This window comes from Medicago truncatula, chromosome 3 (assembly GCF_003473485.1).
Source record: "Medicago truncatula cultivar Jemalong A17 chromosome 3, MtrunA17r5.0-ANR, whole genome shotgun sequence".
NCBI classification, from domain to species: Eukaryota; Viridiplantae; Streptophyta; class Magnoliopsida; order Fabales; family Fabaceae; genus Medicago; species Medicago truncatula.
Window position 1 is genome coordinate 4,732,857 of NC_053044.1, and position 72,089 is coordinate 4,804,945.

General features: G+C 34.2%; 4 protein-coding genes, 1 non-coding gene and 1 pseudogene across 7 annotated transcripts; 1 reads left to right on the plus strand and 5 right to left on the minus strand.

The window, feature by feature from the left end:
• Window positions 1-10,683: 10,683 nt before the first annotated feature.
• On the minus strand, window positions 10,684-13,706 carry LOC11423556 (serpin-ZXA). The gene is made up of 2 exons (XM_024778626.2): window positions 13,581-13,706; window positions 10,684-11,505 (listed from the first exon to the last, which is right to left on the minus strand). The coding sequence occupies exons 1-2, from the start codon at window positions 13,704-13,706 to the stop codon at window positions 10,729-10,731; spliced, it is 903 nt and encodes a 300-aa protein (XP_024634394.1). The 3' UTR covers window positions 10,684-10,728.
• Window positions 13,707-16,416: 2,710 nt separating this feature from the next.
• Window positions 16,417-34,060, plus strand: LOC120579471 (uncharacterized; annotated as a pseudogene).
• A 1,754-nt stretch (window positions 34,061-35,814) lies between these two features.
• On the minus strand, window positions 35,815-36,075 carry LOC11421141 (early nodulin-12A). Its single transcript, XM_003598532.3, has one exon. It carries the CDS (start codon window positions 36,073-36,075, stop codon window positions 35,815-35,817), a length of 261 nt encoding a protein of 86 aa, XP_003598580.1.
• Window positions 36,076-41,978: 5,903 nt separating this feature from the next.
• Window positions 41,979-47,139, minus strand: LOC120579400 (uncharacterized). Of its 3 annotated transcripts, none has more exons than XM_039831466.1 (3): window positions 46,046-46,184; window positions 44,307-45,938; window positions 41,979-42,627 (listed from the first exon to the last, which is right to left on the minus strand). In XM_039831466.1, the coding sequence occupies exons 2-3, from the start codon at window positions 44,803-44,805 to the stop codon at window positions 42,623-42,625; spliced, it is 504 nt and encodes a 167-aa protein (XP_039687400.1). In that variant the 5' UTR covers window positions 44,806-45,938; window positions 46,046-46,184; the 3' UTR covers window positions 41,979-42,622. The 3 variants fall into 3 exon arrangements, with proteins under 3 accessions (XP_039687400.1, XP_039687399.1, XP_039687398.1); XM_039831465.1 differs by lacking the exons at window positions 41,979-42,627; window positions 46,046-46,184 and adding exons at window positions 43,839-43,986; window positions 46,716-47,139; XM_039831464.1 differs by lacking the exon at window positions 41,979-42,627 and adding an exon at window positions 43,839-43,986.
• LOC120579472 (uncharacterized) lies at window positions 44,857-45,288 on the minus strand. Its single transcript, XM_039831845.1, has one exon. It carries the CDS (start codon window positions 45,286-45,288, stop codon window positions 44,857-44,859), a length of 432 nt encoding a protein of 143 aa, XP_039687779.1.
• Window positions 47,140-61,658: 14,519 nt separating the features above from the next.
• On the minus strand, window positions 61,659-63,451 carry LOC25488623 (uncharacterized). The gene is made up of 3 exons (XR_005645428.1): window positions 63,221-63,451; window positions 63,085-63,116; window positions 61,659-62,320 (listed from the first exon to the last, which is right to left on the minus strand). It is a non-coding gene; the product is annotated as an uncharacterized protein (transcript).
• Between the last annotated feature and the right edge of the window lie 8,638 nt (window positions 63,452-72,089).

A 72,089-nucleotide genomic window follows, 5' to 3' on the forward strand; every position in this document is an offset into this window, starting at 1 on the left:
TTCCGCGATTTTGTGATTCAGTTTCTTCTTGTTCTTGCGATCGCGATTTTGTTTCCATGACATTTCATCACAATTCCTAATTTTTGCTTCGGATCGTACTTCTACTTTTGGTTTCCTATTTGTTTGTCTTTGTTTTGATTTCGATTTAATTTGGTGTCGCTTGCTTCTGTATGTTGTTTGAACGATTTCTTCGTTTCGTTCTGCTACATCGATTCTTGTTACCGTTTCATCTTGCGATTCCATTTTAACGCATATTCTTATTGGTGTCATTTTCCCCAATTCTTAGGGTTCCAGTTCTGTTTTTGATTTCTTGTTTGAGTTAGTTACTCATTCTTGGTTCTGACAATTCATTGATTTTGAATTGAATCATTATTTCTGTTTCGTTTTGCGATTCAGCTTCCTTGTTCATCTTTGGTGATAGCGTCAGATTTGAGATATGTATATGAGGTTTATCAGATTCGTTGAAGTTGTGAATGATGATTAGTATTCCGACTTGGTTTCAGTTCTGTGACTTGGTGAGTACGCGTTCTGCATCAGAGAACTCGTCTGGTTCATATTTGATTTTCTCTCTAGTCGTCATAATCTCGCAATTGTCGCTACCATTTCCGAGTTCCAACATTATTGACTGCTACATCATGTTGCCTAAGAGTTTTACTTTAAGATAGCTTTGAGATTGAAAAGTGAGGGATTGGAAACATATTCATCTCTTGTGATTCCTAACTTCATTTCTGAATTTTGAATGGACTTCTATGGTGACTAGAGTTCCTAATTCCTCTCTGTTAGTGGTGTGATTGCAACAACTATTTGTCACTTTCAGCCATGTATTGGACTCCTCTTATCTATGGAATGGAGGATCAAAATAAGTGGTTGGATTTAGTTGGATTCTTTGCTGGATGCATTTGCTATATTGCCTCATACTTTGGTCCGGGATTGTTGATAAATTTTTCTTCCATTTTGTTGGTATTGGAGGTTCTGCATCTGCTGCATGGTTTGTACTTTGGGCTGCAGAATTGTTCCAACCAATATTGACTATATGTGAGTTGTCTTGGCTTACGGTACAGATTAGTTTGGTGTTTGTTTTTGTTGTTGAGTAGCCTTCATTATCACTGTGGTGCTTTTTCTCTGCTGATGAAGATGTTTTTGGATTTTGGCTACAAAAATTTGATGATAGATGTCTTTGTTGCATCTGGTTTTGTTGTTTGTTGGTTGGAGCATCTTGGTTGCAGACATGGAGCTCATGGCGCCTTGCTGTTTGATTTTCTCGTGTTGCATTCTCCTGTTTATGAGGACTTGCTGATGTGCATATTGGCTTTTGTCAATGGTTGCTCGCATTGTGTTTGACACTAAGGCTTTGTTTGCGAGTTTTGAGGGGAAGGAAAGGAAAGGCTAAGGAGGGGAAGGGAAGGAAAGGGAGGGAAGGGAGAAAGGAGGGAAAACCTTCCCCTTGTTTGGGAGTTAAAAAGCCAATAAGGTAAGGAGATGGAGGGCTTATGTTATAATTTTACTATTTTACCCCTTTTTCTCTTAAAATCAATACATTGTTATACTTCGTAATTTAACTTCTAATTTATTCAAAACAACTTATCTCATGAAAAACAAATTATTACGATCTATTTTTAAAAAACAAGTTATTCAAAACAACTTATTTATAAAAAAAATAATAAAAAAAAGCTTATTACAATCACTTTTTAAAAACAACTTATTTATACAAAACAACTTATTACGGCCACTTTTTAAAAAACAGCTTATCTTATGAAAAACAAATTATTACGATCTTTTTTTAAAAAACAACTTATTCAAAACAGCTTATTTATACAAAACAGCATATTACGACATCATTTTCTAAAACCGCTTATTCAAAACAGCTTATTTATACAAAACAGCTTATTACGACCTCTTTTTCAAAAACCGCTTATTCAAAACAACTTATTTATGCAAAACAGCTTAATACGATCTTTTTTACAAATATAGCTTATTCAAAACAACTTATTTATATAAAACAGCTTAATACGAACTCATTTTCAAAAACCGCTTATTCAAAACAACTTATTTATACAAAACAGCTTATTACGACCTCATTTTCTAAAATCGCTTTTTCAAAACAGCTTATTTTTACAAAACAGCTTATTACGACCTCTTTTTCAAAAACAGCTTATTCAAAACAACTTATTTATACAAAACAGCTTATTACGACCTCATTTTCAAAAACAGCTTATTCAAAACAGCATATTTATACAAAACAGCTTAATACGACCTCATTTTCAAAAACCGCTTATTCAAAACAACTTATTTATACAAAACAGCTTATTACGACCTCATTTTCAAAAACAACTTATTCAAAACAGCTTATTTATACAAACAGCTTAATACGACCTCATTTTCTAAAACCGTTTATTCAAAACAGTTTATTTATACAAAACAGCCTATTACTACCTCTTTTTCAAAAACTGCTTATTAAAAACAATTTATTTATACAAAACAGCTTATTACGACCTAACTGCTTATTCAAAACAACTTATTTTTACAAAACAACTTATTACAACCTCTATTTCAAAAACAACTTATTCAAAACAGCTTATTTATGCAAAACAGCTTAATAAGATCTCTTTTTCAAAAATTGATTATTCAAAACAGCTTATTTATACGAAACAGCTTATTACGACTCATTTTCAAAAACCGCTTATTCAATAAGCTATTTTGTATAAATAAGCTGTTTTGAATAAGTTGTTTTTGAAAAAGAGATCGTATTAAGCTGTTTTGCATAAATAAGTTGTTTTGAATAAGCTGTTTTTGAAAATGAGGTCATATTAAGCTGTTTTGTATAAATAAGCTGTTTTAAATAAGCGATTTTTGAAAATGAGGTCGTAATAAGCTATTTTGTATAAATAAGTTGTTTTGAATAAGCGGTTTTTGAAAATGAGGTCGTAATAAGCTGTTTTCTATAAATAAGCTGTTTTGAATAAGCGGTTTTAGAAAATGAGGTCGTATTAAGCTGTTTTGTATAAATAAGCTGTTTTGAATAAGCTGTTTTCGAAAAAGAGATCATATTAAGTTGTTTTGCATAAATAAGCTGTTTTGAATAAGCTCTTTTTGATAAAGAGGTCGTAATATGCTGTTTTTCTTTTATAAATAAGCTGTTTTGAATAAGCGGTTTTAGAAAATGAGGTTGTATTAAGCTGTTTTGTATAAATAAGTTGTTTTAAATAAGCTGTTTTTGAAAAAGAGACCGTATTAAGTTGTTTTGCATAAATAAGTTGTTTTGAATAAGCTGTTTTTGAAAAAGAGATCGTATTAAGCTGTTTTGCATAAATAAGTTGTTTTTGAAAAAGAGAACGTATTAAGCTATTTTGTATAAATAAGCTGTTTTGAATAAGCGGTTTTAGAAAATGAGGTCGTAATAAGCTGTTTGGTATAAATAAGTTGTTTTTGAAAAAGAGATCGTATTAAGCTGTTTTGCGTAAATAAGCTGTTTTGAATAAGCTGTTTTTGAAAAAGAGGTTGTAATAAGCTGTTTTGTATAAATAAGTTGTTTTGAATAAGTGGTTTTTGAAAATGAGCTCGTAATAAGCTGATTTATATAAATAAGCAGTTTTGAATAACTGTTTTTGAAAAAGAGATCGTATTAAGATGTTTTGCATAAATAAGTTGTTTTGAATAAGCTGTTTTTGAAAATGAGGTCCTATTAAGCTGTTTTGTATAAATAAGTTGTTTTGAATAAGCAGTTTTTGAAAATGAGGTCGTAATAGGTTGTTTTGCATAAATAAGTTGTTTTGAATAAGCTGTTTTTGAAAATGAGGTCCTATTAAGCTGTTTTGTATAAATAAGTTGTTTTGAATAAGTTGTATTTAAAAAAGATTGTAATAATTTTAGTAAGGTCTAAAATTGGAATTTTGAGTTATTAAGAGGGCAAAATTGTCAATTTGTATGTTTAACCCCCCAAAAATCCCCCAATTTGGGGGAACTTTAAAATTGGACAAATTAAGCCCTTCAAAACCCCCAAAACCTTTCCCTTGTATTTTTAAAACTTGCAAACAAGGGTTACCACTCCATAAGCCTTTCCTTCCCTTCCCCTCCCCTCCAAAATTCAACTCGCAAACAAAGCCTAAGTGGTTACTGAAAGTGTTTTTCCTTGCTTGCTGTTATGTTTGGAGCCTATTCTGTTTGCAGGGATGTATTGCAAGCCAGCATCCAGTAAGTAATTTTCTTCTTTCTCTCTGTTGTTAGCCTGTGATGGCTTTGATTCTTGTTTTTAGGCTTCTGTCCATGATGGTTAAGCCTTGTTGTGCTTCTATCATGGATGGTTAAGCGTTGTTGTGCTTCTGGCCAAGGATGGTTAAGCGTTGTTGTTGTGCTTCTATCCATGATGGTTAAGCTTTGTGGTGCTTCTGTCATGGATGGTTAAGCGTCATTTTCTTCTTCTTCTTCTTGTGTTTCTGTCTTGAGTTATTGAGAACTCTTGATGGTTAAGCGTTGTGCCCTAATTGGCTTTGTCGATGTTGGCTTCTACCGGATGGTGTTTAAGCGTTGCTTTGATGCTTCATCCTGAAATTGGTTCAACCTTGAGTTGTGGTTGCTTCTTGTTGGATAAGCACTTGTTTGATGACTTTGTTTTTAGCCGATGTGTTCCCGACATCTTTCCTTGTATTTTCTCATTTCAAGTTGGAAGTGTTTTGAACACCTTCCAACTTGAGGGGGACTATTTGAGATATATGTTAGATACTAGGTAGTTAGTGAAGTAGTAGTATATATAGTTGTAACAACCCCATTAGTGGGATAACTTCCTCATTTGTAATATCACATTTTACTATCAATACAACAATTTCATAGTAATTCTCTCATTCCTTCCATGGATACCATGGTATCAGAGCGCTATGGAGATAGCGATTTTGATCCAGTTTTTGATGAAGAAGATCTTGAAGCTTCCGCATCAGAAAATTCTTGTTCTTCTGCTTCACAAGCTTCAATTGTTTTCGGCAGTTTCGGATCAGTTTATATATGCTCCTCGTCCTTCATTATGGATCGCACCAGTCCTTTATGGATTCACCATCAAGATCGGTTCAGTTCCTTGTTTTCTCGTTGATTCACGTTGCAGCAATCACAACTCTGCCATTGATGCTTCGGAAGAAAACATGAAAACACCGATTCCTGATTCGGAGTTGATCGTTTCTGTCAAATCAACGAATTCGAACAATCCCAAATCCGAGTTCATAGTTTCTGTAGCCGCGATCAAGAATTCGAAGCATCTCATCATCACTACAATTGTCTCATGCTCTGGACCTGTTTACGATGCTTCTGTCTTCGTCGGAAAACAGGAACAAGCAGCCATAACATTCAAGAATCAGTTTCAGTGTTTCGAATTACATGACGAATCAATCGTCGATTTCGATCCCGGCGGAAGATTTGGTTCAAGTTCGGTGTTCTTCGTTTTCAAAGTTCTTTGATAAATCCAATTCCGATTGTGGTGGATACCTTGGGATCGAGGGAAGAAAGGTTTGTCTTCATTCAAATCAGTACACGCCCTTACAGAAGCTCATGTTTTCATTTGTTTCTGCTTGGTTCGATTCAACACGCCATTGAAGAAGCTCTCGAGAGGAAGGATGTATTATTTCGCAATCTCAATTCAGAACTCTAACAGATCAAGAAACAGGATTACATCATTTTGTTCTTCAATTTCAACGAATCATCATACCGCAGCGCAAAACGATTTTTCTTCAAATTAATTTCAATCATTAGTCTCGAAGAATCGATGTTTACGACATGTGTGGGTGAATTGGAATTTCGTTTTTCCATTATTGTTGTTGAACGAAACTGATATGGTTTGTAGAATCACGTTTGCAGATTTGGTTCGCAAAATCACTTTTGCATAATCGATTTGCATAGGCATGTTACAGCATCGAGCTTTGCTTATGTTCTTCCTTGCATAAGCACGTTGCAGAAGCGCGTTATGGCGAAGTTCCTTTGATTCAGTTTTTGGAAAAGCTGTTTTTTGGAAAAGAGCGTTTGACATAAGCTGTTTTTCGTTCAGAAGCACGTTGGTAGATTTTGAAGAGGAGAATGGTGTTCTGTTTTCAGCATTTGCGTTTCTGCATTCTCATTATGCTTTTGGGCCTGTGCTTCATCTTCCCTTTATTGGGCTTTCTATGTTTTTCTATCTTTAAGTCATTTGCTAGTTTACCCCCAATTTTACACAGTTACTTAAGTTTGAATAATCATTGTAATTTCATAGTATCTCAAACTCAAATTAGTGAATTTTTCCATTTTGAGTTTGAGGGGGACTATTAGAGTATAGTGAGAAGGTAACTTGGAGTGCAAGCAATCTAGATAACTTGGAGAGCAAGTAACATAATAGAAAGTTAGTTACTCCAAATCACTATAAATAAGCTACACCTATGTACTATTTCATATCTTTTATTCAATTGCATCTTTGTGATGACTGCTAGAGAGAACTATACAATTTACCTTTCAATTGCATTTGATCTAGAACAATTGAATCCTTTGATTCATAACAACTGACGTTATCCGCAGCAAAATCCTCAGCTATTCCTGCGGATTAATTTTCGCATAAAAATCTGCAGGAAAATCGAGAGTTTCTAGTTGTGAAATGTTTACTGTAATAGGTCTTTTTTATTGAATCAAGAGTGAGGAAGACATCAAGGAACCGCTGGACATGCCGACTAGGTCGACTCCTCCAGGAAACTTCAATCCTCTGCCGCTTACCTATATATTATATAAATAGAAAAAAGGGAAAACTATGTACAAAAGGGGGGCTGAACCAAACCCTAGATAGAAAGTAAATATTACGAAAAACAAAAATTAGGTAACCCTGACCGGTCCCTAAAGAAATCCCCCCCGAACAAACTCGGGCATAATGTCCCACCATATTGTGTTTGTAACCATGTGACCGTGACTAGCTAGCTAAGAGATCAATGGTTCAACAATAAATATGAGAATAGGCTTATGAGTAATACGAGAATCCAAACTACCTATACCTCGTATATTCCAAAATAAAATCTTCACTGAGATGTTTACCATAATAGAGCTTTGCTTATAACAGCTATTAAACACTGGGTCTACAATAGCGTTTCTAAAAGTAAGTGCTATAAAATTCTGTCGAAAAACACTATAAGTCACGCCAAAATACAATATGTTAGCGTTTTTAAGGAAATGCTATTGCAGACCTCACATTTGATAGCGTTTTTAAAGTGCTATTAAAGATGATATACTTACAATAGCTGCGACTTTAATAGCCATAGGTTCTTAAATCTTTCTTCTTTTGGTTTATCTTATATAAGTCTGAAGAGAGATAAAAGAAAACTATCAACTGAGTTTCTTAAAAAAAAAAAAAAAATCAACATAACTTGCACAATGGATATATATATATATATGTGTGTGTGTGTGTGTGTGGGGTACAAGTACCCAAGAAAGGAATTATTTGTCGTCTGAGAAAGTCCTCGTATGGGTTGAAACAAGCTTCCAAAAATTGGTACTCAAAACTCTTTCAATCACTTATAAATTATGGCTTCCAAGAGTCTGATGTGGATCATAGTTTATTCACTTATATTAAAGAAGACCAATTCATGGCTGTTTTAGTGTATCTGGACGATCTGGTAATTGTAGGAAATAATAGCTCTACATGAAACAAATTCAAGAAATACCTAAACAGTATTTTCACATGAAGGACCTTGGAGCTCTAAAATATTTCCTAGGTCTTTACCTAGCACAAGGAGCAACTGGGTAATTCATTTGCCAACGAAAATACATTTTAGATATTTTAAGCGAGTGCAAACCATCCTCATTTCCAATGGAGCAAAATCAGAAAGTTGCTTTGGATACATGCCTAATTTTCGCAAATCTGCCTTGTTATAGAAGATTGTTTGGCCATCTAATCTATATGACCATTACACGACCCAATATCACTTAGTCAGTTCACATACTGAGTCTGTTTATACAAGCTCCTCAGCAGGCTCATTGCTTAATTTAATATATGAAATTATTAAACCAAAGTTACCATAAATTATAGATTAATATGAAGACTACACAGTACTCCCACTGTCTCAAATTATACGACGTTTTGGACATTTCATACATATTAAGAAATATAATTAATTATGTATATGAAATAGATATTATGTGTTGTTTTACCAAATTGCCCTTAATAAATGATACGAGAAATATAAATTCAAGATAAATTGCCCTTAATATAGATCAGATAGCGCTTTTAGGAAAACGCTATTACTTAGCTTCGGAAAGATAGCACTTCTTAATGAACGCTATTATTGGATGTGGGTATAGTTAGCGTTTTTATCCAAACGCTATGTTTGGGGGTTTATCAAGAATGGAAAGATAAATTCAAGAACGGAAAGTTTAGAGAGTAATAAGTAGTTAATAGTATAATAGAAAAAGTAACATTAATCCTTTATTGGAACTGTAAAGGTATTTATAATATGGACAATTTTTTTTAAAACGACATTATTTTGGAACAGAGGGAGTAGACTGTTTTTCTATTACTTAAGATAGAGAAATTTCAGTAATAAAATTAGTTTGTCATACAACACTTAAGCATCATACTCACACCATGGATCTACGGCTCATGGAACATAAGAAAATGTCAATTCAAATTCCATAAATCTCCTTAATGGTAATATAATATCCTACAAAAACTAAATCACATACTTGCCAATTTCCGAAAAGTAAAAAAAAAAAAAAACCGTAAAAAGGGACTTATTATAAGATCTTCCATAACTGAAACACCCATATGCATCTAATCTCCTGTGAGGAAATCGGAGATTGAAGTCAATAGCAGCAAAAATTTTAAATCTTTCTTCTTTGGATTTCTCTTATATAAATTTGCAGAGATGAAAAACAAAACTATCAACTGAGTTTCTTCCAAAAAAATAATTTTTCTTACAAAGTTGGAATATCTTGCAGATTTCAGTCCTTGGCAGGTTCTCGTATATATTATTAACGGGCAGTGTATGGATCATCCGTCAACACGGAACGAATCCAAGAACCAACAACTCCTTGCAACAACAACAAGCATAATGTCTCTTTCGAGTTAAACATCAAATAGGTAGACTGATGAGGATTTTGAAACCTCCCCCAAGTTACATAGTGCCAGACTCTTGAAGGTGAAAGATTCGACCGCAAACATGTATACAAAACACCACGCCTACAACCAACTGTGCTACCATCAAGCTTCACGGCCATTTCTAGCCAAATCCAATGGGTCTGAGGACCACGGGCACCGCCAACACAGTAACACCCGTACACAGAAGCAGTAAGCCTTAGAACATAGAAGTCTTAACTCTGAGCAATCCAGGTTCCAGCATCAAAGTCGAAGAGCATATACTGCAAAACTCCAGTCTGTATATGATCAGCAATCAAGGTCAAGATTTTCTAGTGGAAAACACAATGACGTGATCAATGTACGTAGTAAAATGTGAAGAAAGTTTATTACCTCTGAAAATCAAGTAATAAAAATACATATCATATATGTGAGACGATTTTGGAGAAGAGATAGAAGATGATAATTAAAATTGAGTGAGGAAATTTTTTGTTAAGACTTTGAAAAGTATCAATGATGATTGCACGTTAAATGAACTCAACAAAGACTTGTGAAATGTGAAATACTTGTTTCCTGAGGAAGACAAGTATCATGTGGCTAATAAATTATCATCCTTTGCATATTCGCAACTAATTAGCAATATATAAATTAGCTGAAATAAAAATTCATCGTTAAAATTTGGTAGCAAATCATTAAAATTCTTGTAGTGTTTACAGATCTTATAAATGGTACAATATCTCTGCCAAGCAAGTGCTCAATACTTGAGAGAGATAGAGATAAAATTGTATGATATGCTATGAAATGTTTGAATTTTGATGTTCAAACTTCAAATATCACGACTATTATTCAATTGCTCCACAGATAATTAATATATACCTTGTGTGTTGCGCGAGTCGATAACTAACTTATGAAAACAACAAGTACCTCTAACTTGAGTCACGACTATTATTCAATTGCTCCACAGATAATTATACCTTGTGTGTTGCGCAAGTCGATAACTAATTTATGAAAATAACAAGTACCTCTAACTTGAGTCGGTATGTTTTTTTAAAAAATAAATTGGGGAAAAGGGAATATTTTTTTTTATATAAATTCAAGTGGCATTAATGGCCATTACAACCGGCCCTAGAGGGATTCGAACACAGATGTTAGAAGGCTAAGCTCTTACTGTTAAGCTAACACCTCTAATGTAGGTAAATACTTGTGATCTATATACGTGTAGTAGTAGACAACGAACTTGTGAATATATGGAAAGGGAGAAATCTTTAGTGTATGAAATTTGATTGAAATGTTGAAAATTCAAATTGAGATTACTTTAACTCTTAAGAAATTTTGATTGGGTAAATTTTCTGCATAATATTGCAGAAACATCGGTTAGACAAAAGTGATAGCAGCATTGGACATATAGGATTGGTTTATTATACCAAATGAAGCATTTCTAAACTCAACTAAGGAGCATTTCTAAACTCATAAGTTTCTTACATGAAAATATAGATAAAAAAGTAAGATATTGCTTCCACCTAAAATCAAACAAAGTCTAGAGATAGTTAGAATAGGCATCCAAACAGTAAACCATCTTCATAAAATAAATTCTTAATAAAAATAAAATATTCCCCACTTTATCTATGGGTGATCCTATTGAATCCATAATGGAAAGTTTAAGATCACATGTCAAGAGGATTGAGAACTTGTCCAATGAAGAGTACAGTTCCAGACAAATCGTCTCTGATCAAAAACAAGAAAGGGTGATCAGCCACAAATTCTATCCTCGGAGTGTCGTCTAAGCATAAACCAAACCCCATACATTCGAAAGTTGCCGCAGCAGCTTCAGTACCTGCTTCATTTACTTCAATAAAAGACTTGTGAAATATCTTGGAAACAACAAGGCTTTCATTATCCACCATTTTTGCCACACCTCCAATATCGGAAAAAGGTAAAACCACTCCTAGCTCCTTCAGCATACTAGACGTTTCAAGCTCAAAAGAAATATTGAGTCTTGGAATCCGGAAGGTACCAACTTTAACTTTTCGACTAGGAAGCTTGTGTTGTAAAAACTCAAATTCGGAAGCTAGCTTCTCAATCAAATCTAACAATCCATCTTCTGCATCAGGAAGAAAAAGGTAAAAAGAGAATCGACGCTTTCCTCCACCTTGCTCAAAAGGAAGACGAAGAATCTTAAAATCATCAAAAACACCGATAAACTGCTCCTCACAACTAGTCATGAAGGGAACCTTAACAGAGTTGCAATTCTGAATATGAAAATCATTGTCCTCTGTATATGAAATATCAAACTGTTCCTCCCATGCTCCTTTAAAGTACAGTGCATTCGCACCGATGAGCACAGTTAAGTCATTAACTGAGCCGGGTGGAAGTAGATTTTTTATTAAACCGTTTGTCTCTTTTTCAGCCCATAAATTCACTTCTTTAAGCGCTTCGGCAGGCTTTTTAAACCATAGAAAAATCAGTTATCCAAATACGTTATGAAGCGAAAGTGGGGAAAAACACAATGTTCTTCTCTGATTCTTTTGAGAAAAGATGTTTGGCGATTCTGAGGGAAACTTTTGTCTGGTTACTGATTGTTTCAAGTATCATTCTTTTCTGTTTGGACTTCGATTCACGGTCAGCCATGGTTCCTTTCGTTTGATTTTACAATGCCGCAACGGAAATTGAACCGAAAGAATAAGTAAAAAAAAAGAAAGTAAGATTTCTATTTGTCATGAAACTTAAACATGATTAAACTAGCAAACAAAGAGCAACATAACAAATCAATAGAAAAAGAAAACTAGCTATTCAATAAAAATCAGTACCATAAAGGAATTGAAACCTAAACACATGGTATCTATGGTTTTTTTGTGTTATTTTACGAATCTACATCCTTCAAACAAGTTAACATCTTTAACTAGATGAAATAATAGTTGTTTTCAAAGTTGAAGATTCATTCATAGTCAGCTGTGGAAAACTACATTGTAGAAAAAGTGCATAACCAATTTTCCCATTATTCATCTTCACAAAATAGCTATTCAAGAAATATCGAAATAAAATAAATAAACTGACTTACAAAAACTGAAGCAGAGAACTGAAGAGGATGGGATGTGTGCGCCTTCTCTATCCCTTTATATAAAAAATAATCTTTACTACAACTAGGGTTAAGAATACGTACCAATACAGCAAGACGTGAGGCCCAAGATATATTTGCTACAATTAGGGTTGAGTGAATACATACCAATACTTGACACCCAAGATAGAATCTATAATTTTTCAATATATTTTTATTTTAATTTAAAAAACAATTTTCACTTTAATTTTAAAACCATAAAAATAAGTTTTATAATTCATTTTTTAACTATAATATGTCGTCACTTGTGGTCGTATTTATTTATTTTTGGTGGTAGCCGAGGTTCGAACTCTGTACCTTGCATATTTTATGCATTGTTCATACCGAATAAGTTAAGCTCACAAGGACCACCTGTGGTTGTATACCAGTACTTCGACCATCGTCGCTTAATTTTGTTTTTTACGATAATTCATTTTTTTAACATCACATAAAATTTCATTATGGTCACTCGCGAAAAGACGGCCACTCATGTGCCCGTCTTTTCACTTTTTTATTATGCTAACGTTTGAAAATTACGAACGGTGTTTTTTTTTCATGAAATTTGATTTTGATTAAAACTAAAAATATAAATGTTTGTTGTTATCAAGTTATAAAAAACCAAACTAACCATGGTTATCTATTTCAATAACATCAACAATATAACAAAAAAATATAATATACTTTTTTTTAATGACACCACCAACAATCTTTAAAAAAAAAAAAAAAATTCTTTATTATAGAAAAAGTAATTTAAAGGTACAATTGGGATAATGAAAAAATAAGCATAAATATACTCATCTAATTTGTTACAATTTTTAAATGATAAAGGAAAAGAACCAAAGATTTATATTCATATCGTGTTTGTTACATTATTTGTTTTAATATTTAGGGTGTGTTTGTTTCAAGGATTAAATTTACAATCCTGAGAGTAACATTCCTTGGAACATTATTCCTAGGAATCTTAATTCTATTAAAGTGTTTGGTAATTAATATAGTTTCCCATGAATATTTTTAAATATATTTAATTTATAATTTGAAACAAAAAATTAAAAGAGTTAAAATAGAGTGAGAGTGACAAGTTATGGGTGGTTAACTCTTATTCCCATGGGAATAAAAGATTCCCATACTTTAACATGGGAATAACAAGTGGAAAAGTAATGTGTAAATTTTATTCCTAAGTATAAAAAGTACCTAGGCGTAATTTATGAAAATTTGAAACAAACATGGGAACCAAAAATTCCCAATGTCACATTCCTGATAATAAATTTGCAATCCAAAAAATAAACAACCCCTAAGTTTTTTCTTTTCTCCCTCAAAAAAAAAAGAGAAATGATAACTAAATACACTTTTTTTACACAATATAGACACCATGGGCATTTTGGACTTTCCAACCATAAATCAGGGACATTGATGTAAATCCACCACACCTTTCTTGTTCCTCTCTTCTCTGCGTGACGTTGCAAAAGTCATCTTCCCACTATCCTCCCACCGCCCTCCTCCTCCACCATCATCCTCAACAGTGACAACCATCAACCCTCTCTTCTTCATCTCTTCGCGTACATTCTCTCTCTTTTTCTTCCATTATCCTCCTTGCTGCCACCACTGTCCTCACCGCCGTCCAACCATGACCACCATCTTTCTCGGATCCAGATCTCAGGCCGCCGTCGACATCCTCTTCTCCCTCACATCGCCGGACATCCGTTCAAACGCTGCCAGAGATCCATTCGCCGAAGATCTATCTCTCTCTTAGAGAGAGAAAATTGAAATGAAGAGAGAGAGAGAGAGAGAGAGAGAGAGAGAGAGAGAGAAGACAGAGAACAAGAGTTGCAGAGAAGGGAAAGGGGAGATGAAGAGGGAAAGAAAGAAGAAGAAAAAAAAAGAGAAATGATAACTAAACACACTTTTATTACACAATATAGACAGCATGGGCATTTTGGACTTTCCAACCATAAAACAGGGACATTGATGTAAATCCACCACACCTTTCTTGTTCCTCTCTTCTCTGCGTGACGTTGCAAAAGTCATCTTCCCACCATCCTCCCACCGCCCTCCTCCTCCACCATCATCCTCAACAGTGACAACCATCAACCCCCTCTTCTTCATCTCTTCACGTACGTTCTCTCTCTTTTTCTTCGATTATCCTCCTCGCCGCCACCGCTGTCCTCACCGCCGTCCAACCATGACCACCATCTTTCTCGGATCCAGATCTCAGGCCGCCGTCGACATCCTCTTCTCCCTCACGTCACCAGACATCCGTTCAATCGTTGCCAGGGATCCATTCGCTGAAGATCTATTTCTCTCTTAGAGAGAGAAAATTGAAATGAAGAGAGAGAGAAGACAGAGAACAAGAGTTGCAAAGAAGGGAAATGGGAGATGAAGAGGGAAAGAAAGAAAGAAAGAAAGAAAAAAAAAACGTAAAATTATACGGTGGTGTCCGTATTGTGTTTGAAAAAATGTGTTCACTTATCATTTCTAAAAAAAGAAAAAATATTCTTATCTATTGATTACATGTGTTATTTGTATTGAAAATTGAGGGTATTTTTTAGAAGGAAAAATTCAGTCCAAAAATGCTGAAAGGGGTAATTTTCTTTATATATATGTAAGTGTTTCTAGAACATTTCAGTTATACTCAAAAGCAAAAATATATGTATAATAACTAGAAACATTTATCAAGATTCATAAATGCATAATCATAAAGAGCTCAGTGTATCAACATTATAAAATACATTAGTCAAGAGGATAGACAAACTCTTTATATGTACATATTCCTTAAATGTTTTGTAATATCATTGCGTGGGCTATTCTAATAGAGGAGGAATGATATTTTGACAACCATTTTTAACATTTTGGTGACAACTCTCTCCCTCATATTTACATTGTACTTTTATTCTCTCTCTTCCTTTTTTTCTCTATTGTTATTGTCCAATAAAAATAGAGGAAAAAAACTGTCATCCAAAATTGTTTGAAATTGGATGTCAAAATATCATTCCTCATTCTAATATATATATTCCTTATGTATCATCAATCATAAGGTTTCTATTCTAATATATGATAATAATATCATTGTAATCAAAGAATATAGTATCCACAGAGAATTGTGAATATCAAGGTTGTTTTCTAATCCATAATTAAAAGCTTAGTGAAAGTGTAAATTCTATTACATTACATTATAAAAGGCACTGCACCCACGTACATACGTGGAATTTTCTCCGCCACAAATATGCCTTTGCGTAGGTATTTTCGTCTTTGCGTGGAAAATTGGCCCACGCTAATCCGAGGACATTCTTGTATTTAGTGGCGGAGCCCTTCATGAATTGGGATGGGCCCGGAAAAATTAAAAAATCAACGATTATAGATCTATTTTGCAAGATTTTATACAATTTTGTGTCGGTTTTATTTTTTGTTGATCCAAACTCTTTCAAAGTGTGTAGTGGTCCACCCGAAAATTTAAATAATTCAATTATAAGTCTATTTTGCGAGATTTTATACAATTTTTCAATAATTAATTTTAGTGGTCCATCCCGATATTTTTTTCTGGCTCTGTCAATGCTTGCATTGAATATCAGATTGCATGTGAAAGTTTTTAGATTCAAATCATGGGATCAACAACCTAATTTCTAAGCTAGAATACTAGGCTCCCTTATTTCACAAGGCCTCAAGAATTCAGGTACTCGCATCACAATCACACTCATTTTTTTTTTTTGGTTACTCAATCACACTCATTTGTGTTTAAGGAGATTTAATCCACAATAAACCTACCAAAAATCTTGACTATAAACCTATTTTCTTATTATTTCTATTGTGTAAGCAAGAATAAATCAAGAATATTTTTTTCTCAAGATTCAGATTTCAGGCCAAAGAAATTTAATTTCTTTTTTATGATATTAAAATACGAATATCTTGACAAAAAAAATATCAATATATAAGCTTAGTAACCCAATTTATTTGAGCATTTTTTGGATTTTAGAGGCATATGGGGATCAAACACCGTTAGGAAAGCATGACATACAGTCGGGTCACCAATATTAGCAGGTTAATTGTATTAGAATAATATTGGAGACTAATTTAGTTATACTCATTTACTGTCTTTAAGGTGTAATTATTTGGTTTCAATTGCTTTCAATTATATTTCCCTCTTTAGATGATATCCAGGGATTTGGTGTAATTACCCTGATGTAGGACAAGCTGTACATTGTGTATATAAATCAGCCTTTGAGCATCAATATGAATAACACATTCTGCCTCATCCTATTTCTTTATGGCATCAGAGCTAGGTCCTGAGAACCTGTCGATGACCAGTATGGGAGGGAAAAAGGATGATGACAACAAGATAAATGACAATTCCAACAAAGATGAAAGTGGGTATCAATTGAAGAAACAAATCTCTCCCTACGATCTGTATTCAAATGATAACCCAGGAAATATCATAACCCAGGTACAATTGAAGGGTAAAAATTATGATGAATGGGCTCGTGCAGTCCAAGGCTCTTTGAGGGCAAGACGAAAATTTCGATTCGTAGACGGATCGATTGAAAAACCTGATGATGTTGCTCCTGAAATTGATGATTGGTGGACGGTCAATTCCATGATTGTTTCATGGATTCTCAATACAATTGAACCGAAACTTCGATCGACAATCACATACAGGGAGAATGCGAAAGAATTGTGGGATGATATTGAATAGAGGTTTTCTATTTCAAATGGACCTCGCATCCAACAATTAAAGTCTGAATTGGCGAAATGCAAGCAGAATGGAGACTCGATTGTGACCTATTTTGGACGGCTTAAGAAGTTGTGGGATGAACTGAATGATCTCGACAAAATACCCATTTGCACATGCAATGGGTGTAAGTGCGGCATGTCTGCAGCGCTGAACAAGAAGAGAGAAGAGGAGAAGCTTCACTAGTTTTTGATGGGCCTTGATGATTCTCAGTTCAGGACTGTGCGGTCTAATGTCTTGAGTCTAGACCCGCTGCCGAATCTGAACAGGGTATACCAGATGGTGGTGCAAGAGGAGAGAGTTGGCATGATGATGCGAGGTAAGGAAGAACATGGAGATCCAATCGCCTTTGCTGTAAAGTCTGGAAGAACATCAGGATGGGAAAAGAAATCTCATACAGGGACCCAGAGACCATGCTCACATTGTAAACATCTTGGGCATGATGTCGACACATGTTTTCTAGTGGTGGGTTATCCATATTGGTGGGGAGATAGACCACGATATGAAGGTCGTGAGGTTAGACGCGGAAAGCAGATACATCAGTCATTTAGTGGTGCAGGAAAAGGAAGAGGCAATAATGCAAAGGTGAATATGGCACAAGTTGTTGATGACATTAAAGACAGTAAATGAGTATCAACTAAATTAGTCTCCAATATTATTCTAATAACTCACATAGATGTATTTTATGGGAAAAAAGGGTGGGAAGTGTATGATATTGAAACTGAAGAGTATTTTGTATCTCGGAATGTGAAGTTTATGGAAGATGTGTTCCCTATTTCTAGCAAAGAAAAGATAAGTGAAACACACATAGATGAATGGGGTTGGCCGGTTGATCAAAATGATGAATGTGAGGAAGGGAATGAGACAAGAAATTTCGTGACTACAAATGATTTGGGGGCTGCAGGTGCGAATTTGAGAAATGATGTTGAGCGCATTCAAAGTAATGAGGAAGTACATACTCTAGAGCAGCAAATTGAGACAACAGAAGACGTAGACGAAAGTGAAAGATTGGAGTGTCAGCAAAGTGTTGAAATAGAAGAACTTCTTGGTCGGGGACACAGACTCAAGAAGCGATCTACACGTCTGAACAATCATGTCACACACACTGCTACTGTAAGCCACTCAGCCGGTTCACTGCTTCATTCTAAATCCTTAGGTACATGTTATCCTATTGCACACTTTGTTAATTGTGACAAATTTTCTGTACATCATCGTGCTTTCTTGGCAGCAATTACTGCAGGGCATGAGCCAAATTCTTTTGTCGAGGCTGTTAAGGATGAGAAATGGCGAAATGCCATGAAGGAAGAAATTCAAGCTTTGGAGGAAAATGGTACATGGACAACTGAAGATTTACCACCGGGAAAGAAAGCTATAGGATGCAAATGGATCTATAAGATCAAATATAATTCAGATGGGTCCATTGAGCGGCACAAAGTAAGATTGGTGATTCAACGTGTTATACCCTGTTTTTGGACCTAAAAATATTGGGCCCAATTTCATTTCAAACTTTGTCAGTTATCAAATTTCAACTGCACAGTTCAAATTGTCTCTGCCTCGCAGTATTTTCAATCACAATTTTACCTATGTTTTTCTTGCATAAAACCTTTCGAAATGTCTTTACTTGTCTTGTAGGTCATTCAAAAGTGTCTCTGAATCATTACATTGCTTTTTTCTACAGTTTATTTCAAAATTTGCAAAAAGTCGTACAGAAGGGTATTTTGGTCATTTCCTGCAGTGGGACCCATTTTCATCCTTGTGACTGTCTCTGAGTCTTTTCAGATTGATTTTTAACATTTCATCAGTAAACCTTGTTAAATTCATTTCAAACTTGCATCTGAGTCAGTGTCAAGTCAGTTTGAATCTGTTTAGGTCATTTTTAGCCCTAGGGGCATTTTGGTCATTTCACACAAAATTTCGGCATAGAGAGGTTACTTTGAAGTACCTCATTTAAGCCATTGATTCGTTTTAGTCCGTTTTGTCAATTTTATTTTTTGTTTCGCTTTACGTTTGGTCAAATTACGTTTTTTATTCAATTTTATTTTTAATTGCATTTTGGTCCCTCAATTGAGGTCCCAAAATTGCATTTTTTGTCCAAACAGTTTTTAATTTCATTTCAGTCCTTACTTTCATTTTCCAGTCCTTTTTTATTATTTTTTTTGCAGAAAAGGTCCCAGGGGCATTTTTGTCCAGAATTTTCGCACACTTCAGTCTCAGTCCAGATGGCATTTTCTCATTGGCCCACAAATACACATGGCAGGCTATAAATAGATGTGTCAGATCCAAATAAAAAAATCAGAATCAGTCACATCACAAAAACAGAAATTTCTTTCTCTCTCCAAAATCAGTTAGATCCAAAACAGAAAATCACCAAAAAATTCTCCAAGAACACCAAGAACAAATCATCACAAAATCAACAAATCCGAACCGGAATCATTCAAAACCACCGCGAATCATCACACCAACACCAAATCCGTACCGGATTTTCGAGCAAAAGCGGCACCACCGGAGCAAATCCGCGCGCGCGCGGCGGAGAGAAGAGGAGGCTCGGATTTTTTTTTCTCCGTTTCACGACGACGGTAACACTTTTTTCCCTCGTTTTCGCGCATATACACATGTGAAAAGTTTGTTACGAATCAAGATTTGTAGATCTAGGCTTGTACGTTCGGATTTTTGAAATTTTGAGGCCGGATTCGGACTCTAGAGCGAAAAGGATATCTAGAACCGTAAGCTTTTTTTTACAAAAAGAGTGAAAAAATTCCGAAAGTTCAAACGTAGATCTACGACGAATCTCTCACCCCTTTTTAAAACTAGCACCGGATTTGAGTAGAGGAGGAGGAGACGAAGCTTTTGGTATAAAAATTTAAAAAAAAAAAGAAAAAAAATTCCGACGCGGTGGCGCCGCCGCCGGAAACCGGCCGGCCACCGCGCCGGAAAAGCTCCGGCCGCCACCTCCACATCAGCTCCGACCGGCTGTTTTTAGAGAGAAGTGAGAGCTTCTCTCTCTAAGTTTAACTTAGAGAGAGAAGAGGAAAGAAATTGTGAGATTTTTGTGAGAGAAATCCTTTTTATACTCCCTCCGATCCCAAGCGCGCGCGTGCGTGCTCTTGTTGTGTTCCCTCGCTCTGTGAACCATCAGATCTGGATTGTTCCAAGATCTGATGGCTGCTGTGTGTTTGATTTTGAATCCTGTGCATGACTTTTTGTGTGAAATATGGTATATCTTCTGTTTGAACCGTTAGATCTTTGATCTAACGGTCACTGTGCTTCCTGCATTTTACACTATCTTTTGTGCCTTTTTCTGGACCCTTTGATCTTTGATCAAGTGGCTGTGATGTGATCTTGAGGGCTAGATCTGGACCTCTGGATTCATCCAACGGTCCAGATTAAATCCTGCTGAGTTTTTTTTTAACTGCTTTTTAATTGCGTTTTAAATACCTTTTTTACACTTTCTTGGTGTTTTATGCTTCTAAAAAATTTTCTAAAAATATTTCCCTATCATTTTAATTTTTCCTCTAAGTATTAGAATTTATTTGCTTATTTTTGCATTTATTTCCTTTACTTCGTTCTTTAATTTTTGCTCATTAAAATTCCATATATGTTCTTGATGCATTTTTACATATTGTGATTGATAAATTCTCATGTTTTTACCCCTTTTTATTGCATATTCATTTGGTGCATTTTTCATCATTTCCATTATATTTTTCCTTGTTTCACTAACATTTTGTTCCTTATGTGACTTCACTCATAGCATTTCACTATCTCCTCCACTTTCTTTAGCTTAGCATTTATTTTTGCAAATTTTAATTCATTCGGTGATGTAATTTGTTATCATTGGTTTGTAGCTTAGCAAAGAGGCCATAGAATGTATTTAGGCAATTTTTGTAATATGGACTATGGACACTATGGCGCACCGGCACGCACACACTCACCCTAGATGTATGCCTAGGATTGCATGTGTAGATGTATGGCTAGGATTGCATGGTTAGATGAATGCTTAGGTTTAAACACTTAGAGAAAATCCAATTTTTTCCAAAAAATATGCAAACAAATTCACTTCAAATATTTTTCATAAAAAATGGAGTCAAAACTCCAACAATTTTTCCCTTTTATTTTCTTAATCAAATTCTCAAATAAACCTAATCATTAAGACTTTTTTGCAAAATCACTAAACAAACCCTCACTTTTTCATACTCTAATGCTCATGAAGCCTCTCAATCCCCTTCTTCAAAATCATTTTCAAAATTTAAAATCAAACAATTAAAAACAAAAAAACAACAAGTCTTTTTAGCAAGAACTACGCCGGTTTTGATCCCGTAAAACGGTACGTAGGCAAGGGACTTTAACCCCTCCAAGCCGAAATAAAAATCAAATTCTACTTCTTCTCACCCCCATTCTTCACTAATCACACCTTCTTTTTTACAAGTAGGCAATAAAAATAAAGCGTAGAAATCAACTTAGGAGAACGGTTCTTATGGAATACCATAATCGCTCCGGGTGCCTAACACCTTCCCGTAGCGAAAACGACCCCCGAATTCGGAAAATCAAGGGTTTTTCTCCTTTTACCCTTCCCAAGAAAAAAGAGAGATATCAACGGTCAAAAGGTTCAAGTCCAATTAATGGCTTGGCACCCAAAAACCATGATAACAGAAATGGCGACTTCACTGGGGAAACTTTTTAGCGGGTCGCGCCTAGTTTTCCTTAGTTTATATTTACGCTTTGTTTTATTGCTTACATATGTGAATACTTGTTTATTTTCATTTGACGTGTGGGGTGAGAATATCAAAAGTCCTATACCCGGGCTGAGTGAACTTATGTTTAGGTAGAGATATAATCGACAATTCGATCCGGGGGTTGCCTCGTGTATTGGATTATGCGATCAATCTCACATAGCTGAGGCATTTTGAAGGTGATATTGTCGGCGTGTGTTGTCATGCTTAGGCACTTCACTTTCAATTGTTCGACGAAGCTATGAACCGTAGTTACCAAACCCATCCTAGCCTTTTTAGGACGTAGTGCGGTGGCTAAATTGAGTGTTGTCTCAAACTTTAGTCGTCACGCGATACTACACTCAAACTAGACCTTCTCACAAATAATCATGGAACGGGTGTCGTCCTGTACTACCATGATATATGTGAGAGAGGTTGCAGTTTGGGAACTGTGTTAGAACCTTGGTTACTACTATCCAAAGCCTTAGTTCACCGGACGCCGTGTCCATCCGTGGCCCTGTTACTTTGAATCTCAACCCACCTTGTTCTTTGTAACTAAACAAAACAACCATGCATACATGCATTCATGCATAAGTTTTTTTTTACGCATACATCGAAGATTTTTTTAGACAGATCGAAACATTGTAAGACACCGCAGGTGTGAACTTGTATTCATAAGTTTACCATTGTAAAACCTTATTTTGCTTGTTTAACAGTGTTTACAATGTTTCGAATTTGTTTAAAAAGTCCTTCGATGACATTAAAAAGAGTCGTTTTTGCATTTGCATCTGCATATCATGCATCATATGCATCATACATCGGTCACAAAGGCTTCCAATTGCTCACTACTTCCTGGTTCCTCTGCCACAGTTTGAAAAGTGGCTCGTGCTCAGAAGGTCTACGAACCTGATAGAATCGATCGAACCAGAGAATACAGAAGAAAGAAAAAGGCTATGGAAGAAGAGAACGCTCAGCTCCGTACCGAGTTAGCCACTCTAAGGGAGGAATTGGCTAAAGCTAATGATGTCATGACTGCTCTGCTAGCCGCTCAAGAACAATCAGCTACGGCTATCCCTATAGCCACAGCTGCACCGGTGACTACAAGCGTGCTCCCAACCACATCTGCAGACGCTCGCTTTGCTATGACAGCTGGGTTTCCGTATGGGCTTCCACCGTTCTTCACTCCCAGTACTGCAGCTGGCGTTTCTGGTACTGTCAATAATGGCCAGATTCCTGGGAAGAACCATGTCTCTGTCAATACCACCTTGCCTCAGACAACGGCCACTCTGGATCGATTGAGCTATCGGGGAACTCCCTTGGGAATGAGCACCTTTCTGGTTAAAGCCTTCGACGGATCCCGTAAGAACATTCTTGGGGAGATAGATCTGCCAATAACTATCTGTCCCGAAACCTTTCTGATCACGTTCCAGGTCATGGACATCAATGCTGCTCAGCTACCTCCGTCGTACACGTATGCGCAATACTCTCAGCATCCCTTCTTTCCACCATTATATCATCAGTATCCTTTGCCATCGGGTCAACCTCAGGTACCCGTTAATGTCGTCGTCCAGCGAATGCAACAACAGCCTCCAGCTCAACAACGACAGCAGCAACAGGCTAGACCTACCTTTCCTCTGATACCAATGTTATATGCTGAATTACTCCCGACTCTACTTCTCAAAGGGCACTGCACAACCAGACAGGGCAAGCCTCCACCTGATCCATCGCCTCCCAAGTTCCGTTCGGACCTCAAGTGTGATTTCCATCAAGGTGCTATGGGTCATGATGTCGAAGGATGCTACGCGTTGAGGTACATTGTAAAAAAACTCATAGACCAAGGAAAATTGACCTTTGAGAATAACGTCCCTCATGTCGTCGACAATCCTCTTCCGAATCACGCTGCTGTAAACATGATTGAGGTATATGAGAAAGCTCCCAGATCGGACGTTTGTAACGTTGCAACTCCTCTGGTGCCACTACACATCGAGTTATGCCGAGCCTCTCTGTTTGACCATGATCATGCCAGTTGCCCAGAATGCTTCCATAATCCTTGGGGTTGCTACGTTGTTCAGAATGACATCCAGAAACTGATGAACGACAATTATCTGACTGTCAATGACATCCAAGAAGGACAAGCTGCTGGCTGGGGCAAGTTAATACAACTCCTTGAGAATAAGCATAAAGAGGGTCTCGGATATTCCCCAACTTCAGGAGTCTCCACATGAATCTTCTACAGTGCTGAGTTTATCAATGCAATTACTGAAGAGGCGACTGGATGTAGTCCTAGGCCTATGTTTGTTATACCAGGAGGCATTGCGAGAAATTGGGATGCCATCATCATTCCTTCAATCATGCATGTTTCCGAGTAATGTGTCTTGTTGCTTAAGTGTTTTGTTTTTCAAAAATAACAATCCTCTCGCTCTGCCCGAAGCGACGGTGATATTTTCTGTAAGGGCATGTTTGTTTCGGCATCGCCGTTATTAATAAAAATTGTCGTTTCTTTCACGACTTTTATTTTTTTTAGTTCTTTTTTTTTTTTTTTTTTGGAAATAATGGTAATACCAGAAAAAACCAAAACATCTTTATTTTTCTTATCAATTTCAAAGAACTGCATAAAAAGAAAAAAAAACCATTTTCTAAAATCATTCAACCATTCTATGCAGTTTGAACCATAATAAACCCGTTGAACACAGTAATCCTACAGTTCCTCCAAATTTTGAATTCCCTGTGTATGAAGCCGAAGATGAAGAGGATGGTGATATACCATATGAGATCACTCGACTGCTTGAGCAAGAATCAGCCTATTGTATGGAATGATGAATGCCAAGAAGCTTTTGATAGCATCAAGAATTACCTGCTGGAACCACCTATCCTTGTCCCACCCGTGGAAGGAAGGCCTTTGATTATGTATTTGGCAGTATTCGATGAATCCATGGGATGTGTACTTGGTCAACAAGATGAAACTGGAAAGAAAGAGCATGCTATCTACTATCTAAGCAAGAAGTTCACCGACTGTGAAACTCGGTATACAATGCTTGAGAAGACTTGTTGTGCTCTAGCTTGGGCCGCTAAACGCCTGCGTCATTATTTGGTGAATCATACAACTTGGTTGATATCCAGAATGGATCCAATAAAGTATATCTTTGAGAAAGCTGCTGTTACTGGGAAGATTGCACGCTGGCAGATGCTGTTGTCTGAATATGATATTGTGTTCAAAACTCAAAAGGCAATCAAAGGTAGCATTCTTGCCGATCACCTTGCTTACCAACCTCTTGATGATTACCAACCAATTGAATTCGATTTCCCCGATGAAGAGATCATGTATTTGAAATCCAAAGACTGCGAAGAACCGTTGATTGATGAAGGTCCAGATCCCAATAGCAAGTGGGGTTTAATATTTGATGGTGCTGTCAATGCTTATGGTAAAGGAATTGGGGCAGTCATTGTATCCCCGCAGGGGCATCACATTCCTTTTACCGCCCGAATTTTGTTCGAATGTACCAACAATATGGCTGAGTATGAAGCATGTATCTTTGGGATCGAGGAAGCAATTGACATGACAATCAAACACCTCGACATCTATGGAGATTCTGCGCTCGTCATCAATCAGATAAAGGGTGAATGGGAGACCCACCATGCTAAGTTGATTCCTTATCGTGATTATGCGAGACGTTTGCTGACATATTTTACAAAGGTTGAGTTGCACCATATTCCTCGTGATGAGAACCAAATGGCTGATGCTCTTGCTACTCTATCTTCCATGTTTCGAGTAAACCATTGGAATGATGTGCCAATAATCAAAGTGCAACGCCTTGAAAGACCTGCACATGTGTTTGCTATTGGGGATGTGATCGATCAGGCTGGTGAAAATGTGGTTGACTATAGACCCTGGTACTATGACATCAAACAGTTCTTGCTGAGTCGTGAGTATCCGCCGGGTGCTTCCAAACAGGATAGGAAGACCCTGAGAAGATTGGCCGGTAGATTCCTGTTAGATGGAGATATTCTGTACAAGAGGAACTATGACATGGTATTGTTAAGATGTGTTGATGAACATGAAGCAGAGCAATTAATGCATGATGTACATGACGGTACCTTCGGGACCCATGCTACAGGGCATACTATGTCAAGAAAGTTGCTACGGGCAGGTTACTACTGGATGGCCATGGAGCATGATTGCTACCAGCACGCCAGAAAATGCCACAAATGTCAAATCTATGCTGATAAGATTCATGTGCCTCCGCACGCTCTCAATGTTATGTCATCCCCATGGCCGTTCTCAATGTGGGGCATCGATATGATTGGAAGGATTGAACCGAAGGCTTCGAATGGTCATCGTTTCATCTTAGTGGCAATTGACTACTTCACCAAGTGGGTTGAAGCAGCATCTTATACCAATGTGACCAAGCAAGTGGTAGCTAAGTTCATCAAGAATAACATCATCTGTCGATATGGTGTTCCCAGCAAGATTATTACCGACAATGGTACCAACCTGAACAACAATGTGGTGCAAGCTCTTTGTGAAGAATTCAAAATTGAGCATCATAACTCTTCTCCCTATAGACCTCAGATGAATGGTGCAGTTGAGGCCGCCAACAAGAATATCAAGAGAATTGTCCAGAAGATGGTAACCACTTACAAGGACTGGCATGAGATGTTACCCTATGCTCTGCATGGCTACCGTACTACTGTGCGCAGTTCAACCGGGGCAACCCCTTTCTCTCTTGTATATGGTATGGAAGCAGTTCTTCCTTTGGAAGTGGAGATCCCATCTCTCCGTGTGATCATGGAAGCAAAGTTATCCGAGGCTGAATGGTGCCAAAGCCGGTATGATCAGTTGAATTTGATTGAGGAAAAACGTATGGATGCCATGGCTCGTGGACAGTCATATCAAACAAGAATGAAGACTGCTTTTGACAAGAAAGTCCATCCTCGAGAATTCAAGGTAGGGGAACTTGTATTGAAAAGGAGGATAAGCCAGCAACCCGACCCAAGGGGCAAGTGGACGCCTAACTATGAAGGTCCTTATGTTGTCAAGAAGGCCTTCTCCGGTGGTGCTTTAATCCTTACACACATGGATGGTGTAGAACTTCCAAATCCAGTGAATGCCGATATAGTCAAGAAATACTTTGCCTAGAAATATGAAAAGAACAGCGTGGTAGGTCGAAAACCCGAAAGGGCGGCCTAGGCAAAAATACGCTTCCCGGTGGATCGAAAACCCGAAAGGGCGGTCCAGGCAAAAATAAGGGACAAAAAAAAAACAAATGTGAAAAGCTCGCTGAGATTGTATGCAACTCAGGCAAGAATGAGCGTCTCGATGAGCCGAAAACCCGGAAGGGCGGTTCATGCAAAAATGAGATTGAAACAAAAGGCAAGTAACTATATCTGGCCAACCACCGTCCCCCTTGGGGCATCTGCAGCTGTTAATGACCATCTTCATCTGAAGCTTCTGTACTTGTGAATTCAAAGTTTCTAAGAACTGTAGTGGTTACTGTGTTCAATGTACCACCAACCAATAAAATTACCATTTTCCAAGCTTTGTTAATCCGTGGAGTCATGCCTTTGGCTGACCACCACTCTTATACATCAATTTGAGCCTTTGCTTTTGTTTGAAAACTCTATTTTCTTCTACTTTCAAAGTTATATACAAAAATATTTTCTTTCTATTTTGATAATGACAATGCTTGAAACAAACATTTTGAAAATTGAAAACTTTTTGTCTATTTTGAAAAGCAAACCTGAGCAACAGGGTACATTCAAATGAACATGCATGAGCGAGTGTGTGTTGGTGTCTATTTCAACATATGTTACAAGCAGGTTCTCCTCCAGGATAGTCTGTGGTCAATGGCAAGAATGAAAAAACAGAATGAAAATGCATGAAAATGAATAGGCTCGCTAAGTTGAAAACCCGAAAGGGCGGCTTAGGCAAAAATGAGCACCCCGCTGGATTGACAACCCGAAAGGGCAGTTCAGGCAAAAATGGGGCATTAAAAAGAATTTATTTCCCCGGTGGATCGAAAACCCGAAAGGGCGATCCAAGCAAAAATGGGATGCAAAAAATGATTGAAAATTGAGAAAATAACATGCAAAAAGCATTGACCACAGATGTGACGTCTACGATACATCCGGCATTATTCCCAGTAGAGTCTTCCGAGATTCTATCCCCAGCAAGTTGCATAGCTACATGCCCTCAGCCATGGTTCCGACACGTCTCCCAACGACGTCATCACCAAAGAGGATTTCCAAGAATGTGTAACATAGCACGAGCCACTACGTGCCCAATACTCTGATGTCTTGTCTTCCCCGTGAAGTCGTGCCTACAAAATGCCAACAGTCATGCATTACAAGCATTCATACATGCATAATCATGCATATTACGTGCCCATGCATTTAATGAAACTGTTATATCATCCGTGCATATTGCATTTCCAATGTCAACATCAGTCTCAATTCGATACTCATGTCAGGTTCTCTGTCAAAACCTTGTGAGCCAATAATATCGGTCAATTTCTGCCTTTCAATTCAAATCAATGTCAAGTCAATCTCAATCTATATTTGGTCAAATAAAAACCAATCCCCAGTGAATATGTTTCTGATTGGTCAAGTGGCTAGTTCAAGTCCAAGAACAGCTTGTACCTATCAATTTGCTTATATTATCGGTCGAGTGCCCAGCTCAATCCAAGAGCAGCTTGTACCTGTCAATATGTTTCCGTTTGGTCAAGTGGCTAGCTCAATCCAAGAGCAGCTTGTACCTGTCTATCTGTTTCTGTCCGGTGGAGTAACTAGTTCGCATCCAAGAACAAGCTCACACCTGTTTATTTGCCTTTGCTTTCGGTCGAGTGACCAGTTCGAATCCAAGAACAACTCGTACCTATCTACTTTTCCATGACCCTGGTCGAGTTACCAGTTCGAATCCAAGAACAGCTCGTACCTGTCTATGTGTCTATGATTTTGGGTCAAGTGGCTAGTTCAAGTCCAAGAACAGCTTGTACCCGTCTATCTGTTTCTGTTCGCTCAAGTGGCTAGCTCGATCCAAGAGCAGCTTGCGCCTGTCTATTTTGTATTTGTCTCCGGTGGAGTAACCAGTTCGCATCCAAGAACAAGCTCGCACCTGTCTATTTGCCTTGCTTTCAGTCGAGTAACCAGTTCGAATCCTTAAGAACAACTCGTACCTGCCAATTTTACATGTTTTCAGTCGAGTCACCAGTTCGAATTCGTAAGAACAACTCGTACTTGCCAATTTTCTCTTTTTCCCAGTCGGGTCACCAGTTCGAATCCATAAGAACAACTCGCACTTTCCAATATCCCCAAGTGAGTTACCAGTTCGAATCCATAAGAACAACTCATGTTTGTCCAGTAACCTCTATCCCCTATGAAGTGACCAGTTCGAATCCATAAGAACAACTCGCAGTTGTCTGTTTGTTTCATCCCCGGTCAAGTGGCTAGTTTGAATCCAAGAACAGCTTGTACCTGTCCAACTTGTTTCTAGTTTCCCGTTACTCTGCTATTCACTATCTTTGTCAATGTCTACCAATCTCGCAATGGATACGACATATTTTGTTAATTCCAATCCCCATGAGGTCTTGCATTCATAATCCAAATGATGCATGGCATGCATATTATTTGAAAATGGGTAGGCGTATTTTTACGTCCAAACACAGTGCAAATGCTAATATTTAAGTATCTTCGTCCTGTCAAGCCAAAGACTCCGTCTCTTGACTCTCCAGACAAAGAAACTTAAATAGGGGCAGCTGTTATACCCTGTTTTTGGACCTAAAAATATTGGGCCCAATTTCATTTCAAACTTTGTCAGTTATCAAATTTCAACTGCACAGTTCAAATTGTCTCTGCCTCGCAGTATTTTCAATCACAATTTTACCTATGTTTTTCTTGCATAAAACCTTTCGAAATGTCTTTACTTGTCTTGTAGGTCATTCAAAAGTGTCTCTGAATCATTACATTGCTTTTTTCTACAGTTTATTTCAAAATTTGCAAAAAGTCGTACAGAAGGGTATTTTGGTCATTTCCTGCAGTGGGACCCATTTTCATCCTTGTGACTGTCTCTGAGTCTTTTCAGATTGATTTTTAACATTTCATCAGTAAACCTTGTTAAATTCATTTCAAACTTGCATCTGAGTCAGTGTCAAGTCAGTTTGAATCTGTTTAGGTCATTTTTAGCCCTAGGGGCATTTTGGTCATTTCACACAAAATTTCGGCATAGAGAGGTTACTTTGAAGTACCTCATTTAAGCCATTGATTCGTTTTAGTCCGTTTTGTCAATTTTATTTTTTGTTTCGCTTTACGTTTGGTCAAATTACGTTTTTTATTCAATTTTATTTTTAATTGCATTTTGGTCCCTCAATTGAGGTCCCAAAATTGCATTTTTTGTCCAAACAGTTTTTAATTTCATTTCAGTCCTTACTTTCATTTTCCAGTCCTTTTTTATTATTTTTTTTGCAGAAAAGGTCCCAGGGGCATTTTTGTCCAGAATTTTCGCACACTTCAGTCTCAGTCCAGATGGCATTTTCTCATTGGCCCACAAATACACATGGCAGGCTATAAATAGATGTGTCAGATCCAAATAAAAAAATCAGAATCAGTCACATCACAAAAACAGAAATTTCTTTCTCTCTCCAAAATCAGTTAGATCCAAAACAGAAAATCACCAAAAAATTCTCCAAGAACACCAAGAACAAATCATCACAAAATCAACAAATCCGAACCGGAATCATTCAAAACCACCGCGAATCATCACACCAACACCAAATCCGTACCGGATTTTCGAGCAAAAGCGGCACCACCGGAGCAAATCCGCGCGCGCGCGGCGGAGAGAAGAGGAGGCTCGGATTTTTTTTTCTCCGTTTCACGACGACGGTAACACTTTTTTCCCTCGTTTTCGCGCATATACACATGTGAAAAGTTTGTTACGAATCAAGATTTGTAGATCTAGGCTTGTACGTTCGGATTTTTGAAATTTTGAGGCCGGATTCGGACTCTAGAGCGAAAAGGATATCTAGAACCGTAAGCTTTTTTTTACAAAAAGAGTGAAAAAATTCCGAAAGTTCAAACGTAGATCTACGACGAATCTCTCACCCCTTTTTAAAACTAGCACCGGATTTGAGTAGAGGAGGAGGAGACGAAGCTTTTGGTATAAAAATTTTAAAAAAAAAAAGAAAAAAAATTCCGACGCGGTGGCGCCGCCGCCGGAAACCGGCCGGCCGCCACCTCCACATCAGCTCCGACCGGCTGTTTTTAGAGAGAAGTGAGAGCTTCTCTCTCTAAGTTTAACTTAGAGAGAGAAGAGGAAAGAAATTGTGAGATTTTTGTGAGAGAAATCCTTTTTATACTCCCTCCGATCCCACGCGCGCGCGTGCGTGCTCTTGTTGTGTTCCCTCGCTCTGTGAACCATCAGATCTGGATTGTTCCAAGATCTGATGGCTGCTGTGTGTTTGATTTTGAATCCTGTGCATGACTTTTTGTGTGAAATATGGTATATCTTCTGTTTGAACCGTTAGATCTTTGATCTAACGGTCACTGTGCTTCCTGCATTTTACACTATCTTTTGTGCCTTTTTCTGGACCCTTTGATCTTTGATCAAGTGGCTGTGATGTGATCTTGAGGGCTAGATCTGGACCTCTGGATTCATCCAACGGTCCAGATTAAATCCTGCTGAGTTTTTTTTTAACTGCTTTTTAATTGCGTTTTAAATACCTTTTTTACACTTTCTTGGTGTTTTATGCTTCTAAAAAATTTTCTAAAAATATTTCCCTATCATTTTAATTTTTCCTCTAAGTATTAGAATTTATTTGCTTATTTTTGCATTTATTTCCTTTACTTCGTTCTTTAATTTTTGCTCATTAAAATTCCATATATGTTCTTGATGCATTTTTACATATTGTGATTGATAAATTCTCATGTTTTTACCCCTTTTTATTGCATATTCATTTGGTGCATTTTTCATCATTTCCATTATATTTTTCCTTGTTTCACTAACATTTTGTTCCTTATGTGACTTCACTCATAGCATTTCACTATCTCCTCCACTTTCTTTAGCTTAGCATTTATTTTTGCAAATTTTAATTCATTCGGTGATGTAATTTGTTATCATTGGTTTGTAGCTTAGCAAAGAGGTCATAGAATGTATTTAGGCAATTTTTGTAATATGGACTATGGACACTATGGCGCACCGGCACGCACACACTCACCCTAGATGTATGCCTAGGATTGCATGTGTAGATGTATGGCTAGGATTGCATGGTTAGATGAATGCTTAGGTTTAAACACTTAGAGAAAATCCAATTTTTTCCAAAAAATATGCAAACAAATTCACTTCAAATATTTTTCATAAAAAATGGAGTCAAAACTCCAACAATTTTTCCCTTTTATTTTCTTAATCAAATTCTCAAATAAACCTAATCATTAAGACTTTTTTGCAAAATCACTAAACAAACCCTCACTTTTTCATACTCTAATGCTCATGAAGCCTCTCAATCCCCTTCTTCAAAATCATTTTCAAAATTTAAAATCAAACAATTAAAAACAAAAAAACAACAAGTCTTTTTAGCAAGAACTACGCCGGTTTTGATCCCGTAAAACGGTACGTAGGCAAGGGACTTTAACCCCTCCAAGCCGAAATAAAAATCAAATTCTACTTCTTCTCACCCCCATTCTTCACTAATCACACCTTCTTTTTTACAAGTAGGCAATAAAAATAAAGCGTAGAAATCAACTTAGGAGAACGGTTCTTATGGAATACCATAATCGCTCCGGGTGCCTAACACCTTCCCGTAGCGAAAACGACCCCCGAATTCGGAAAATCAAGGGTTTTTCTCCTTTTACCCTTCCCAAGAAAAAAGAGAGATATCAACGGTCAAAAGGTTCAAGTCCAATTAATGGCTTGGCACCCAAAAACCATGATAACACAACGCAACAGACAAGTTGAAGGAGTTGACTATAATGAGACATTTGCTCCCACAACAAAGATGGTGACAGTTCGAACATTTTTAGCCATTGCGGCAGCCAAGAACTTCCAACTACATCAAATGGATGTCCGCAATGCGTTCTTGCACGGGGAGTTGGAGGAAGAAGTGTATATGAAGTTTCCGTCTGGCTTTGAGAAACAATCACCCGGTAAGGTGTTTCGTCTGCGAAAATCATTGTATGGTTTGAAACAGGCCCCTAGATGTTGGTTTGCTAAATTGTCGGATGCCTTGAAAACTTATGGCTTCGAACAGTCCTATTCTGATTATTCTCTTTTCATGCTGCGTCGCTGTAACACTGAGATATATGTCTTGGTTTATGTTGATGATATAATTATATCAGGAAATCATAGTGATGCTATACATAAATTTAAAGATTATTTGGGCAACTGTTTTCACATGAAAGACCTTGGAAAGTTGAAATATTTCCTTGGTATTGAAGTTGCACGGAATGACACTGGTATTTTTCTCTCGCAACGCAAATATGCATTGGATCTGATATCTGATTGTGGACTTCTTGGAGCAAAGCCTGCGAGCATTCCTATTGAACAAAACCATCAGTTGGCCCTTGTTGAAGGGGCGGACCTCAAAGATCCAACTGGATATAGGAGTCTCATTGGACGACTTATCTGTTTGACTGTTACTCACCCGGAGTTGTCGTATTGTGTTCACATCCTCGCTCAATTTATGCAGAATCCAAAGATTAAGCATTGGAATGCAGCTCTTAGGGTTGTCCGTTACTTAAAAGGTAATCCCCGACAAGGGATTCTGCTAAGAACTGATTGTGATTTATGCTTGTATGCCTACTGTGACGCGGACTGGGCAGGATGTCCTCTCAGTAGACAGTCTTTGACAGCTTATTTTGTGATGTTGGGCAGTTCTCCCATCTCTTGGAAGACTAAGAAGCAAACTATAGTGTCTAAATCTTCGGCTGAAGCTGAGTACCGCTCCATGGCTGCAGCTACTTGCGAGCTCAAGTGGTTGAAAGGATTGTTGAGCTCTCTTGGTGTTGAGCATGCTGATTCTATGAGTCTTTACTGTGACAGCCAATCTGCCCTCCATATTGCCAATAATCCGGTACTCCATGGACGTACAAAACATATTGAGGTTGATTGTCATTGTGTGCGAGATGAAATTGTCAAGGGTAACATCCAACCTCTGTATGTTCATACTTCCAAACAACTTGCAGATATCCTAACAAAGGCTCTAGGAAAACGTCGATTTGATTCTTTGCTGTCCAAGTTGGGCGTTCTTCATCTCCACTCTCCAACTTGAGGGGGGGTATTAGAATAATATTGGAGACTAATTTAGTTGATACTCATTTACTGTCTTTAAGGTGTAATTATTTGGTTTCAATTGCTTTCAATTATATTTCCCTCTTTAGATGATATCCAGGGATTTGGTGTAATTACCCTGATGTAGGACAAGCTGTACATTGTGTATATAAATCAGCCTTTGAGCATCAATATGAATAACACATTCTGCCTCATCCTATTTCTTTAAATTGTCTTTTACTTTTCTACAATCTACTCTATTAACTCAAGAAGTTTCCATTTTTAGGTTGACTTACATTTTATATAATGGCTATCAATTTCCACTTTAATAATGGCTAAAATATAAAATATTATTAAAGCATGTGTTATCATGCAAGCTTCCAAAGAATACAATTGTCAAAATTGTTAAGGTTACAAGTCAAGAATTTTGAGATTGATGAATCTAAAAGAGCAATTCAGTCTAGATCAATATTTTTTTAACGACAAAATTTATTTAAAACATGATCCCTGCTCAAAATGAACAGAGATTGATAAATCAGAGACAATAAAAGCGCCATATATAAGCGGAACACCTAAAATAAACACCAAAAACGACACGAATTACACACATCACCCATAAGCACCTATGAACCCCAAAACCACCAAAACCAATTTCACCTCCTAAAACAAACTCCATCGCAGACATCCCCTAAAAAACAAAATTAATAAGCATCCATCGCCGCTACTCACTCCACAAAACACCCCTCTAAATCAAACATCCTCTTCACCTCACCATGATTAAGCCACACCCAAAAAGTCCTATTCCAACACTCCTTCGGCTTCCACCGCCTCTCAACCCTTGGTCCACCGAAGAAAAACACCATAATAGACCAAATTGAACTTGAATTAAAGAACTACATTGTCACTTATTCTAATCATTCTAGTCTAAGAATTTCTATTCCATTTGTTATCATCCTTCGTCATATTTCTATTCCGTGGCTAACGAAGCTTCAAGTTCATATGGGTTGGTAATGGTGGTAAAAAATCATTGACCTCCGACGAGAAGGTAAAATTGTTCTTTGCTGAGACATATCTCAATACGTAGGCTGAATCATTTTCTATGACACATCATTTAGTATTGGAAGATATGTAAAAGACCAATTTAGAGAACAAGAAGAAGTTTGAAGAACCATGGTTTAAACTAGAGAAAATTATTTTCTGCTTAGAATTTCTTTCATCTCTTGTAATCAAGTAATGAATCAATATTAATGAAGAAACATTGAAGATTGACTTTAACTTAGGATTTATTTTTTGTTTATTGTCCATGTATTTATTTCTTCACTTGAAGTGGTTATTCTTTTCTGTTTCTACATTCAATTGCTACTTCATATTAGTATTAGCGTATTTCAGTTGGTATATGTTAGTGATAGTCAATTGGTATCTCTTGAGATCACCTAGTTTAATACAGCTTTATAGTGTCTCCACATGTGTTTATCTAAATATATAATCACAAGTATTTTTGTTAGATGATATAATCTCGAGTTTTCTTTTACTAAAATTCGATCAAACATAACCAAGTTGTTTGGACTTCAGTGGCAAGGAGTTCCTTTTAAGGACGTATCTTGGAAATAATAGGTTCGATTCCCAGGAGAAACAACGCTTGACCAGTGCGCATACCTCTACGCACGAGCCGGATTAGTAGCCCACCTTTAATGGGTCGGAAACCGATGCGAATGCGAAAAAAAAAAAAAAAAAGGATCAAACATATATTATAGACTTATTTACGCTCTAAAATGGCTAGGTATATATATAAATCAATCGCACCAATCAATATCACACAATCATAATATTTATTTATTATAATCTGGTGTCACAAAGCACACAAACACACACACAGTTGCCAAGTAGGAGAGTACATATTACTATAGAAAACAAACAGCTTGGTAACTAGGACCACTTATTCAGTACATATACATTTCATAACTCTCATTTCATAGTTTAGAAATGAGTGTTATCTTCTTTTGGAGGGTGGTGAGGATGTGGTTTGGGTAAGTTGGTAGGAAGTATAGGATGAGGTTTAGAACCTTGATGAGGAAATTCTTGAGTAGACGGTGGATGTTTTGGATGATGATGACGAGGAACTTCTTGAGTAGACGGTGGATGGTTTGGATGATGATGAGGTTGAGAAGCAAAGCCTTGAGGGATGAGAATAAGAGATGCAAGGAAAAACACAAGCAAGTATGAGGAAAAAGAAGTCATCTTAATCTTAATTAGTGTGATTTTAGTATTGGTGCATAAAACATAAGAAATAATATAATGTTTTATACTAGTTAGATTAGAGACATTGGTGAGTGGGAGGTGCAATTATTGATCAAATACGTCAGGCTATTGCCATATGCTTACGGATTAACCTACACGTCACAAAGCATATCAAATTAACTTTTTAAAAGCCTAATTTATCGGAATTATTGATTCTGGATTAGGATTAAAAAATCTGCAATTTTTTAATTAGGTTTTTCTTGTGGAGGTAGATGTGTGTCTGTTAACCTGCATATATTATATATAGAGGTTGAAGTTTAAATTTAGAACATCCCATTTATTTATTTTGTAAAAAGTAATATTTCTATAAAAGTGTAAATAACAAATAAATACATTTTTGAAATAAACGAGAAAGAAGAAACTTAACAAGAACAAATAATGTTATTTTATAAAAATTTCTATGAGTATTAGTCAAAGTGAGATATGTTTAATTAGTGTTTTTCTTATGTTGGGCTAGGTTTGGTTAGTAGAATAAAAACTGCAAATCAAAACAAATCATGTTGTTGAGTAAGAAAATGATATGAATACATCCGAATCAAAGTGTTGTTTTTAAAATTACAGTGAGTAAGAAACTAAGCTATGATAGTGTTGTTTTTAAAATGCACTACAGTGAGTTGAAGAAAGTGCGAGTGTGTGTTTCTGTTGCAAAAACATAAAAGTATTTGTATATTTATTATTTTATTTATTTTGATAGCAGAGAAATATTTATTCACAATGAGACCCATCAGTACATAAAATAAAAACCCCGCTCAAACCAAAGTACTCGAAAATTAAATTGTTGTTGTTGGCTATCAGGTATGTTTCATCGAGTTAGAATCCTCTTCATTTAGTGTACTCTTCAATCTCCATTTATTCTATTTAGATTATCCACAATGGAGCACTTTATTTGGGTGTTTAAACGGACTCCGGCTGTACACGTCATTTGTTTTATAATTAATACTAAATAAGCAATCAATCTCTCCAATCCAGCACCACAAAATAATTACTAATTGGGTCCCTGCAAAACACTATATAATTTAATTTTAACAATAATTTATATATTCATTCATAATTATATAATTTAAAAATATTGAAGTAATTTAATTATAAATAATAAAAAAGTTAAAACTTGAAAAAACAATATAAAATAAATGATGGTAAATTATTTGTTGTTTTGTTAAAATCCAATCATTGTATGCTTGTTTTTTTTTTTTTTTTTCCATTCAAATCGGTAAATTATTTTTGTTTTAAAAAAAGTTTTTGTTCAAAATTTAACGTTGATCGATTAAATATTACTCTTACAACTTATAATTTACTTTTCAATATTGAAATAATACAACAATTGAATTGAGAAAAAAAATATAATTAATTGTATATGTGGGACCCATGAGTAATAAGAGAGAGTGCCTATAAAAGCATTTATCTTTATAAGTGACGTATTAATTTGTTTTACAATGGGGTGCTTATTTAGCGTGATGCTAGAAAAAGGACTCCTATTGTAGATGGTCTAAAAATTGTAGTCTTCACAATTAGAACACGTAAACAAAAGACTTTTTGACTTTAGAATACCGCTTTTAACTTTAAGTTTTTTTTTTTTTTTTTTTGTCAAGTAGCCTAGTGATTAGAGCTCACACAATTTAATTGTGAAGAAGTGGAGTGTTCGAGGTTCGAACCCCAGCTCCTGCATATAATATGCAATATCCCTACCAACTGAGCTAAGCTAAGTTTTTAAATTTAACTTTTAGATTAAACTAAAAAAATACATGTGATCACGCGTTGTTGGTTAAAATACTAGGAAATTTCACCCAAAAAAAATATTAAGGTAATGTAATCATTATAATATCACGAGTAATAATTTAATCATTGTCAAAAAAGAGTAAAGTATTTAAAAAAAGAATGAGGTAAAGTATGATTTTAGTCTCTGAAATTATTAACTTTTGCGTCATTGCCATAAAAAAAAATTGGCACTTCTGTTCTTACACAACTTTCTTGCATGCAATTTTAGTCATTACTAAAACAATTTTTTAAATTATTCTTAAACTTTTTAAAATCTTAAATGATTTTGTTCAAGTATGATTAGAATAATATAAAAAATATTTTCAAAAACTTAGATTTTTTAATATGGGATTAATAAAATATAAATTTATAATATAAAAAAAAAATCAATATAAGGTACTGAAAGTTTGGAATAATACAACGTGCTATGAAAGTTTTATAGGGAGATTAAAGTGCCATAATTTATTAGGACGAAAAAAAAAATCGGTAATTTTGTAGGGACCAAAAATTTAATAAACCAAAATATAAAACTTCAAGCGAAATTATTCAAATATATCATTTTCTTTCACTTTCTCAAAATAAAAACATTTTCTTTCACATTTACAAATAAAATATTAATAAATATATACTTCCATTTATATGTAAAAATATTATATTATTATAGAACTACTACGTCGTTCATTCTGGATAGCTTCGTGCCAGCTCATTTTGACAATATGTTTTATGTTGAGTATTCCTTCATGAGGGGATTGAGAAATGAAAATTGTAAATGTTCCATGCACATTATATCCGTAAATATGAAGTTAGGGTTTAATTGGAAAAAAGTGGGAAAGGATAAAATTCCTATGAGTTGAGGAAAGTAAATTAAGTTGTTACTAGGTCATGCATGTATCCGTAATTCTAGAAACGATATTGAGTAATAGTGCTTGCATGTTTCATTTTGAATTGTATTGACGAATTTTAAGTTTATTGTGTGTTTTGTTAATCATTCATGTGTTTCGTTAATTTATGGTTTAAGTTATGATTTGTGCATAAAAATCCCATATTCCCACCCTAACTTTCGATAGTACTGAACCCACTTAGGTTGATTTGGTGGATATGTTTTAGATCCTTAATGAATGAATGTGGGTTCGATGCCCAATGCCAATATAGACTCTTAATAAATCTTCGATGCCCTAAGCCTTTGGTTTCGATTACGGGGCACGTGCTTTCCATTTTTCACCATTTTGACTTTCAAACATTTGGTTTATTTAAAATGACCAGTTAATCGTAGGAAGACCTCAAACTAATTATTATTAATTTCACATGACCATTTAATTATTTGAAGATTTTTTTTTTTTTTGGTAGATCATTTGAAGATTTTTTAATAGTCTATATTTTGGATGAGAAAGGTAATAAATATATGGTCAATATCGCCATAATTCTTAACTTGGATGAATAGAGTTCCATCTTTAATATCTTAGTGCTAATCCTTTTTTTTTTAAGAAGCTAAATTATGCAACCTAAATTGGCATTGGAGAGAATCAAACATGAAACTTTTAGGAGGAGCACACTCTTAGTAATAATTTTTTTATTATCATTAGAACCAATAATTTACACTTAGAAGAGAAAAATGAGCTGGTGAACTCTTCGTTCGAAAAAAACATAAATGACATTGTTTGAAAATTCGTAAGTGTGATAATATTATGATATAAAATTGAAGTTATATGCGGTAGGTCTGTAAGTATAATATCATATTCTTAAATTAAAGGTCATGGTGATAAAGAAAAATACAACTATTGGAATCCAGGACAATAACTAAATAGTAACTATAAAATATTTTAGCAAAATATATATTCCATATTTCTTGTTGCTAGTGTAAGAACTCACTCTTTCATGCTTGGTGTAATTGTAATATCTTGAGTATGAAACTCATGCTATCATAGATGTAAATGAGTGTACAAGAAGTATTTATAGGAAATATGCAGATTACAGTTAGCCTAATTACAAGCTAAAACGAACGTGCTTAAGTAAGCTAACTAGTTAACTTGTATCTCAAGTAAACTAGGAGCCTTTACTTTATTATGACCTTCTTTCTCTAATATCCCCTCACAAGCTGGTGAATGGTAAATATCTAACATTCCAAGCTTGAATAAAAGAATGTTGAATGGTTGAGGAAGAAGAGGTTTAGTACAGAAGTCTGCAAGTTGGCCATATGAAGAGACAGGAAGAAGCTTCATGATGTCTGCTTGTAGCTTTTCTCTAACCAAGTGACAATCAATCTCAAGGTGCTTGGTTCTTTCATGAAATACTCGGTTGGCTGCAATGTGCAAAGCACTTTGGTTATCACAGTAAAGCACTTTGGCTGCAATACTGGGTTTCCTTAAGAAGATAAAGAAGACATTGAAATTCACAAGTAGCTTCGCCTAAAGCACGATATTCAACTTCTGAAGAAGATCTGGAGACAGTCAACTGTTTCTTAGTCCTCCAAGAGATCAGTGATGGGCCAAGAAAGAAGCATTGGCCTGAGATGGATCTTCTTGAATCCAAACAACCAGCCCAGTCTGCATCTGAGTATCCTGATAAATGTAAAGATGAATCTCTAGGGAACATCAAACCCTGCGCAGGACATTTCTTCAGGTACCTTAAGATTCTAGTGGCAGCAGTGAAATGTTGTTCAGTGGGAGAAGTGAGAAACTGGCTCAATTGTTGAGTAGCAAAAGTGATGTATGGCCTTGTATTAGTGAGATATATGAGCCTGCCAATCAATCTTCTATAGGAGGGCACATCATCATAAGGAGCACTAGAATCATTGTGTAGTTTGCATGATGGATCAGAAGGAACGGAGACTGGTTTGTAAGCAAGATAGCCAGTATGTGATAACTGCTAGAAAGTGTTAAATCCATGATGTATTTTAAGCACTTTTTGTTACTTGTTTCACAAGTTATTTGAGGAAAAGCCATGAAAAAGTAAGAAAATGCCTTATTAGGCTTTTTATATCTTACTTAACCCATTTGTGCAGAAAAGAAGTGATCAAGACTTGAACAAATGAAAGAAACACAAAAAGGAGCAAAAACCAGCAATTTGTCGCCATGGCCAGAACCTGTCGCCAGGGCCACATCCTGTCGCCATAGCGGGAAACGGGAAATGACAAAACATAACCTATTTCTTTGTGCCTAAATGTCGTTGTCGCGAAAAATGTTCTGCCTGGCAAGAAAAGGCGGTTTGGGTTAAGTGATGATGTGGCAGAAACCCACTGGCAAAGAAAGTTGATGTCGTCGTGGCGACAAATGTCCTGCTGGGCCAGAATGTCAAATTGTGCATAAAGTATAAAAACCCATTTCATTCATTTCAGACATGATCTTTTTACATTTATAGAGGGAGAATAGGGTGAAATTCTTATGTTTTCATAGAGAAAGGATGTTTGAGTGTGGATTCGTCAAGATTCTTGGAGAAATCAAGTTCTTGGCATGGATCTTCAAATTTCTTTCCACTTTTGTAATGTTCTCATGACAGTGATGAACAAAATCTCCTTTGTTGGGATTAGAGGTACTTGATTAAGTTGATAATGTAAACTTTTGATCTTTCAATATATGATTCTAGCAATTTACATGATATTGAAGTTATTCTTGCAATTCATTTCCTATCTTTGATTTAATTGTTATTGAAAAGTAATTTTGAATCTATGTTTAGAATATTCATCTATCAAAACAATGGATTGTTTAATAGTTAGGGGAATCAACGATTGAACAATACAATTGATTTCACAAGATTATTTGGACACGAATAGTCTTGTTGAACGATACGTGATAATATCGGTAAAACGCTAGAATCCATATATGTGATTATTATGTTATGTTTGACGCTTAACCAAGGAACTCTAATTCCAACGTTTTTACGCCTTATTACTCTCTGTTTTTATCTTCGCAATTTAGTTTCCATCGTTTTAAACAAACAACCAATCAAACTATAGCCTAGAGTATCACAGAAGTCCTTGTGGAGACGATAACAAAAATACTTACTTTTGATACTACATCAGTATCTATAAGTAAATCAATGCAATATTTTCTCTGACATAGAGATATGCCTTGAGAAGAATCAGAAACCTCTAAACCAAGAAAATACTTCAATTAACCAAGATAATAAATCACCAGCAATTATCACATCATCTACATAAACAAGTAATGATGTGAAAGAAGTAGCAGTCTTTTTGGTGAATAAGGAATGATCACTGATAGACTGTGTATAGTTGTGATGTAGAAGTAGAGAGGTGAGCTTCTCATACCACTTTCTACTTGCTTGTTTCAATCCATACAGTGATTTTACTAGTTTGCAAACCTGATTTGGTTTGCAAGTAGTGATACCTTGAGGAACAATCATGTAAACATCTTCCTGCAAATCTCCATCTAAAAATTCATTATTAACATCCAGCTGATGAATGTGCCAATGATTGATGGATTCCAAAGCAATAACAGTTCTGACAGTTGTAAATTTGGCAACTTGAGAGTAAGTATCAAAGTAATCCAATCCTTCAATTTGATTATAACCTTTGGCAACCAATCTAGCTTTGTATCTCTCTACTGAGCCTTCTGCATGATATTTGATTTTGAAAATCCATTTACAACCAATAGGCTTGACATTTGGTATTAAATCAACTAGTTTCCATGTCCCAGTATTTTCAAGAGCAATGATCTAAGCTTGCATAACCTGATTCCAACAACTGAATTTGCTTGCCTCAGCATATGTAGTGGGCTCAGTCTGGGAGTCAAGAGACAAAGAATAAGCAAAATGAGAAGGTGACAAATTGGTAAAAGAAATGTAATAATGAATAGGATATTAGACATCAGAAGAAAGAGAAGCAGAAGCAATAGTGAAATTACAAACACAATCTTGTAAGTGTGTAGGTGGGTTAGTATTCCTGGACGACCTTCTCAATGGAGGTGGATCAATAGGTGATGTGGTGGGTGAAGGGGAGTGATTAATATCAATAGGAGGTGAGTCAGTATCGATAAAAGGAGGTGGAAATGGAGGTGAAGGAAGAATAGTAGGGTTGCTTGTTGAACAAGCATCAGAAGGAAAATAATTCTAATCAGTAGTAATTGATGATGAGGATGGAGGATAAGGCGGTATATGCTCATGAAAACTGACATGTGTAGAGATATGAATTTCTATAGTGTGGATATCTAACAAAACAAAACCTTTGAAACCAATGAAGTATCCTAGAAACACAAACTTTCTGGCTCTAGCAGCTAGTTTGGTTATATGGGAATGAAGGGAAGTGGAGAAGCACAAGGAACCAAAAACTTTAAATGAATCAATGTCAGGAAATTTATCATGAAGAAGTTTGTAAGGTGATTTGTTATGAAGTGTAGGGGAAGTAACCCTGTTGATGATAAAAGTGGCATGTAGGAGAGCATAAGACCAATAAGATGCAGGAAGTTTAGATTGATATAGAAGGGCTCTGCCTACATTAAGGATATGTTGGTACTTTCTCTTAACCCTAACATGTTGTTGAGGGGTCTCAACACAAGACTTATGATGAAAAATACCCTTAGAAGCATAAAATGAATTGAGCAAAAACTCAGGACCATTATCACTTCTGACAATTTTAGGAGTAATATGATATTGGTTTTCTATAAGAGTGATGAAGTTTTTAACATGTTGTGAAACTTTAGACTTATTTTTAAGTAAAACAATCCAGACAAATATACTATAATCATCAAGTATAGTGAGAAAATATCTATGATTATGGACAAAAGTAATGGACAAAGGGCCCCAAATATAAAAATGCAATAGTTCAAACTTGCTACAAGCAACATACAAACTATTTGTAAAAGGTAACTTCTTTTGTCTAACAAAATGGCATATATCACAAGTGGCTTGATGATCAAAAGATAATGAAGGATAAAGTTTGGACATATGAGAGAGTCTCTTATGAGAAACATGCCATAACTTAAAGTGCCATAAAGTAGAAGAAGGAATGGTCATGTTTTTATTGGTGGAAACATGATAAATAAAAGAATTATTGTGTAAAGGAAAAGCAGAAAAATCTAAAACAAGTCTATAGAGACCTTCAAACTGTTCACCCAAACCAATCATCTTATGGGAGTCAAGATCCTGTAACAAACACTTGTTGTCATGAAAGGTGACAAAGCATTGTAAAGAATCACATAGTTTAGAAATGGAAATTAAGTTGAAGTTGAATGAAGGTGAATATAGAACATTGTCAAGGTAAAAATGAGGTGTAAAGTGTATGGTGCCAACATATTCAGCTAAAATAGATGAACCATTAGGTAAATTGATAGGTTTAGGTGAAATTTTGTGAAAGGAGTTGAACCAATTTGAAGAAGAAACAATCTGTTCATTTGCACCAGAATCTAACAATCATATATCAGATTTTGAAGATATGGAACAAGTAAATATGGAAGAAGATATACCTGATTGTATAGTGGAGATAGAATTAGAAGCAGGGGAAGTATGAACATGATTGACACTAGTTTGAGGTGAAGCTACAGATGAAGCATGAAGCAAATTCACTTGTTGTAACAGGCTAAGAATTCGATCATACTTCTCTTGAGAAATATTAGAACTAGAGGATGAAGAAGCATCATTGCAACTTCTTGATTGAGCCTCAATTTCTTCAAAGCTACTTAAGGCATTCACAGAAGAATTATGCTTATGAAAGTTTGGATTTGGATGTCCATGCTTTTGATCACAATATTCAATAGTGTGATTGTTCTTTCCACAAAATGAACAATGTCTAGGAGGCTTGGATCCACTAAAGTATCCTCTTCCTCTTCCTTGTGGCTTGCGTGAATCAACAACATTGATAATGGATGAAGGTTCACCAATGGAGGAAGAAAGTGAATGATTGTTACTTTCCTCTTGGATAACCACAAAATATACTTTGTTGATAGAAGGAAGTGGATCAATCATCAGTACTTGAGTTTTGATAACTTTGAATTGATCATTCAAACTAGTCAAAAACTAGATTACTTGATCTTTAAGTCTGCAATTATGTGCCTCTCTCATAGCTGCACAACAACAGGGATGAGGATAAGTGCAAGGTGGCATTGGACGGTGTGAATTCAACTCTTCCCAAAGAGTTTTCATTTCAGTAAAGTAATCCAAAACTAACTTAGAACCTTGCTTCAAATTGTTGATCTTAGAACGAAGCGTAGCAATACGAATGTGATCTACCTTGGAAAAACGTTCTTTTAGATCTAACCAAGCATCAATGGTGTTTTCATGGAAAACCAGAGTTTGTTCAATTTGAGGAGTAACTGAATTGATAATCCATGACTGAATTAGGTGATTGCAATGTTCCCAGGCACTGCGATTGAAATCTTCCTCATCTGGAAGTTCCATGGATCCATCGACAAACTTCAATTTGTTCTTCGCACCAAAAGCGAGAATCATGGAACGACTCCATGCGAGGTAGTTAGAACCATCCAAGAGTTAAGTGACAATAACTTAATTCGGTCCTTCAATTGATTGCACGTAAAAAAATTATTCAGTGCCAGGTTGATTCTGACGAGGCATGATGAACAAAGAAGCAAATGACGAAGAAGAGAAGAAAAACTTGCTGCAAAACGCAAGAACAACAAGAGATTCACAAAGGAAGAAGAAATTCGTGAGGAATCAATGGAGAAATGTGAAGTTTTCAGCAAAAAACGAAGAAGGTGAAGAAAAGGATCTTAACTTTTGTAATAAACTTCCACCATGGAAATGAGAGAAAAAAGCTCCGATACCATGTTATGGGAAGCAAATAATGAAATGAATCTCATTTCTCATAGATGTAAATGAGTGTTTCTCATAGATGTAAATGAGTGTACAAGAAGTATTTGTAGGCAATATGCATATTACAATTAGCCTAATTACAAGCTAAAATGAACATGCTTAAGTAAGCTAAACTAGTTAACTTGTGTATCAAGTAAACTAGGAGCCTTTACTTTATTATGACCTTCTTTATATAATACTATATGATACACATTTGCGATTACGGCACTTATACAATATAAGCCGAGTTCTTGGTGGGCAATCATTATTAGTTATACAAACAACATATCCTGCAGTGAAAGAATATAATAAACAAATGTTATAAAAATGAAATAAAGATTATATATGAACTACAAACTAAAGAATGAAATTTTAAAAGGATGGAAAAAAACATTACCCTTAACATTATTTGCAAGAAAAAATAGGAAGATAAATAAAATTATAGCATACACAAACATATGAGTCATATCTTTGTCTCTATACATACAACAAATATAATTTATTTGATCACTTTATAGTGTATAATCTTTACATTCAACAAATACAATTTAATTGATTACTTTATAGGGTATAAACCTCACGCTGTGTTGAGAAAAATATAATTATTTTTACCTCTTAAGAACTTTTAAAAGTCTCTCCCTAAATTTAGAATTATTATTAAGTGTCTCTTAAGAAGATGAATGTGTAATATTATTCATTTACCACACTTAATAAAGGCATAAAATAAAAAACTTGCTAATCATTACAATTTAATATTTTGGTAGTTAACCTTATTACTTTTGATGATTGAAAGGGGAACTTTAAAAAATAATAATGCATAAATTAATCGTATTGTAGTATTTTTATATATAAAATCATTTAATCATATGGAAAAGTATAAAATTATGATTATACAAATCCAACGAGATAAAAATCGTTATTTTTCGTTGTTGGTATAGATAGAATTTCGAATAAAATCAAATAAGAATTCAAAACAAGTGATAAACAGGGTTCTAAATCATATAATATTGGCTTTGATACCACATGTGAGAAGATATTGAATATTATACGAGATAGAACATACTTACTTGTTGGTAGCAATGTCATGGATGAGTCTTCCTTTGCCTTTCACGGTGCTCCAGTTCTCGATGTGGTAAACCACTGATGAGCAGAAACATCAGAGTGATGGAAAATGGAACCTAGCCTTTCTATTTATTATTGTGCAATCCTAGTTACCACCCATCATGGATCCTAGTGTTTGGACCTACAATTTATTTCTACACAAATCATATTAAGTGCCCAAATCACATTATATATTGATCACTTTTATTAGAGCCTAAGCATCATCAAATAGATCATAACATCAGTCCACTTTTATTAAACCAAAACGAATAATTGATTGCAACCCACAAAATATTAGAAGAAATTCTAACATTCTCCAACACATGTAAAATCAATTGTGTATTTTTAATTAAAAAAATTGAAAACGACTCTCGGACTGATAATAAACTTCCTAACATGGCCACTAAATGATCCCATGATGCAACACTTTAGTAATACTTCATCCAAAATATAAAAAAAATTGAATGATATCGAATCATGGCGGTAGTTATATCCTTATTGATAGAACACCTTCCATGGTTACAAATATCACAAATTTCGTCGACTAGTCATTTGTGTAGAGTGTAGCAAGAAATGATATGTCAACGTGATCATCGACCATATTTTCCTTTTTATTTTCGGTCCTCAATTTCTCTCTAATGTCTTAAAGCCAGAGAAATTATGTGATTCCTCTCAAATGCCTTAAAGCCAAAGAAATTATGTGGTTCACACAAAACAACATTGTGTCAACTATATAAAATAGTGTTGATCATTGATGCACGATCGGACTAATGGCAAGTGTACCAATCATTTACCAAGTAATAAAGTGATGAGTAAAGTATCGTATCCACAGGGATTGTCCTTTCGCCCAAACAATTCGCGTTACTTATTAAGTTGACGATACAAAAGTTAAGGGTTAAAAAGACTTGCAATTTTTATCTGTTTGCAACGGAGCAAGTTTACCTGTTTTGGTTGCAGAAAAGTAAGCAACGGTTAGGATTCTTCGAATCCCCTATGTATATTCATTGTTGGATTATAAGTAAAATATATGTCGCGTTAATTTATCTTAGGTAGACTATACGAGTGATGAGGCCATTGGAATGTTCCTAACTGGATAAGGCATCACCTGACCCAATGGGATTTAATACTGAGTATCTAATTAGGCTTTTACCACTGATGGCTAACTGCACCTGTTGATCGCACGGTGATCCTTACGTGCGGGGTCTTGGTAATTCAAAGGTAATTGAAACATAAACTTTATATTGGCTTCCCAAGGCGATAAAACACGCGAATATTACAAATATTCAAGAAATAGACGTCACGTCTTCAATAATTCTCAAAACATGCATAAAAATTTCTCAAAAACATCGCAGCGGATAAATAGCATACATATCCATGTAGCCATGTCATATGCATGATAAATACACCACCAAATAAATCAGCAGTCTTAACATATGAGTAAAAGTCAGAACAATATATAAAATAGTCAACACCAAAGAAAAAGCAAGACCGACACCCTAAATCAGAGCCTAATACTAAGACTCCAAAGCAGATAAACGGGGGAAGTGATGAGTCATTTATTATATATTTTTATATGTTATTTAGTTTAGTTTTAATTAGATTTAAGTTTATTTTATATTAGTATTATTTCCTTTTCGAGCTATTTTACTACAATTGCATATTGTTATATTTCATAAACGAATATTTGATGGATTGAGTCTTGGAGCAAAAGAAAGGGGTTTTGGAGCTGATTCGGTACGAAAATATGAAGATTCGGAGACAAAAATATATCTCCCTAAAGTCAGAAGCTTGGCACGGCCGTGCCACCTCCCAGAACAACTTTTGCTGCTTTTGCTTAGAGTAGCTAGCCATCAGAAATATTCATCTTTTCTTGGAATGCAATATGTGACAATTGTCTTTCTAATAAAAGTTCATTTACTTTCTTGTTTTTTACTTTTATGCTTTCTCTCTTCTTCTCCTTGTCTACGATGAACATTAGTGAGTAGACTTCTTCTTGTCTTGGGATTGTTGGATAAGTCTAAATGACATAATCCTAATCAAACCAAGCTCTAAGCCTTAATCTTATGTAACCCTAATTTCTTATCTAAATTCACCGCTTTAACATGGATCAACCATTATCTAACTGTGGAAACGAAAGTGGAGGTGTTATACCTTGATTTTGGACCTAAAAATACTCGTTCAAATTTCTTTTCTAACACTGATATTTGTCAATTCGCTGTTGTTTTACTCTGAACCTTTACTCTCTTTTCATCTGCATATTTTACTGTCTCTGTCTCAAAGTACGTTCAAGCATGATTTTCTTGCATAAAACTATCCAAAGTGTTTTTCTTGCATTACAAGTCATTTGAAAACTCTCTGAATCATTGCATTACTTTTCTTACATTTTATTTCAAAAATCATACAAAAAGGGTATTTTGGTCATTTCCTGCAGTGGAACCCATTTTAGTCCCTGTGTTTGTCTCTGAGTCTTTTCAACCTGTCTGTACAAATCATTGTTGAGTCTTTGTTTAAAAAAAAACCATTTCAAAAAATCGCATCTGAGTCAGTTTGAGTCAGTTTAGTCCCTAGGGGCATTTTGGTCTTTTCCTATCAAAATTTCGGCAGAGAGGTATTTTGAAATACCTCATTTTTGTAATTGGTTCATTTTAGTCCTTTTGTTGATTTTATTTTAGGTTTCACTTTACTTTTTTTTCCAATTTACCAATTTTAATTCAATTTTATTTTTAATTGCATTCTGGTCCCTCAAACAAGTTTCCAGAATTGCACTTTAGTCCAAAACTTTTTAAAATTGCATTTTTAGTCCATTATTATTAATTGAAGTTTAGTCCTCAATTTTACTTTTTTGCAGAAAGGCCCCTAAGTCCAAAACAGGTGTCATCATCTCATTAATCCAGAATCACACATGGCAGCCTATAAAAGGTACACAGTGCCACACAGACCCACAGATCACACGCCACATCACAAACAGATTCAGATTTTCTCTCTCTTTTCTATTAGATCAAAACTCAGAGAACACCAAGAACACAAGAACATTCATAAAACCCTAAATCTCCATAATCACAATGGAATACCAAATTCAGTGAATTTTTCTTGCAATTCTCAGAGATTCATCACTGAATCTTCATCATCGAATTGGTTTCCTTCGCAATTCAAGGTGCGAATTCGCCATTGGCAAACTCAAGCATCGATCACGAAGGAATCAGTGAGAAGAAGAAGAGAAAGAAGACGAAGAAGATTGAACCAGCGAAGAAGAAGAAGAACCGATTTATTTTCGGATTCAAATCCAAAAAATCAACAAACAGAATCAAGTTCAAGTGTTTCCGGAGATCTTCGCTCAAAACCTCCAATCGAAATCACAGGTAAACACTCAAACTTCCTCTTTCTTGCTCAAAAACAGCAACGAGGACAAATCAATGTAGATCTATGAAGTTTCAAAGAGTTTCATTCAAAAAAACTAAAAACCTAAAAAATATTTTCAAAACCGTAATAAAAAAATGTAGATCTACAAAGATTTAAGCCTTGCATGCAAAAACCAATGCCAGATTCGTGCTTAGAATAAGAAAACGAAGAGATTGATGCATGATTTGTGTTTTTCTGGTGAGGATCTAGGTTACCGGAACCTGGAGATCTCGCCGGAGAAGATGAAGTTTCCAGCGGATCTATGAAGATTCCGGCCGAACTTCATCATCTTCGGCCGCTCAATCCAGAAGCCGACGGAGGGAGAGAGGAGAGAGGCGAGAGCTTCTCTCACTAGGTGAGAGTTAGAGAGAGAAAGAAATTAGAGGAATGATTGAACCGGCGCTAACATGCTTTTGTAGACCCCTAGACCGGACCGGTTCAAGACCGGTCCAATCCCTTGCAATCCTGGGCGTTGGATCTAGGGTTTCCCTCCCTGGATCAATCCAACGCTCCCTGTGTGTTCGGACCTTAGATTTTGGGCTTGGGCCTCCTCCTGCGCAGATTCTTTGTTTTTTTGTTAATTTCTTGCTATTTGCACCCTACCTCTTGCTATGTGAACCTCCTGTTGTCTAAATTTTTCTTGCAAAAATTCCTAAAAATTCCTATATGTTTCTTGATGTATTTTAATACTTTTGTGATGTTTTTTTACATGTTAAAAAATGATAAAAATATATGTAATATTTTCTTGTTGATTTGTTCATTTTTTTTATTAAACTTGTGAATTTTCTTGCCATAATTTGTTCATGAGGTCTTGACATGATATGAGTGATTAATATACAATTTCATGTTGAATATGCTGCTGATTGTGTGATTGTTCTACTGTTTTAATGTGATTTGTTAATTTCTTTTGTTACAAGTAACGTGTATATTTTGCATTTTGGTTATTGTTGTTATTTTTACCGTTTCGCCTCGTAATTCTTTGCTTGTTTTCTTACCATTTTACACCTTGTTTTACTAACCATTTCATTTCATGTTTCATCCATCTCATGAGCATCTTGCCATTGTCATCTCAATTTCTCATAGTTTAGGCATTTTTACCTTTTAAATTCTATGTTAAAATGTCATGTAATATTTTAGGTAGTTTAAGTTTCCTTTTAATTTCTTGCAAGACCATAGAATGTAAACTAGGGCAAACGTAACGGACAATGGACTCTCTATAGTGATGTACACACGTTGTATGCTTACCGCTTTAGATGTATGCTTAGGAAACGCGATACTTAGAAAAATACTAATTTTTTTCAAAAACAAGCAAATTCCATCACTTGAAATTTTTTCCAAATAAACCTTGGAGTCAAAACTCCATTGAATTTTCTTTTCTTAATCAAACTCAAATGAACTCTAATTCCAGCTTACACCTTTTTTTTTTAATAATAATTGAACCAACTATTCACCATTTTTTCTCTCATGCCTTTACGGCCTCTTTCTCTTCTTCAAAACCATTTTCCAACACTTAAAATCAATTGAAACACACAAAAACATTTTTTGAAAGAGAACTACATGGAATTTTGATCCCTTAAAAGGGTATGTAGGCAAGAGGTCAAAACCTCTCCAAGTCCAATAAAATCAAACGTCAAACATTTTCTCCCTCCATTCTTAACCTAAATAGACAACTTCTTTTTTATAAATAGCATTAAAAATAAAGCGTAGACATAAAACTAGGAAAACGGTTCCTATAGAGTACTATAGTCATTGCGGGTGCCTAACACCTTCCCGTAACGAAAACGACCCCCGAACTTAGAATTTCTAAGGGTTTTCTCAATTTTGCCCTTCCCAAGAAAAAATAGAGAATATCAAATATTGAAAGGTTCCAGCCTAATTAATGACTTGATACCCCGAAATCGTGATAACATGAGGGTTTGATAATTGTTTATCCATCATCTCAAATATCAATTCATAAAACGAAAGTGGAGCTTTGATATTCGAACAAGTGAATTTATACAAGGGTTTCAAAGGCAGCGAAATAGTCTTTGAAATCTTTGAGACATATAGTTTCGATCTTCAAGGAAACTAATAATGATCAAGTCAGCGAAATAGGCTTGGTTGTTAGAGGAACCAAAATCTAATAGTAATCAAGTCAGCGAAATAGGCTTGGTTGCTAGAGGAACAAAAGAGAAATTGTCTTGAGAAATTAGGTCTAACATAAAGTTATAAGCTTATAGTTTGGTTTGTGAAGGACTTGTCATTTAGAGGAACCAATAATCCCAAGGCTTTTATCTTTTCTTTTATTATTTTCTTTTAATTAAAAATACAAACTTTTCTACCTTCTAAACCTTCAGTCTAATCATTATTTAAAGTTAATTGAATTCCTAACTCCCTGTCGGAACGATACTTTATTTTTACTACTTCGGTAAGACCGTGCACTTGCGGTTTTATCCCATCAGGAAGCTCCTGCTATCCTCATGCAACTCACCAAACAAGCAACAAGCTTCTCTTTCACACCGTCTACACCATATTTAAATATACTGAGGCGGTCACCCGAACGACCACTAGGGGGTTAGTCTACAATCCACAATTAATGCATAATCAAACATAAGCATTCAAGGATTTCATGCATAACACATACACATACTCAACATTCTTAGAATATTAACTCCACATGGATATTATCCCTCATTCCTTACACATCATATTGTTACAATTCTATCATAGCACATCAAGCATATTCCTCCAATAATCAAATCGTCAACAAAGTACATCACTTAACAGCATCAATCCATATAAGAATTACTCACCTTATTCCTCATTTAACATAGTTAACTCAACATAATACCATTCATCATTTAAAAAGTATAAACAAGGAAATTACCGTCACCAAAGACATTATCAAATCACATATAATTCACACTTCATTATTTTCACCAAAATAAACATCATCAATTAAAATCACCAAGTGTACAAGTATGGCACAACATCATCAAGTACACAATTCACCAAGTTAACTGATGCACATATTCAACTAATTCACATAATTCACCAATGCACATAAGCAAGTATGACACCTGTCAAGTTATGCAATGCGCCTAGACAGGACTTCTATATGCATGTGGTACCAAGTCAACACCGAGGTCGTCACCTCAAGATACATATGTATCATAATCATTGCCAATATAAATGCAAAGCAATCAGTCTCATTTTTATCATATTGCAAAGCCAATTCATTATCAACAAAAAAACTAAGTCTGATCCATCATTGCATAGGTTAAATACTCTTCACTTCCTAATACTCATGTTTTGAGTTTTGGGTTGACTGAAAAATACTTAAGTTGAATTTTCGTAAAATTTTATCAAGACATACTTGGAGTATTGTCATCATAACCCAAAATATAGACATCATTTTCAAGCCAAACCAAAGTCATGGGAAAGCTAACACATATCTAAAACTTTCATGTTTAAACCTAAAGCCAATTCAAAACATAAATGTGTGAAAAAGACACAAGAATGCGAAACAAGGAATGATGTCACTGAGTAGCTCGCTTCGAGCGAGTTTCCTCCAGACAGAACTCGCTCCAAGCTAGCTTCAAGCGAGTCCCCCCTATACTTACGAGTTTTACACCACTTTTCACCAAAAATCCTCAATTTTGACCTCCCTTAACCCAAAACTCGATCCCAAATCTTAAACACTTGATTACAAACATCGAAGGGCATTCAAAACAACAACAACATCAGATTACAACACAGATTCATCTCAAAATCATCATCTAGTTCATTTTCACCAAAAACGACCAAAACTCAACACACACAACAACAACACACCCAACATGAATAAAATCATGGAATCTCTAACACCCATAGCATAATTCATCACCATTATCATAACACAACGTCATTCAAGACATAATTCTACAATTCCATCAACAAACAACAACAACTTCATTTTCACCCAATTAAGCAAAAATCAATTAAGTGACTTAACGACACACTTTTCTCATACAAAATCAACAACAACAACAAGTTTAGCATAAATTTTTCACACACAAACTTATCATCAAAGAAGGAGCACGAAAATCATCATTAAAATTCACAAAAATCACATTTCACAAATAAGCACTTATGAAACTAAGTAGAAAAAGTGATTTGGCTTCACTTTTTCTCCTTAAGTCTCTAGCCTCTTCTTCCTCTCCAAGCTCTTCTTCTCCAAAAACCCTTTTCTCCTCTTCTCTAGCTATTTCTCTCTCTACCTCCCTCAATATTTTGTGAAAATGAGTGAATGAGTATAAAAGACCTAATTTCTCTTAAGACTAGAGTTTATATAGGCTCTTCACAAATGAACTTAACCCTCAATTGTCTTAATGGGATTAAAGTTCGTACTAACTAATTCACCAAGTTTCTACTCATTTACGGATAAAAATAACGAATAATTTCTGTCTCTTATTTAATTACCCAAACTCACTAGTAACTTAGTAAAAATATTTATTGTCACCCAAAACATTAAAAATAATTCTCATAACCAAAAAACTATTTTACCCAGAGTTTGAAATTACTAAAATACCCTCATTAAGTCAAAATCTACTAATCCTGGATAAAATACACATGGAGACAATTAATCACATACAAGCACATATAAACACACATAATAAATAATTAAAATAATTTCTAGCGAAAATTGAGCTGTTACAAGGTTCCCTTAGGTCTGTACATCTATGAATCTTAGGACACACATAGCACACTCTCTCTACACTTTCTTAGTAGTTCTACAAACGGGCAGCCCTAATCTACGTCTACCTTACTAAGGGTTTCAATAGAATGGTTATATTAGGTTGTAGCTCTAAGTCGGACAGCTAGGTGATTGTTTCCCTAATTACTAACAAGTTAATTCATAGGTTCAGTAAGGCACCACCCGATTTAATGAGATTTAACACTGAGTACCTACACCTACGATCAACAATTCTTATGGCATCTTTCGCTAATTAATAATCACGTACTTCCTAGACAGATAGTTATAAGTAAAAGGATATAACTATCAAGATATAAGCATCCGGTTAGTGATAGTAATATTAGGCCCTATCGCAACCTAGGTACCTAGTCTAGGGTTGCCCTCTCACAGAAATAAAACTACATCCTAATAAAATGGATTAGTCCGAAAAATAATGTATTCAATTTTTTTAAAAGTTGAAAATATCCTTAAGACTGTATTTTTTATATTATATTTCCTTTAAGATAGTGTTTCACTATATATAAAAAAAGTCATGCTAAATAACTACAAAAAGAAATGAAAAATAAATTCAGCATTGAAATAATTAACTTTTAGATTTGTTAGATGTTAAAAGCACAATTTCCAATACTATATTTTTATGTTGGGTTTTCTTAACATGTACCCTTAAGGGCACAAACTAATTTTTCCCATAAAAAAAATGTTTAAATGTTGTTCACGCCACAAATTTGTTGTACTATTTTTCACTTATTGTCTGCTTCAATTTGAGTTTGATGTATGATAGTGTTGTTTTTAGGGTTAATAATGCTTACCCCTGTGATATAGGTTATTTTCGATTCTCCCCTCTGTAATTTTTTTATTTATTTACCCCTGTAATTTTTTTGTTTTGGAATACCCCCTAATAGGTCATAAAAAAAAACCAACTTTTTTTTTGGGTTAATGATGTTTTACCCCCTGTAATATTAGCTCATTTCCAGTTTTCAACCCTCAAAAAAATTTTGTTTAGTTTTCGTCCTTATAATTTGAGGTTTTTTTTTGTTTTGGACCTTCATGGCAAATTTTGCACCCTCTAATTTGTGAAAAATTCGGTTTACACCCCTGTAATTTAAGAAAATTTTGGTTTAGCTCCTACAAAATCGTCTATTTTGTACTGTCAAAATTCATGAAGGTTCAAACCTAGAAATCTTCAAATTACAAGGACAAAAACAAAACTAAAAAATTTACGTGGTGAAAAATTGGAAATGATCTTTATTACGTGGGATAAAGCACTATTAACCCTATTTTTTTATTTTTATTTTTGCAAAAATTTTCGTTTTTCTATGACCTATTAGGAGGTATTTCAAAACAAATTTACAGGAGAAAAACCGGAAATGACCTATATTACATGGATAAAGTATCATTAACCCTTATTTTAAAAATGCACTACAGTGAGTTGAACAAACTGCAAGTGTGTGTGCTTTTGTTGCAAAAAAAAAAAAAAAAGTATTTGTTTATTTATTTATTTTGATAGTAGAGAAATATTTATTCCCAACGAGACCCATCAATACAGAAAATAAAGACCCCGCTCAAACCAAAGTACTTGAAATTAAATTTTTGTTCGTGGCTATTAGGTATGTTTCATCGAGTTAGAATCCACTTCATTTAGTGTACTCTTCAATCTCCATTTCTTTTTATTTGAAGAGATAAAGAAATAATGAATTTTGAAAAAAATACAAATTATTAATAATGGTGGGACTCATTTAATAATATGACCTATTATCTACTATTTTGTGTCTATCTCTCACAGAATGATATTTTCTGTTTATTTGAAACAAATGGAGATGATCATCTTCCACGATACAAATGGGTAAACAAATTTATTTAGCTATCAAATGAGAAAAATATGTTTGCACAACTTAAACTCAGCGGTAACTACAAACTTATATGCTTTAACTTGTCTTGATATGGATAATATATGTTTTATCTTGTCTCATAAGTCATAGCTCAACTGACAAAAATGCTGAAATTAATAGGCCGGATGTCTTGATCGGTGTTCGAACCCTGATACCTCCACTTTATGTGTGTGAGTTTATAATGACTTTTTCATCTCGTCTATCTACCAAAAAAGAATATATGCTTTAACTTTTGTTGATTCAATTTAATTCCTTAAGGTAATCATTATAATATTACGAATGAAGTATTTAATAAAGCAAATTCTATAGTATACCAAAAAATTTAAGGGTATTGGTACAACAAATCTTTAAATTAATAGTTAAATGAATTACGTTTTTTAGGAAAAAATTATTTTCTATCACCTATAATTATAATAATTAAATCTTATTTACCAAAATCTTCAACGCAATAAAATTTAATTTTTCTGAATTTTTATTACTCATAATAGAGAATTTTGATTATTTTTATAATAAAATGTAAAAAAATTTAGGATGATTTTTATAATTAATAAAATGATATTTTCTCTTATGAAATTATATTTTTTAAAATATATATGTCAACAAACAGCTATTTTTTTCATAAAAAATGATAGTTAATTTTAAAAAAAAATTAAGTAGGTGTACCGTATAAATTCTCAATTAATAATTGTCAAAAGAGAATACAACAACAACAACAACCAAGCCTTATTCCACTAATTGGAGTCGGCTACATAGGTAAAGTATGATTTTAGTCTCTATGAAATTATTAAATTTTACGTTTCATCACCATAAAAAAGGGGCACTTATTGTTCTTACACGACTTTCCTCCATGCAATTTTAGTCCTTACTAAAATCAATTTTTTTAATTATTCATAAGCTTTCTAAATTCTTAAATGATTTTATTCAAGTGTGTTTAGAATATTTTAATAAAACATTTAAAAATTTAGATTTTTTAATATGGGATGAATAAAATATAAATTTATAATATAAAAAAATTAAGATAAGGTACTGGAAGTTTGGACTAATAGAACGTACTATGAAAATTTTATAAGAATATCAAAGTTCCTTTTTTTTATTGTGATGAAAAGAAAGATCGGAAATTTTAAAGGTACGAAAAATAAAAAAACCGAAATATGATCAAATTTCAAGCGAAATTATTCAAATATAACATTTTCTTTCACATTTAAATTGTAAATGTCACATGCACATCAGGTGTTTGATATTTTTGAGTGATATAAAATGAAGTTAGGGTTTAATTGAAAAAAAGTGGGAAAGGATAAATTCCTATGAGGTGAGGAAAGTAAGTTAATTGCTATCCATGCATGTATTATTTTGAATTGTGTTGAGGAATTATAAGTTCATTGTGTATTTTGTTAATTCTTCGTGTGTTTGGTATGTTTGTGGTTGAAGTTGTGATTGATGCATGAAACATTTGGTTTATTTAAAATGACCCGTCCATTATTTGAAGTTTTTTTAAGAGTCTATGTTTTCGTTGAGAAAGGTGATAAATATATGGTCAATATTGCGAATAATCCTAACTCGGATGAATAGAGTTCCATCTTTAATATATTGTCAATGATCCTTTTATTAATTATCAATAGAACCAATAATTTACACCTATAAGAAAGAAATGAACTAGTGAACTCTTTGTTCAAAAGAAACATAAATGGCATTGTTTGAAAATTCATAAGTGTGACAAACTTTTTTTATAACAGCAGCCAATATATAATAATACTTTTTTTTATAACTTTTTTTATAAGTGCAAATTGCTGTCAAACAAACCAAGTAGTAACTATAAAATATTTTAGCAAAATATATATTCGTTATTTCTTTTTGCTAGTGTAAGAAATCACTTTTCCATGCATGGTGTAACTGTAATATCTTGAGCATGGGACTCATATTATCTGTAGGATAGAAAAACTGATTCACATTTGCCATCAATGCACCTATAACCTTGAACTAGAGTATTTGGTGGGCAATCATTATCAGTTATACAAACGATATCTCCTGTAGAGAAAGAATATAATAAACTAATGTTATAAAAATGAAGTAAAGATTATATATGAACTACAAACTAAAGAAGAAAATTTGAAAAGGTTGAAAAAAAAACATTACCCTCAACATTATTTGCAACAAGGAATAGGAAAATAAATAAAATTATAGTATACACAAGTTTATGAGCCATATCTTTTCTCTTTACATACAACAAATATAATTTATTTGATCACTTTATAGGGTACAAACCTCATGTTGTGTTAAGAAAAATGTAAATATTTTTACCTCTTAATAACTTTTAAAAGTCACTCCCTAAATTTAAAATTATTATTAAGTGTCTCTTAAGAAGATCAATGTGTTATATTTGTCAATTTACCATACTTAATATATGTGCACCGTAAAAAACTTGCTAATCATTAGAATTTAATATTTTGGTAATTAAATTTATTACTTTTGATGATCGAAAGGGGAAATTTTTGAAAATAATAATGCATAAGTTATTAGTATAACCTTATTGTAGGATTTTTTTAGTACTTATAATTGCATGAATTCATCAACATTCTCATTCAGATAAAGTCTTTCATTGTTATGTATATCTGATGAGCGGATCACGCAAGTCTACCAAATCATTTTCCAAGTAATAAACTGTTGGAATAATAGTCAAAATTAGTTAAAAATATTTTTTTTGTCACCGAAGAGATTACCACGCTGAGTCGTGGACTAGGTCGCTCTCTCTAAGACGTTTAGTGGAAATGCCCAAAATTATGCAAGCAGACTATCAACCATGACGTCCCCAGGATAAAACAGTCCAGCTATAGGATCTGTTCTATGAATACACCTTCAAATATGGTGTTAGCTAAGACCACTCTCATATGGTATTGATATATACCACACTATTATGATACTAAGACCATTCTTATATGGTTCTAAGACCATTCTAATATGGTGTTTCCACCACTCTAACCTTTAACATCTCCAATGGCGTAAAACATAAAAAATGAACTATATTCTTAAGATCTTTCTTATTTTCCGAAGGGACACTTTATCTCGAAAGAGACTATGATCTTAAGAATACTCTTATTTTTTAAGGGACGAATTTTATCGAAGGGACTATGTTCTTAAGACCATTCTTAATTCCGAAGGGACATTTTAAACCGAAGGGACTATGGCCTTAAGAACACTCTTTAAATCCGAAGGGACAGAAAGAGAGGGAGACAAAAAGAATAGCTCGTCAACACAAGCTAAAACAGGGATAACAAAGAAAAGTTCTTTGAAAACTCAAGAGAACTTTTGGGGTAATTACAAGTGAGAAATGAGAGTTCTATTTATAGGTAAGGAGCCAGAGATAAGTTACAAATCCAATGCCTAGGATTAGTTGACCGCTACAAAATCAATGACATAATTTCTCCTCATAAATGAGCACTCAATGAGATAGTTGACATGAGAATATTTTAATTCAAATTAACATACATAGTGGATCAAACTTGAGACCTTTAGAAGTAGCACGCTCTTAGTAATAATCATTAGAACTAATAATTTACACTTACAAGAAAGAAATGAACTGGTGAACTCTTCATTCAAAAGAAAAATAAATGTCATTGTTTGAAAATTCATAAGCGTGACAATATTATGATATAAAATTGAAGTAATATGTGTTAGCTCTTTAAATATAGGGAACTTCTACGGTACATCCGCAAATTAAGGTGTACCGGTACTCATGCTTTAAAAAAATTTAAATTAACTATTATTTTTATAGAATATAGTGCTATTTGTTGATATTTATATTTTAAAAAATGTCATTTTATAGGAAAAAAAACATCATTTCATTGTTTATAAAAATCATACTATTTTTTTTTACATTTTATTGTAAAAAATAATCAAAATTCTCTATTATGAGTACTAAAAATTTAGAATAATTTAATTTTATTTCGTCGACGTTTTTGGTAAATAAGATTTAATTATAGATGATAGAAAATAAAAATTTTCTTCAAAAAATAACACATTTAACTATTAATTTATTGATTTGATGTACCAATACACTCAAAATTTTGAGTGTACCATAGAACTTGCCTTAAATATAATGTTATATTTTTAAATTAAAGGACATGGTGATAAAATAAGGAAAATGCTAGTTGTCCCATATATAAGGAAAATGCTAGTTGTCCCATATATTTGTTTCACGATATCATCGCGAAGCACGTGGTAACTGGCAAACCAGTTGTGTTGTTTATTTTTGCCTGTTTCTCTCTCCAATTGTTATTTTGGAGTTCGTTGGTTGATTTATGGAGTTCGGTGGCCGATTTTTACAGTAGAAAATAAAACAGAAACGTATTTTCAGGCTTAGATTTGTTCTAGTTTTATTGAAGATTCTTTTACTATAAATATAGACATTGTATCAGAGTAAACCATCACTACAAGAATTTTTCATTTTACTGGCAGAACTAAACCCTCACTAATGCAAAACATCCCTCAGTAATGCCCATTACTGGCGGATTGATGTCCCTCAGTAATACTGGAGTCAATATTGTTACTGACGGATTTTTTCCTGAGTAATGGGGAGATAGTCTTGACAAAGCTTTACTGAGGGATTATTCCGTCCGTCAGAAATTACTGATAGAATAATCCGCCAGTAATTACTGACGGAATAATCCCTCACTAATGTTCCAACCTAATCCGTCCAAGTATTATTGACGGATTTATCCGCCAGCAATGTTTATGCATATCTACATTACTGACAGAAATTTCCCTCAGTAAAATACTTCATACTTTTTTTGTTGATCCCTTCCCACATTTTTATTTTAATTAAAGAATTATAATCAATTAAACATAACTAAATTAAAGTGTAATTTATTAAGACACAAACTAATTAAACGACATATCATCAAAATATTCGTACAATGCATAAATAGTTTTCGTACAAAATTATAAATATTTCAATAATATTCGTACAATCTAGAGAATTAACAGAATAAACTAATTATCATAATATTTGGGCAAATTCAATCCCAATCTCCCTCTGGATGATCTCTCGCTCATATTTTATCCTCTCCGGGTATTTTGGAGATTTTCTTGCGCAGTATGATCCATATAATTAAAGTTTCCACAAAAGTATCATACTGACTTTCAAAAGTTTCAATAAATGCTCTCATGGTGGTATGCACGTATATTCAAAATTCAAAAATATAAGTAAGTTATCTTATGCCAAACATTATTAAGGTTAAGCTTGTGAAAGAAACACACAACTCACGTAAAAAATAAGAATCACATGGTACCTGTTCCATTGATGGCATGGTATGTCCGGCCTTCTTCCACAACAACTCTGCATAACTCTGTCGTGTCCATGTAAAAAACACGGACACATCACTAAACAATCTGCAATTTTGCACTTGTTAACAAATAGGTTGATCTTCAAACACTTTTTCCTAGTATCCCAAGCTATACTTTCCAAACTTCCTCTCACTATATCATTGTCTCAGTCTTCTTCACAACCTTATCCCTTCATGCAACATATTAGCATTATAGCAATCTGCAACACTTTATTCTGCTGACACACAATCTGCATCACTTAACCATGTATGAGAAAAAATGACATCTTTAAAGAAACTTGTTAAAATGATGGAACAATTCACAAATAGTCTTAAGAATAAAATCCAAAAGGGGTCATGAACTTAACTATATATAAGTATAAAAAGTTCATTTACATGTGAATATGTGATGGAACAAGTGTAACACTTCCTTTCCTACGTATATACCAGATAAGCATATTAAACAAAAGGCCCCAGAAACAATAAGAGTTAGTGAAAGAAAAACCAATTATAAGACAAATAGAGAACTACAAAGACATCTTCTGATTAAACTAGTTATGTCTGTACAGAAACTCAGAAACAAATCATATATGATCCCAAATTCACTTGATTTTCTTTTTCTTTTTCCTTATGGGTTAAGAATTGAACCATTCATTTGATTCCAAGTTCTTGAATTCTCTAATCTCTGATCCCGAATTCACTTAGTTTATTTAAAAATGAAGGAAATAAGATGGGTATAAATAAGTAAAACAACTTTGAGTAACCCATTTAAACAAATCCTTACAGATCCAATAGTAACATCTCATATCTACAAATAACAAACAAATTAAATAAAATGGAAACTTTAAATAACACAAAATCAAATGAAAAATGAAAACTTTTAAGTAACCCAAATCAAGTAAAAATCAAAACTTTAAGGGAGAATTAGGTGAATCAAAGGTGCCCATGAACCTGGTTTAGTGATAACAACTAATAAAATTTAAATTAATTAAGGGTAAGATGATTTGTTACTCACCCGAATCTTCTTCAACATTCTCCTCGATGCCTCTGAAAAATTGGTCAATCAATGGAAAAAGCTTAACAAACGAAATATCAAAATCGAACTAAAATAAAAATAAAAATTCCATAAATTTGGAGCTTTTTTACAATACCTTTTAGAACTTGAAATCTTGGAGTCAAAACTAAGAGAAGCAAGTAATGATCCTTCTTATAAGTGTTCTTCAAGGTAGGAGAGAAGCTTTTGAGTTAGCAATGGGTTGGGGGAGTTCGGGTAGCCGACGGAGAATGAGAGAGAGAGACGAACATGAGATGAATTTATCTTCTTTTGTTACAATTTTAATGTCTAAGTACCTTTCGTTTACTTGCGGAAATGAAAGGGTATTGGCGGATATTAGAACATTATTGACGGATTTAAATCGGCCAGTAATACAAACATTACTGTTATTGAGGAAAAAAATCCGCCACTAATTCAATGCAGATTGGTTATTGACATTATTGACGGATTTTTCTGCCAATAATACTAACATAATTATTATTTATTTTTTTGCGTGTAATTTTCTGAATTATTGAAGGTTTTTTCTGCTAGTAATGTTATTGAGGGTTTTTCTTGTGTTACTGAGGATTTAGATCGCCAGTAATTACTGAGGGTTAAAATCCGTCAGTAATGAGATTTTCAATTGGTTAGTAATTAAGGGTATTCTTGTAGTTCATGAGATAGAGGGGGCTGAAAGAAGGGTCTAGTAAGACAACAACAAAAATAGGGTTTGTCTCTTGACAACAGACACTAGGGTTTGAGGGTTGATTCATCTTGGGAAACACTATTATGATTGAGTCTCTAGGTTACGGGAAGAGATTGAGACTTTGGGTAGAATTAGGCGGGAGATCCTTATTCTTGTAATCCATTGATATCTCTTTTGTAAGGTTACTCATCATTATAGTGAAACGGAGGGCTGCTCTCCCCAGACTAGGTCAATTTGGACCGAACTGGATCAACAAATTCTTTTGTGTTCTCTCTTCTTTTCTCTCTCGCTGTTTTATACTTTTGGTTTGTTTTTATAATTGTTTCATACACTTTATTTTGGTTGCATGATAATCACTTACTCCACACATCAAATTTATTATTGGTGTGATTTTTCTTCAAATTCACAAGAGATTGATGGCCCATTATTCTAGTTATTCTATTGAAGATGACACTGATAGAGGTGATGGTTTCTATTCTCAAATACTTTAGAGCATGTGAAAGATATTTTGATTTTGTTTTTTATTAAAGAAATAACCTATAAATATAAATTGTGGCTGTATGATTAAAAAAAGTAGCCGCTGTAAGCACTTTCGTGAGACTTCGTGAGGATATCTTTCGCATTATATAACACGGCTCGACAAAATAAAATACAATATTTGGAATCCAAGACAATGATTAAATGGCAACTATAAAATATTTTAGTAAAATATATATTTCATATTTATTTTTGCTAGCGTAAGAACTCACTCTTCAATGCATGGTGTAATTGTAATATCTTGAGTATGAGACTCATCCCATTCATATAACACTCTATGTGATTTACATTTGCCATCAATGCACCTATACCTTAGATTCCGAGTATTTGGTGGGCAATCATTAACAGTTTTGCAAAGAATATACCCTATAGTGAAAGAATATATATAATAAACTAATGTTATAAAAATGAATTAAGATTATATATGAACTACAAATGAAAGAAGGAAATTTGAAAAGGATGGAAAAAAAACATTACCCTCAACATTATTTGCAACAAGAAATAGAAAAATAAATAAAATTATAGCATACACAAGCTTATGAGTCATATCTTTCTCTTTACATACAACAAATATAATTTATTTGATCACTTTATAGGGTATAAATTTAACCTCATGTTTAAGAAAAATGTAACTATTTTTACGTCCTAATAACTTTTAAAAAGCATTCCCTAAATTTAAAATTATTATTAAGTGTCTCTTAAGAAGATCAATGTGTTATATTTGTCCATTTATCACACTTAATAAAGGCGCACCATAAAAAACTTGCTAATCATTAGAATTTAATATTTCGGTAATTAACCTTATTGTTTAACCTTACTGTAGAGTTTTTTATATATAAAAATCAGTTAATCATTTGGAATAGTATATAATTTTATAATTGAATGAATTCATCAACATTCTCATTCACATAAAGTCCTTGATTGGCATGTACATACAAAATAAATTAGAATTGAAGACTGATTATTCGCGTGATACATGAGGGAGAAATACAACGGACTTCTAGGGTTTCCCCTTGCACTATCGCCCTACTGAATTCTGATTAATTTGTTCCTTGCTAACTCTCAAGTGGTTTCATATGCCGTTGAACCAAAGTATTAATGATAACATTGTATAAAAGAACAGTTGGATACTTTAATGTATCTTTAAATATGCAAAACCATAAAATTAAATTCTGATTTAAAGGTCGAGTTTTGGCTCTGATACATCATGCTCTGACCATAAAAGAAATCATTTTGATGCTAAAGAGAACAAAAGCCTTGAGGAATGAGAATCAGAGATGCAAGGAAAAACACAAGCAAGTATGAGGAAAAAGAAGTCATCTTAATCTTAATTAGTGTGATTTTAGTATTGGAGCATAAAACATAGGGGATAATATCATGTTTTATACTAGTTAGATTAGAGACATTGGTGAGTGGGAGGTGCAATTATTGATGAAATACGTCAGGCTATTGCATATGCTTACGGATTAACCTGCACGTCACAAAGCAAATCAAACTTTTTAAAAGCCTAATATATCGGAATTATTGATTGTGGATTAGGATTAAAAAATCTGCAATTTTTCAATTAGGTTTTACACAATACAAGTGGAGGTCGAGGTCTGCCCATTAACTTAGTTCGGTTGGGTCCTCGTGAGTTTAACTCGGTTAGTTTGAACAATGCATAATATATGTAAAGTTTGGAGTTCAAACCCTGACGACCACAAAAAAACTTAGCTCAATTGGTAGGGAATAACATATACAGAGAATGTGCGCAGTTCAAACTTCAGACATCCCATTGTTTATTTTTTAAAGATTAATTTTTAACAACTTGACTAACTAGAAAAACTGGAGGTGGATTCAGCAATTTTTTCATGTGTTTTCAATTTTATCCAACATTACAATTTCATTTTTATTTAACAATGTTTCCAACGACATAAACCAATTTTAAAACGTGGGCAAAAAGTAATCTTATTACGTTAGAAATGTAAAATACTAATATTTTATCATTCTCTAAAAGTTCAAGTAGCACATAAATACATTTTTGAAATAAAAGTTGTTGACCTTCTACATAGAGTTCAGAAGATCATGCATAACAATAGGGGTGTTCAAAACCGAACCAACCCAATAGAAAAACCGCAAACCGAACCAACCCAAACCGAAACTGCAAAAAACCGCACTTGGTTCGGATGAGTTCGGATGACTTTTAGACTGAACCGCGCGGTTCGGTTCGGTTTGCGATTTGCATCTCAGCAACCAAACCAAACCAAACTAAACCGCAAAAATACTCAATGTTATTAAACTAAGTAAGTACTGTACTAGCCCAATACCAAAGTGAACCCAAGCCCAAGCCCAACCCTATCCAGCTATTTTTTGGTTCTTAAATATTATTTTGGTACTGTAATGTTATTTTAGATAAATAACTTTCATTGGTATTGTAATGCTATTTTTGAACTTCAAGTTAAAAAATAAAAAAATAAAAAAAAATAAAAAAAAAAAAAACTTCAAGTTCTTTTTTTGAATAATTAAAATTGCTTGGTACTAGTTGGCAATATTAGAGTTAATGTAATTTTTTTATTTATCTCGCGATTAACCGCATCAACTGAACCAATCCAAACCGCATTGGTTTGGTTTGGTTTGGTTCGGATGACTTTTTAAAAATCAACCGAACCAAACCAAACCGCATGCTTTTTTCTCTCGCGGTTTGGATGATTATTATGCTTGAAACCGAACCAAACCGCACCGCAAACACTCCTACATAACAATGTCATGTCTCCTTGGTCCATGAATGTTGTGTTTACGATGATTGATTTTGTTATCCAAAAAGGTTTGGCGGCGCAGCTTGTTGCCCGCTTGCCTTTGATTAAAGTGTAAATAATTAATGGTTTATATATTTGAGAATAATTTTGGAACAAGAAACTTATCAAGAGAAAAATATATGTCATTTTATAAAAGTTTATATGAGTATTAGTTTAAGTGACATAAGTTTAATTATTGTTTTTCTTATGTTGCGGTTTGATTTGGTTAATAAAATAAAAACCGCAAATCAAAACAAACCATGCAGTGGAGTAAGAAAATAATCTTAATACATCTGAACTAAATGCATTTTTTACAATTTCGGTTTTGATTGATTCAGTTGGCAGCTTTTCTATTAGGTTGATTGGTTTTTAACACCCTAATCAATATCAAAAACGAAGTTTTTGAACTAGCCTTATCCACCGGCTAACTTGTCTTTACACACGATTAAAAAACCCACACTTATCTTTGCAACTATAGAGCATATTCTTTCGATCAATCAAACTAGTCCAGAGAAAGCAATCATATTGCATGAAAGCATTTACGGGATTCTTTTATAAAAGAATGAAGACAATCAAGGACACTTCTAGATAAAAGGACAATTAAGAAATAAATTATTATTTGAATTCTCTTTAAAATTATATCCACTTATGCATCTAGTTTAATATGAGTCGTTGATTTCTCGTATGGACCACTAAGGAAGGTTACAAATCCCACAAATTAGAAGGTCTATAAACCTTCACTAACCAACAAGATATAAGCGTGACAAAAATCATGCACATCAGTTTATAGTGATTTGATTAGACAAAAACTAAAATCGTCACAAAATTATTTTAAATCTCATAAAATGGATCTCTGATTTTTAATTTTTTTCAGATGGATCGTGGCAGAGTCATTGATGGGCTCCACCACTGCCAATTGGGCATTAAACAAATTATCTTTAACGATTTTAAGACCCATGAAGGGCTCTTCCACTACCTAGAAGCCGCCCTACCTCCTTAATTATGAGATAAGAGCTTATACCATAAACCTTCTTAATCTACCTTAAGCTTCCAATACCATTTTCGTAAAATTGAAAAATTAACTTTCATTTCTCTCTGAACACATAAACCTCTTTTACTTCTATCTAAACAAATAGTGCACCCCAATGAACTCTACGAGCTTCCTCACTCGCCTCCTCAAAGAAATTTTATAAAAAGGTAATCAATTTAAAAAAACTATCTGAGGGAGTCTTGAAGAAGGAAATATAGTAAATCGAAAGAGACAATGGACATTTAAGAAGAACAAGACGACTATCCATAGATAGATTACAACTTTTCTATCCAAAGAGACATTTCTTACCCAAACTTGGAAGGTGAATGTATTTAAAGGGAGCCCTCTTGATTTTGCAATTAAGAACTATAGATACATCTTCTAACCAGATAGGAGATATATTAACACCAAATAATAGACGGTTATGGAAGTTAATTAACTTTAAGGCCTAAAATTTTTTATTTATTTTTGACAAATGGCCTAATTTTTTTTTAAAAAGGACAATCTTGGCTTGTCGTAGCAATTCCATAACTTATTAAAAAATAACCATAACTTATCATAGCAATTTCGCAACAAATCTACGACAACATAACTTAGACTTGTCGTAGCAATTCCATAGCAAATCTACAGCAGAAATTTAACAAAATTTTCTTTAGTGGATCCTAGCAATTAGGACCTTTTAACCTTATTAAAAAAAACATTTAAATCACTCCCAATCAATTAATAAGAAACTTTAGTTGAACACCACAAAAAATACAAAATAGTATTGATAACAAATTAGGTCTCATACAATGCTAATTTATGAAGCTATTTCAAACAAACTAACATGCACTTATGGTAGTCCTCGCACATCACAACGTGCAGAAAAGTTTACCACATCCCATTTCTCTATTTTAACAGGTTGCACATTTTTCTGGAACAAAGTTTAAAACATTAGAAAATAAATATTATAGATGAAACATACCAGTAAATTAAAATTGGAGCTCAGATTTGACATAAATACCTTGTTATTGAAGTTCCATCTCCCATTCCTGGGATTGAAGTCTTCGCCATTCCCATACTTCAACTGTAAGTCAAAATAAATAAACAGGAACAAAAAAAATTCTTCAAAAAGTAATTTCGAAAATCTTTCTTAGGTGAGTGCTTGAGAATGTTTCCAGGAACAACACCTGTCTTCTTCAGAGTAAACTTACAATGCCAACATTTTCATTAATAACAACGTCCATCATGAAGAACAGCAACTACAAATAACAGTTTCCAAACCTTAAAAATGGATACACATCAACAGAAATGGGATAGAAAAATCAACAATTCAATAAACATACACATTGATATATCACTATCAAGCTGTTTTGAATAAATGCCCCCACTCAAGGACTGACAGGCCCTTTGGCCCCCGACTAAGGGGCTACTGTTTCGATACATAAAAAAGTCTCACATTGCTAAAGAACGTGGTAAGAGTAACAACAATATTCATCTCTTCAACTCACAAACACCTATTTCAATGACTCAACAAACACCTCTTACAATGAATAAAACCTCCTTAAAGGCTTTAGCAATGAAGAAGGCATAACACCAAGTAATGTGTTCTGAGTGCCTCTTGTACTCACCTTAATACATTTCATTATAGAGTCAAAAATGTATTAAATTTTTTTAAAAGTTGAAAATATCCTTAAGACTGTATTTTTATATTATATTTCCTTTAAGACAATGTTTGACTATATATAATAAAAAAATGTCATGCTAACTTGTGCCTTAAACACAAAAGTTAAGATTTAAAAAAGGAAATGAAAAATAAATTCAGCATTGAAAAAATTAACTTTTAAACTTCTTAGATGTTAAAAGCACAATTTCAATACAATATTTTTATGTTCAATATTATATTTTTATGTCTAGTTTTCTTAACATGTGCCCTTAATTAGCTTTTCGCATAAAAAAATGTTAAAATGTTATTCTTGCCACAAATTTGTTGGATTGTTTTTAACTTATTGTCTGCTTCAATTTGAGTATGATGTAAGCTATGATAGTGTTGTTTTTAAAATGCACTACAGTGAGTTGAACAAAGTGCCAGTGTGTGTGTGTTTTTGTTTCAAAAACAGAAAAGTAGTTGTTTATTTATTTATTTTGATAGCAGAGAAATATATATTCACAATGAGATCCATCAGTATAAAAAATAAAGACCCTGCTCAAACCAAAGTACTCGAAAATTGAATTGTTGTTAGTAAGCTATCAGGTGCGTTTCATCGAGTTAGAATCCTCTTCATCTAGTGTACTCTTCCATCTCCATTTCTTCTATTTGGAGAAATAAAGACACAATGAAGTTTGAAAAAAATATAAATAAATTAATAGTGGCAGGAACCACTTAATAGTATGACCCACTATCTACTTTTTTGTATATATCTCTCCGCAAATGATATTCTCTATTTATTTGAAACAAATGGAGAAGATGCTTACTCGAATTTCATCTTCCACGATACAAATGGGTAAACAGTTCTATCTAGCTATCAAATGAGTAAAAAACATTTGCATAACTTAAATTCAGCTGTATCTACAACTTTTATATGGATAATATATGTTTTACTTTTGATGATTCAATATTTTTCCTAGTATTTAAGATCGGAAAGAGTATTAAAAATTGTAGTCTTCATAATTAGAACACGGAAACATAGACTTTTTGACTTTTGGGGATCGCTTTTAACTTTAAGTTTTAGATTAAACTAACAAAATACACTTGATCACACGTTGTTGATTAATATACGAAGGTAATTTCACCAAAAAATATACTAAGGTAATGATTATAACATTACACGTAAAGTATTTAATCATTGTCAAAAAAGAGTCAAGTATTTAAAAAAAAAGGGTAAAGTATGATTTTAGTCTCTATGAAATTATTAACTTTTGCGTTTCATAACATAAAAAAAGGGGAGCTTTTTGTTCTTATACAACTTTCCTCCATGCGATTTTAGTCCTTACTAAAATCAATTTTTCAATATTATTCTCAAACTTTCTAAACTCTTAAATGATTTTGTTCAAGTATGTTTAGATTTTTTAATATGGGATAAATACAATATAAATTTATAATATAAAAAAATCAAGATAAGGTACTGGAAGTTTGGAATAATAAAACATGATATGAAAATTTTATAGGGAGCTCATAGTGCCATTTTATTTAGTGTGATGAAAAATAAAAATTGGTAATTTCGTAGGGGCAAAAAATATAATAAAATGAAATATCAAATTTCACTCGAAATTATTCAAATATAAAATTTTCTATCACATTTACAAATAAAATATTAATAAATATATACTTTCATTTACATGTAAAAATATTATATTACTATAGAACTATTACGTCGTTCATTAAGGATAGCTTCGTGCCAACTCATTTTAACAATATGTTTTATGTTGAGTATTCCTTCATGAGGGGATTGAGAAATGAAATTTGTAAATGTCAGATGCACATTAGGTGTTTGATGTTTTTGAGTGATATAAATATGAAGTTAGGGTTTAATTGGAAAAAGGTGGGAAAGGATAAATTCCTATGAGTTGAGGAAAGTAAATAAATTGCTAATTCATGCATGTATCGTTAATTCTAGAAAAGATCTGAAGTAATAGTTTCTCAAAGTTTCAACCAGAGAAGAAAGAGAAAAAATGAAGTGAAAAAGATTATTGATTAGTTCAACTGAATTCTGTTACAATGAATGTAGAAGTTGGTTATGACAGCTATGTCTAACTAACTTCTATCTATCTAAATGTAAAAGAAATACAAATGAAATTACATGTAAATAAGGTAATTTCCACCCACAAGCTGGAGGTTGGTAGATATCCACCATCCCAAGCTTGGTGATGCATTCATAGAATTGCCTTGGCCCTGCTGCTTTTGTGAACACATCTGCAGTTTGATTACGAGAAGAAATAGGTAACAGTCTCATTACTCCTG

Excerpts from the sequence above, each read along its gene's own strand:
- LOC11423556 (XM_024778626.2), bottom strand. The coding sequence starts at position 13,706 with ATGAAGAAGAGAGGGTTGATGGTTGTCACTGTTGAGGATGATGGTGGA. Across the intron at positions 11,506-13,580 it reads AGAGGAACAAGAAAGGTGTG|CCTGCCGAAGCGCTTAAAGA; the intron begins GTGGATTTACAT and ends TGGTTTAAAAAG.
- LOC11421141 (XM_003598532.3), bottom strand. The coding sequence starts at position 36,075 with ATGACTTCTTTTTCCTCATACTTGCTTGTGTTTTTCCTTGCATCTCTT.
- LOC120579400 (XM_039831465.1), bottom strand. The coding sequence starts at position 44,805 with ATGATTGATCCACTTCCTTCTATCAACAAAGTATATTTTGTGGTTATC.
- LOC120579472 (XM_039831845.1), bottom strand. The coding sequence starts at position 45,288 with ATGATTCTCGCTTTTGGTGCGAAGAACAAATTGAAGTTTGTCGATGGA.